Consider the following 72,089-nt stretch of genomic DNA (forward strand, 5'->3'; position numbering starts at 1 on the left):
GGATTGTGTGAGTTGTTTTAGTTGTTTCAATTTTTGTTTTAAATTCTAGTTGATGTAAAGACGAGATTAGGGTTGTAATACTTTCATATTAGTCAGTGGATTTTTCTAACATAATAGACACCACAGTTTTCAATTGGTTTATAGAATATGGGTGATGAAAAAGCTGAGGACTGGGTGTGCACAATGTTGAGCGGAATTTCAACTTCACGGATTAATCAGGGAATTATCTTGCACCTTTTTCTATTTTGTTTTCCATTCCTAATTTATGAATAACGTGACATTGGGGACAATGTCATCTTTAGTTTGGGGGTAGGAAAATTTGAAAAATTTTGATTTTGTTTCAGTTAAGCTTGTGTTTTTATTATGATTGCCAATGATGAATTGCATAAGTCCATGATAAGACTAGGATTGTTGGGATGTTATTGTTGAAAAATGTTAAGCATTGCTTCAAGTTTATGTTTATTGACTGAATTTTGATTGAGGTTTGTTGAGTGGTTCAGCCACCATTTTTTTTATTTCGGCATGCTTAGATTCATCTTATGTGGGTAGGTAAAGTTTGATAATGTTGGTGGACTCTAGAACCTGGTAGAGAAGTGCTTGAGGCGAAATTCTAAGATTAGACATTGTTGAGGAAATGATTTAGGCATTTTTTGGAACGTTTGAGCCTTTCCAGCTGACCCATGAATGAATCTTTCCCTAGTCACCCATTTGAGCCTTATGAGATTATCATTGCCTTATTTTCCTTGCAAACTAACAAAAAAATTTCCCAATCCAACCACCCTAAACACATAATCATACCCTTAGGAGAATCTTGGGCCTAATGCAAACACAAAGAAAGTGAAGAGTGGTGCGGATTATTAAAAGAACAGTTTGGGGGTTATGAGAAGGGCGATAAGAATAAGAGAGTTAATTAACCTCAATCTGATTGTGTGAATTAAAAAAAAAAAAAAATTTGTTCTTTAGTTCAATTCAAAATCAAAATAAGGAATGCATAAGTTGGAGGGGTGTAAAATGGTTGATACTTTGATTGGTGGTTGAGAAGAAGTGGAGTTTGATGTGACTTGTAGCGTTTGCATGAGGAAAACCAAGTTCTCTTACTTTGTTTATCCTATCCTTTTTCTTGAAACCCACTACTCGAGTCTAACGTTACAAGCTTGCAAAGACCTTTTGATCCTTAGCGATGTCTAGTCCACATTAGTGGAGAGTAGTTCGATATTTAGGCTTATGGAGTCCGCCACCATTTGATAAACTTTTCAATTCTGCATAAAATAATCCGGGAAGTTGGAATGTGGATTAAAGTAGGGATCAACTACTCGGTGGACCGAATGAGAAAGACTGTCAATGTAGCTTATAACTTCTTGGAGTGTTGAACATTTTCTTATAATAATTTTTCAACAACCTTTGAGACTTGTGAAATTTCGAGGCAATTCGTATGTTGAGTTGAGTCCAAGTTGTGTTTGTTCATTTTTCAGTTTTGTTGTGTTGTGCTTTATGTGTTTAGTTGTTTATTGTTTTTCTTTCATTGAGTCCTTATGCTCGGGGACGAGCATGTCTTTAGTTTGGGGGTATTTGATAATCCGTGGATTATACTGTTTGATTAGACTTTTTAGTCAAATTTTAGATACTTTTTAGTTCATTTTGACCTGAATTGCTACTTAATTCTTTATATTTTGTGTTTCAGGCTAAAATGGACATTTAATGCAATTAAGGAGTGAATTGGAGTTTTTGGATTCAGAAGTGAGCGGATCTCAGAAGTTGGGAAAGTTCTGAAGCAGAATGGATGCACGATGAAGCTTGTTCCATGAGAAAAGTGTTAAAGATCGAAGATTCAAGCAAAGGAGCAAGTGGAGGGAATTCTGTAATTTTAGAATTCCACATGAAGGTTCGCCGCGACAAAGAGAGTTGCGCATGTGGGTTTATTTCACTTCGTCGTGGCAAAGTCTGGGAATTTAAAAAACGCACAGTTTCATTTAAGCATTTGTTTTTAGGTTTTTGGCTGAGTATAAAAGAGAACTTAGTCATTTTATTGAGAGGGTTCGTTTCTTCTTAGAGAGAGCAGCTTTTTACATTTTCTTAGATTAGTTTTGGGCAAACTTTGATTGCAAAGGGTGAAGATTCGAGATTAAACCAGTGGATTCTTCTTTTGGGGAGATTTTCTTGTCTTTTCTCTTATTTTCATTATGTTGAACTTTGGATTTTTCATTTCTTTTATTGGTATTGTTGATTTAGTCATGAACTAACCTATTTTGGGTTACGGTTTTGATGTAGTTCGGATTCTAATGGGTTAACAAGTTGATGATTATAAATTTCATATGATTTTGCTTTGATTGTGTGATTATTCTATATTTATTGTTTTTATGTGATGAACATGATGAGATTGAGAAATAATTCATGTTAAGCTTCCTGGGTAATCACCATTGTAGTATTAAATGCTATAGATAGATTTAAGAATCAATGAAATCAATCTAAGATTCTTGTGCTTAATGAACTTTGGACTATTAATCTTCATTTTGTTGGGTGCGAAAGTTTAATAGGAAAGAGTAAGGAAATATAGCCTGAGAAGGTATATTTTATATTTTAGAGAGTTCGATTTACAATCATTGCATGTGACTTTGAAATTAGTATAATCCTTAGGTTTAACCTAGAGAGTCCGAATAAAGTCAAAACCCTTCCCGTTTGTTTGAATTGATTTTATCTGTGTTTTAAATCCTGCTTCATAATTTAGTTGAATAGTTAGAAATTTTGATTTAGTTTAGTTTAAATTTGTCCCATAAATCCAAACCATTCGATTGCTCTAACTTGAAAACAGTAGAAAAACTTAGTGCTTAGCAACCAATCCTCGTGGGAATGATACTCACTCATCACTCTATTACTTGTGCGATTAGTATACTTGCTACATATTGCATGTTGTAGTAAACACGCATCAGCCGCACAATGAAATTGTATGTAAACCTAAATTTGCTTCATTTATATAATGAGGCAAATTTTTATTCCACCCCTAAAGTTTGCAATAACCCAAACTTATGTGGAATTACATATTAGTCCCTATTTAATTATTTAGTTAAATATTAATATTAACTCTAATAATTAAATTTGTAATTTTACTAAATTACTCCAATAATAAAATTGGACACATGCTACAACCTCAGTAAATTTAATTGCACAAGAAAATTACCAATATGCCTATTTGTCTAAAAGATGAATATGCCCTTCCAAAATTTACCATCCTTAAACTGTCTCCTAACTGTGTGACTCGTAGGCTCCTCATCATATCTGTAGTGACTAGTATCGCGATTGACACTAACCAATTGTCTCACTACACACAGACTAAGATTGGCCCCTAGCAAGGCATCATGGCCACCCGATAGATTCAGATTCAACAAAACAGCAACCTATCAATGATATGGTTACCGTGCAATCAAATCCTTTCATCATTTGTTATCTCATCGAGGTTGAGGTATAGAAATAGTGTCAACCTTAGTTATTCTCGATTTCTTTGTATTCAGTTACTGGACGAATGACTGGAACAATAAATTGGATTGGGCAACAACTAAATCCCACTATGGCCACATCTTTAGTGTTATTGCCATTCACTGAATTGCATAGTGAGATAACTTCTCCCGTACTCGGGAGTGATGAATCCTCTGTTGATCCACCATAATCTTGATACACTCCTCGATGTAGCTAATCACTACCGTATTGATAGTTCTAAATAGAACTATGTTAGGCTAGTGTCAAACTACACCAATCGGTGTAGAAGGCGCTCCGGTGATCTCACGTCTAAGGATCACATGGACCACCATTTGTTAAAAGATTTGTTTTATAGACACTAGTGTTACCATCTATATGGAATCCTCTGGTGGGCCAATCCAATGAACTTTCCTATAGCAAGCACCCATGTGTTGTACTAGGTTGTCGGTTAACAACATTGACAAGTGAGATCAGTCACTGCCTTTTGACAAGGTCATTTAACACTATAATAGCCTTACAATATTATCTATGTCCTTGGTCAGAATAATACTGGGGTTACGGAATGGTCACCACATGTGATCAAAGGGTTCTCACTATCAAGATTTGAAACATTTGATATCCTCGTCACGGTTCCACCATCCTAAGGAGATATATCAATACATACAACTATGATTTACAAGATATAGGAGAAAATGCCTTTTATTGATTAATAAACATTATTGAAAAGAGTCAATTCTACAATAATTGATTGGCTTTAGGGTACCTACTCTAACAATCTCCTACTTGCACTATAGCCAATCATTCATGTATTTAACATCGAATGACCCTAAGTGCCCATCATGCTTTTGTTGCAACAGAAACTTCAATAGTGGGTTAGTAGGTATTCTGTAAATCTATACATCCCCTTTCTGATCGATCTCTTAGATCAGATTGAATCAACTAAGTAAGTGTTTGAATTACTGGTGAGACCATGATTCCTTAACCACAGCAATGGCTCCATTGTTGTTGCAGTAGAACTTTACTAGATCAGCAATGCTTGGAACCACATTGTTGAGTGTTAGAAATGCAGATTTATTTTGTGATTTGGGGGTGAAATTGTAAGAAATTCAAGTTTAATGCATTATTTAGGATGAGTTTCCTTAATTGTTTTGTTATCTCCTAGAATCACGAGTTTTGTTGTGTTTTTAGGTATTCAGGTGCAAAAAGATGGATTATTCGTACTTGTGTTGGTGTTTGGACATCCTGGACACATCTAGTGTAGTTTAATCAAGGCAAGCGAAAAAAAACTGAAATTCCGCATTTAAGCAGCAGCAGTACACTTTTCTAAGCCATGATGTGAAGACAACAAAACTAATTTTGAGCTATAGCAGACCTTTTTGCGCCATGGCATAAAGTCAATGAAATCCAAATTGTGTCACAGCATGATAAGGTTTTTAAGAAAAAATTGCCAAGACTGAGCCATGACACAACTTCGCCAGAATATAAAAATGTCGCATTTCCAACCCTAATTTTGGCTACCAGTATTTACAAGTTTTCCATTTTGTCTAAAAACTATATAAAGGTAGCTTTAGTCTGTTTTTAAAGAGTTTTAGATTTGATATACACATTTAGGGAGAGAATACATTTGGGGCTTCTTGGAAAGGTGGAGCTTGGAGAAGAGAGAAGGTTCTCTTCCTCTCCTCCTCATTTGTCTTCATGATTATGGTTTCAGGTGTTGTTGTTTCTTTTCCTTTATGTTATATTTTTTTCTCTAGGGTTTTGATGTAATCTAATTGAAGGCTTGTGTTTTATTGTTAATCTATTTGTTTGATATATTCTATTATGTTCTAGATTCATTCATTGCATTTAATTCAATCTTTAGTTGATATTAGGGCTTGATCAACCTTGATGTTAGTTAATTGATTGTATGAGACAAGATTTCGTGTGGAATGATCGATTTGTAGCCCTACCTGAGTATAGATTTGTTATTGTCTTTAAGATTGTCATGTGCTTAATGGGTTTTCGTTACTAGACTAGGCTACATGCCACTAGCTGGTTTAGTTGATAGAAACACTAGGTTATTCCGAATGGCCGCAATAATACCTTAGAAACGAGAGACGCCATGCCTATCTTGATTAGCTCTATGAATGGATGATTTGTGTCTATGCGAATTGGTTCCTTCGTTGTTTAGACTAGGCTTTATGCCACTAGCTAGTTTGAATGATGAAAGTACTAGGTTGAACCCGATGATGTACGAACCCTAGAATGGAGTGGGGAGAACAATGGTTTGATGATGAACACGTAGCCTGATAATTATGACGGAGTTAGAGCCCTAGAGATCATTGTATATAATTAGATTTAGATTTACTTTAATGTCGTTTATATGTTTTCTTTATTTCAATTCTTGTTACTTTCATCAAGACATAGTTACGAGGACCGTAAGAGCATCTCCAGTCTCTGTGGGATCGACCCTTACTCGTTCACTATGCTACGATTGTGACTTGTGCACTTGCAAAGGATTAAACTTTGTATGTCTGTCAAGTTTTTGGCACCATTGCTAGGGATTGTTAAGTTGCTCTGTGATTTCTAATGACTTTACCTTAATTTATATTGCTTTTGTTTGTTTAAGTTTTGCTATTTTTGTTTGTTTAATTTTTTTTTTTTTATGCATAATGATGTTTGGCTTCTTTTTAGTGTGTTTTATTTCATTTTCAGTATTTTATTTTTTGTGTTGTTTTATTTGCTTTTATTTTGTTTTCAACTTGTATAAACTTTATTTACTTTTATGTTGATTTCATTTTTTTTCTTATTTGTGTGTTTGTTTTAATTTCTGCAAACTTTTTGATGACTAACTGAGAACATGGATTCTATTCCAAGACACCATGTGTTCTTTCTTTTGTGTAGGTAGATTTCATGTTGACTACGGGATGTGCATTCAATGGAGTTACTTTCGGTGCTTTCCGATCTGTTAATCAAGAGGGGTAACTTGTTTCTTTCCCTTTTCACCTCTACTTTGTGTTGATGGCTACATTGAAGATAGTGTAGGAATTTGGTTTGGGGTGGGAAAGTATGAAATTTATGTTTATGAATTCATGTTTATGCATGCCTATAAATTTTTTGTGAGTTTGTGGAATCTTTGTGTTTCCTAGATGATGTCAAATGTCTATGAGATAAAATGATTGCATGACATGTAGTGAATAAGAGAGGTTAATCTTTACCCTAGTTGAAGAACTATTCCGGATGTTGGTTTTGTTGTAGTTTGAAACTCTCGGGAATGTGGTCCGTTTGGTTGGTTGGTTCTAGCATTTAGAAATGTTTTGTGTGCAATCTTCCTATGATTTTTATGAGATCCCTAAAAATTCTAGAACCTATTTGATGATCACTTGAGGCAAAATGCTAGACAATGCATGATTTAAGAAATGACTTTGGCCATCTTTGGACCGTTTGAGCTTTTCAAGCCAACCTTATATATTTTTATCCTTAGTCACTAGTTAAGCGTTATTGCATATATTTAGCCTTAATTTTCTTTTTTTTTAATCCTCAATAACCTACCCGCTTTAACATTTAAACACATTTCCTACCTATGTTGTTCTTTTAAGAGGATTAATCTGAATTTTTGGAAGTGAATTGTGTGAGGTTTTGAGCTTTGTTATAAAATCTTGTGAAGATATGCAAAAGAACTGGTTGGGGGTTGTTATGTAGGAAAAGGGGGAAATTTGGTGATATCACTGCTTCCTAAGTTATGTGTTTTATTTTTATTCCAAAAGAAAAAAAAAATCAATCAACCAAAAAAAAAAAAAAAAAAAAAAGGAAGAAAAAAACAACAAGGAAGCATGAAAAGGGTATAGATTCAATTGTAGTTGGGGAGAGTGATGCAATAAAAATTAAATAGAAAAATAAAGGGCTTCGGGTTTGAGAGAGTAAGTTGTTTTGAGCGATTGTGTTTTTTGAATTGTTAGATTATTTATCTTAATTGCTTGAATCGCTTACGTTCTTTCATAACCCAATACCCTAGCTGTATGATATAAGCTTAATGAAGCCCTAATGATCTGAAGTTGTGCGTTTATTCTACATTAGTGGAGAGTGATCTGAAAAGTAGGCCTATGGAGTTTGTGTTTTTAAAGTTTTCATATTTATGGGATCAAAATTTTTTTTTCTTTATGGAGGTTGCAAGTGAGACTGCCTTTAAGGCTAGGATTGACAGTTTGTGGTATCGTGATGTGGTGAAATTACAACATCCAATGTGTAGCAAGTGCACTAGTCGCAAAAAATAATAAAGTGATAAGTAGAGTGTCGTTCCCACGAGGATTGTTTGTTAAGCACTGATTTTCCTAGTTGTTTATCAAGTTGGAGAACTCGAAAGATGTTTGGATTTGTGGGAGAAATTTAAACTAAAGTGAAAACAAAATTTACTACGTACTTAAAAACTAATTAAAGACAGGAAGTTTAATTCAAGAGAAATATCAATTAAAACAAACGGTTAGGGTTTTGACTTCACTAGGATTTTATGAATTAATTTACGAATTATACTACTTCTACACTCACATGCACGGATTATAAATCGGATCCCCTAATGTGTAAAACATAACTTCTCAGGCTCTGTTTTCCTACTTTTCCCTATTAAGCTTCCGCACCGAACAAATTGAAGGTTAATAGTTCCAAGTTCGTTAAGCTAAATAGAATCCTAAATTGATTTCATTGATTCTCAAACCTATCTCTAGCGATTAATACAACAATGGCAATTACCCTAAGAAGATAAAACATGATTCACTTCTCAGTCTCATCATGCTCAAAAAGTAAATTCAATAAGAACAAGAATAATCACACAATCCAGGCAATAGAATGTAAAAGCAACATCAATTTATTGAGAAAAACCCCAATTACATCAAAACCCTCACCCAACACAAGTTAGTTCATACTAAAATTAACACAAATAGAAATAAAAATAGTAAACAATGCTTTCAACATGTTGGAATTAAGAAAAGAGAACAAAATCTTCCCTATTTGATGAATCCAAAGAGTTCAATCTTCAATCTTCCCTTTTTTCTCCCAAAAATGTCGAACTCCCTATTAAAATGACTAAGTTTTCTTTATATAGTCAGTCCAAAACAAACCTAAAACTTTCGCCTAAATTAAAACGCACAGTTTTGAAAAAATAAATCTTGTAGATTTCGCGGCAGTTTAAAATTGTTAATCTATCCCGATAGTTTATCACCGCGGCAAAGAATGAGCTTTGCTGCAGCGAACTTTTTTGTACAATTATGAAATTACGAAACTGCCCTCCACTTGCTTCCTTGCTTGAATCTTCAATCTTTGGTGCTCTCCAATAGGAACAAGCTTCATGGTGCTTCAAATCCACTTCAGAACTCCCTCGAGTCCTGAGATTCGCTTGCTTCTGGGTCCAGAAACTCAATTCTGCTCATTATTTGCTCTAACTGCACGTTTTGGCCTAAAACATAAAATGTATGCAATTAAGTTGTAATTCAGGCACAAACGAAATAAGAAGTATCCAAAATCAAGCCAAAACCCTCGATAAAACAGTATAATCCTAGGATTATCAAATACCCCCAAACTTAAGACATGCTCGTCCCCGAGCATCAAGTACGAAATACGACTAAAAGAAAACAACTAACACACAGAAAAAGACAACAAAATTGAAAATGAAATGAGAGAAATTGAAATCAAAATCAAACACAAAGAACTGCCTAGAATTTTTACAAGTCTCAAAAATTGTTGAATCATTATTATTGGAAAATGCTTAACACTGCAAGAAGTTATAAGTTGATTGACTATTTTTCATTATCAGCCTCCTGAGTAGGTAATCCCCACTTCAGTCCACCTTCCGACTTCCCGGATTATTTTATGTAGAAATGTAAAGTTTATCAAATGGTGGTTGACTCCATAAGCCTAAGTATCGAACTACTCTCCACTAATGCGGACTAGACATCACTAAGGATCAAAAGGTCTTTACAGGCTTGTAACATTAGGCTCGATTAGTGGGCTCCAATGAAAAGGATAAGATAAACAAAGTAAGAGAACTCGGTTTCCTTTAAGCAAACACTAAGAACCACATCAATCTCCATTTTCTTTCACAACCACCGATCAAGGTGTTAACCATTTTATAACCCTCAACATGTGCAATTCTTATTTTTGATTCTGAGCTGAAACTCTCAATTTCTATTTCTTTTTATCTTTATTTCGTGTTTTTTTTTCTTTTTTTTAAACAATAATAAATTTGTTGAGGTCAATTACCCTTTCTTCTTGCCCTTCTTGCGACCCCCAAACTTATTATTTTGGTTCGTCAAAATCTGACACAACTCTCCAAACTCTTTTGTGTCTACCTTAAGTTCAGAATTCTCTTAAAGGTTATGACACGTGTTTAGGGTGAAATGTTTAGGCATTTTTAGTTGCACAGGAAGAATAGGACAGTGCTGATTTCATAAGGCTCAAATGGGTGACTAGAGAAATTTTCATGGTCGGCTGGAAAGGCTCAAACATTTCGAAAAACTACCTAAATCACTTCCTAAATAATGTCTATTCCTAGAATTTCGCCTCAAGCACTTCTCAACTAGGTTCTAGAGTCCACCAACATTATCAAGACTTCACCTAACTACATAAAATGTTTCTAAGCATGCCGAAATAATGAAAATGGTGGTTGAACCACTCAACAAACCTCTAGAAAGGAAAAATTACTCAACCAACCTAAACTTGAAGCAATGCTTAACATTTCCATGAATAAAATCTCAACAATCCTTTCTTATCATAGACTTATGCAATTCATCATTGGCAACAACAATACAAAACATAAAAACAACTAAACACAAAACAAAATTTCAAAATTTTCCACCCCCAAACTAAAAATGACATTGTCCCCAATGTCGCATCATGCACATCCCAGGAATAGAAAGACAAAATTAAAAAGGTACGAGATAGTTCCCTGATTAATCCGTGAAGTCTGATTTTCGTTCAACAGCATGCATGCCCATTCCTTGGCTTCCTCATCATCATCATCATCTGTAAAACAAATGAAATTCTATGGTGTCCTCTGTGTTAGAAATTTCCACTAAATAATATGAAAATATTACAACCTAATCTCACCCTTACAAACTAACAAGAAAATTCAACAACAATTAACAATCTAAAAAGAAAAGAAAATTATTTCCAACGTACAAAACAAAAACAAGAACAATTGAAAACAGAAAATACAAAACAAGTGTTTTAGGCTTGATTTTTGTCTTCCTCTTCTCCTTCAGCGTCATCATCTTCTTCCATGGAATCATCTTCTTCCTTTTCTTGCCAATCTTGCCATTGGAAGTTGGAAACATCAATGCCCAGATTGGTGCAGCAGTTGTATTGCATCTCGTACAGCATTCGGGTCTGCCCTACCATCCAATCTTGAAGTCGTTCCATCCTGTTCACCTTATCCAAAATTTGCTGTAGCAGCTCCCTTGTCAAGGATGTTGAACTGGATGTTGTGGCAGCTATTGTGGTTCTTTTTTGTTTCAATCCGGACCTGGGTCCTTCACTGGGAGGACGCTCGAGTAGCTTGAAATAATAGTTGGAATCGAGGGCTGGGGCAGGATGAATAAGTGGTTCATCGTCTGCCTTCTCGACTCCCGCTCGAGTGTAGAGCTTAGTGATAAGATGTGGGAAGGCAAAGCTGTAACAACTGCTGTAAACTAGTAAAATGCTTGTATAATAATATAGAAAATGGGGCCAAAACTTTTCTTTTTATTATATGTACTAAGTCTTTTATACACAAAGAGCATGATTTACAAAATGCCATTTAAAAAGACAAAAACAGTGGAAACAGTGAACTATTGCTCCTCGTTTGCCGACGCCCCTCCAACTGCATCATCACCTAGATCCTGCATCCACAAAGGAAAATGACGGGGTGAGCACAAAATAATGCTCAGTAAGTAAACCCTCTATTTGTCTAACCCCGTAACTATTTTTTTTTCTTAATTCTTTCCTCACACTTTCTTTCCATTGTTTCCTACTAATGTCATGGCCTCATCTTACTGAAGGTACGGCCGGATGGCGTTCACACAGTGCCGTCTCACTCTTCATGACTGTCGGGTGGAGTTCACACAACACCAACCCGCTCTTAATGACTACCGAGTAGGGATCACAAAGCACCTATCCGGTTTCCATAACTATCAGATGGAGATCACAAAGCACCTACCCGTTTCTCATAACTTTCGGGTGACGATCACAAAGCATCAACCCGTTTCTAATAACTATCGGGTGACGATCACAAAGCATCAACCCGTTTCTAATAACTATTGGGTGACGATCACAAAGCATCAACCCGTTTCTAATAACTATCGGGTGACGATTACAAAGCATCAACCCGTTTCTAATAACTATTGGGTGACGATCACAAAGCATCAACCCGTTTCTAATAACCTTCTCATTCACTCTACTCTAGAACTTCTCATTCTCTCTACCCTTAGAGTAGTTGCATTCACAAAGTTCTCTACTCATAGAGCAAGTGCATACACAAAGTTTTCTACACTTTCTTAAGTCAATTAATGCATATGGATGGTTCATGCTCATTAATGCACTTAGGAAATGCCAATATGCAAAGTTGCAATAATTAAGGTTCATAATTCATTCTCATGCTTCTCTTAGGCATTTCATCAAACAACTCATGTGCAGATAAAAAAACTCTTCTCTAACTACAACCCTATTTCTCTCTTTAACCATCCAAAATTGGAAGTAAATTCCCTTCCTTGAGCATAATCCCTATCATAGAAGAACACTCCCACAAGACAAACTCAATTTCATCTATCTTCATCTCAAACTCATCACACATCAACACTTCCATAAAGGAAATATATCCAACAACATAACATGAATACTTTTCTCAACTCAATTTCTCAACAAACAAACACATATCTCTACTCAATTTCTCAACAAGCATCAATTATACATGCATAAGGAAATCTCTACTGAAGAGAATTCTCAAATCTCAACTTGGGTTGGGATTTACTTACCTTGTGATGGAGAGATCTCACTAGCACTTCCTTTCTCTTGGTTTGCTTGATTTTTCTCTACCCTTTAAACAATTCAACAATTAAACCAAAAGACCTCAATAATCAAATATACACAAAATCTCACAAAACTTCACATTCAAAGCAAGAATCCTTACCTTAAGTGCCTTAGATTGATTTTCTACCCCAAATCGCTCCAAAAGCCCTCTAAACATCCTTTAACAAATGAAAGAGAAATTGAGAGGAAGTGAGAAAAGGAGAGTGGCGGTGGAGAAGATGAATGAAGGGTTTGAAATGACTTAATTCCTTTTAATATAATTTATACACAAGCATTCCCATTTTGCCCTTACTCTTCCTTGGAAATTCCATCTATGTCCTTTGATTTATTACAAACACACCCCCATATTAACATATTCTCCAAGAAAATTCCTTACATTTTACTCCCCACTTTCTCTACTAATTAGGGGTAGAATGGTCAAATTGCCCCTAGGGAAGAAAATATCTAAAACTTAACAAACAATTTGGTCGGCACGTCGCCGCGGTGAAACTTTCCAGCAGCTTCCCGTGGCTTCAACACCTCTTCGCCGCGGCAAAGATTCTTCTTCGCCCCGGCGAAGCCTGGAACACAAAACTTCCTTTATTTTCAACCAATTTCTAGGCAAATATTCAACATACCACTCAATCAAAGGCCAACCAACAATCATACTAAGAAACCGACTCAAATAAAAGCAAAAGAAGAAACATTAGCTACGTACCTCAAGTGGGGCGTTACAGAAGCTCCCTCGCCCTGGTTTGGCTGCATGCCTATACTCTCCATGATTATATTCCCCACATCCATTTTCTTTCCAATGGCAATGGAATAAAGTAACACTGCTCACTCAAAAACCACTGTACTATAATGCGTCTCCAGGACCATCCGCACACAAACAAAATACTGCCACAATCTAGCCATAGGAATCAAATTTGTTCCTTTAATTCTTCTTCTCCCCTTCTTCGAAATATCCCAAGAGGTACCCAGCTTTGCTATGACCTTAAGAATCTCCTCCTCCTTGATCTGCTTCTTCTTAAATTCTAGGTACTCATCACGGTCAATTGGATCAAGTTTGTAGAAATCATTGATAATCTTCTCATCAATTGGCACATTGATACCTCTCACATAAACATGCCCGGGATCACACTCAGGGAAGTTAGCATAAAATTCTCTCACTATTGGCTCTATGGCTAAATGCTCTGGTTCATGCATAAAGATATCCTAATTTCTCCCTCGATTCCAATCTTCTCTATGGATTGTGGTCAAACCTCTCTTGGCAATAAACCCTTTATCTTTTCGTTTAATCGTGCCTTCATAACGCTGCCTAGCCTTCTCATTTACAAACCTATTATCGACCTGTTTTCCTTCACCCATGGCAGTCGTTTTGAGCGGCATTTTGGTTTTCAATAGTGATCACTCAAATCTACCCCGAAACTAAAAATTCAACTTGATAATTCAACGCTAAAGTACCCTTTCTACAAACCACAATCATTCCTAAATTTACACCAAGGTTTCAAAAATTACACCTACACCCCCAAATCACCGCTCTTCCAAACTCAATCAAACCACTTCAAAATCGAAAACCCAACTTCCTCAACAACAAACAAATCAACCTTAACACTTCTCAAGTCAAAATCAATCCATAAATTGCATCAACATCCACAACTCAACAGATTCAATCAATTTCTCAAATTTAAAGCACTAACAATCGAAATTGATCAAATTTAAGGCTAGAGAACTTGAAATCTTACCACTCCCACGATGAATGCACCACCAATTTCGGCTTAAATTGCAATATCCCCAATTTTGGAAAACCTAGTGTTTCCAAACCTTTCTTCAATATTTTGCAAAAATCCTTGAAAAAGTGAGATGAATTAGTGTTTATGAGGGTTAAGGAGTGGAGTAGAGGGAAGAAAATTCACTGGAAAATCTCTAGACTGAAGGTGGAAGTGTTTGGCTCTTGGGTGTTCTTTGATAATTTTTGTAAAAATGAAAAGTCACACGACTATTTATAGAAAACAGACTTCGCTGTGGTGAAGTTCTTAATCCAATTACGCAACCCAATCGATGCCGCGGCAACGTAAATTTCTCGCCGCGGCAAAAATTTCTAGGGAATACAACGCCGCGGCGAATTTCTTAAAGCATTCGCGCAATACCGTAGATGCCGTGGCGAAGAATATTTCTCGTCACGGTCAAAACAACGCCGCGGTTAAGAATAAACTTTGCCATGGCGAAATCTGGAGAATTCCGATTTTCACCGCATTTTGATCAATCACCTGAGACACCAAAACTAATGAAATTAAACTAATTCCTAAGTCATAAAACATAAAAATAAATTCAAAACAACAAACAAAAAGAATTGAAAACACTTGGGTTGCCTCCTAAGAAGCACTTGTTTATAGTTGGAAGCTCGACTTTCTCAAGTCCTCATTCCGAGATGTCGAGTTTGACGGGTAGTGACTTGCAACTCATTGCCCTATCAATGTATGGCTTCAATCGTTGTCCATTGACCTTAAATGTCCTCTTTTCTTCATGTGAAATCTCTACAGCCCCGTATGGGTAGACTTCAGCAACTATGAAGGGTCCGGACCATCTAGACTTAAGTTTTCCAAGAAAGAGCCTAAGTCTAGAATTATATAACAAAACTTTCTGACCCACTTCAAAGTTTTTCTTCGTGATATGCTTGTCATGCCACATCTTGGTCTTTTCTTTGTAAATCCGGGCATTCTCATACGCTTCATGAAGAAACTCGTCAAGTTCATTCAATTTCAGCATCCTTTCCTCCCCAGTAGCTTGTAAATCCATGTTTAGCTGCTTGACTGCCCAATATGCCTTATGCTCAAGTTCTACCGGCAAGTGACATGCCTTACCATATGCCAACCTGAACGGAGACATACAAATTGGAGTCTTGAATGCAGTGCGGTATGCCCATAATGCATCATCTAACTTCCATGACTAGCCCTTTTCGGACGAGTTAATTGTCTTCTCTAAAATTCTTTTCAGCTTTCTGTTCGATAGTTCCACTTGCCTGCTGGTCTGAGGATGGTATGGTGTGGCCACTCTATGTTTCACTCCCTATTTTCCCAAGAGAGCATCAAATTGCCTATTACAAAAATGAGATCCCCCATCACTAATAATTGCCTGTGGTACTCCAAATCTTGAGAAAATGTTCTTCCTCACAAAGTTAACCACCACTCTGGCATCATTAGATGGTAATGCCACTGCTTCCACCCATTTCGATACATAGTCTATAGCTACCAAGATGTACATATTTCCATAAGAATTTGGGAAAAGACCCTGAAGTCGATTCCCCACACATCAAACAGTTCAATAACCAAAATGTTATTCAACGGCATCTCATCTCTCCTTGAAATATTTCCACTCCGTTGACATTGATCACATTCCTAAACTACCAGAAAAGCATCCTTGATGAGGGTTGGCCAATAAAATCCAGATTGAAGAACCTTGGCCGCTGTCCTAGTTCCTCCAAAATGACCACCCATTTCTTTCTCATAGCAATGCTGTAAAATACTCTCCATCTCCTCTTATGGGACACACTTATGTATCATTTTATCTACACAGTGTTTATACAGGAATGGTTCTTCCTAGAAATAAAACTTCAAGTCAGAGAAGAATTTCCTCTTCTATTGGAATGTCATGCCATTTGGGAGCACTCTCGATGATAAATAATTTGCAATATCTGCATACCAAGGTGCTTCCTCAACTTTCATCAATTTCTCATTCATGAAGGTCTCTTTGATTTGAGCTTCCTCTTCACTTCCCTGTTTTGGTTGTTCAATCCTTGATAGATGATCTACCACAACATTTTCAAACCCTTTTTTATGTCGGATCTCTAATTCAAACTCTTGCAGTAGTAGGATCCATCTTATCAGCCTTAGTTTTGCTTCTTGCTTTGCCAACAGATGCTTAAGTGTTGAATGATCTGTGTAGACTATCACCTTAGCACCTAGCAAATAAGAAAGAAATTTATCAAATGCAAAAACAACGGCTAACAGCTCTTTTTCAGTGGTGGTGTAATTCAACTGTGCATCAGTTAGTGTCTTCCCAGCATACTGAATTACATGCAAAACTTTGTTCTTCCTTTGTCCTAAAACTACTCCTAATGCAAAATCACTAGCAGCACACATCAATTCAAAAGGTAGTCCCCAATCGGGAATGGGTGAAAATACTAATAAATTCTTAAGAGTTTGAAAAGCATGCATGCATGCATCATCAAAATCAAAAGACACATCCTTAATTAGTAAATTGCAAAGGGGTTTAGAGATTTTAAAGAAGTCCTTGATAAACCGTCTATAGAACCCTGCATGTCCCAAGAAACTCCGGGCTGCCTTAACGTTTGCAGGTGGTGGAAGCTTCTCAATCACTTCCATTTTGGCTCGATCCACTTTGATGTCGTCCTTTGAGATTCGGTGACCGAGTACAATTCCTTCCTAAACCATAAAGTGACATTTCTCCCAGTTGAGCACCAAATTTGTATCTTGACATCGCTGTAAAACAAATGAGAGATTAGACAAACAATTATCAAAAGAAGAACTGAAAACAGAGAAGTCATCCATGAAGACTTCTATGAATCGCTCCACTATGTCACCAAAAATTGACATCATGCATCGCTGGAATGTGGCCGATGCATTGTACAACCCAAACGGCATCATTCTGTACTCAAAGGTGCCATAAGGATGATAAGCATATTTTACACTATGATTTTGCATTGAATTTTGATAGGATTTAGGATACTTTTCATACAATTTGGGCCATAATTGCTACTTAATTCTATTAATTTGTCTTTGTAGGCCTAAACGATGATTTTTAGCATAAATGACGGTTTTGAGTGTAAATTGTGTAACTTGAGCTTGAAAACTCGGAATGACCTGAATTTAGAAGCTTTGGAAAGCTAAGAAGAAGAGCTACAACGTTCATGTTTTGGGTTTNTAGATGATCTGCCACTACATTTTCTGACCCCTTTTTGTCTCGGATCTCCAATTCAAACTCTTGCAGTAGTAAGATCCATCTTATCAGCCTTGGTTTTGCTTCTTGCTTTGCTAACAGATGCTTGAATGCTGAATGATCCATGTAAACTATCACCTTAGCACCTAGCAAATAAGAGTGAAATTTGTCAAATGCAAACACAATGGCTAACAACTCTTTTTCAGTAGTGGTGTAATTCAGCTGTGCATCAGTTAGTGTCTTGCTGGCATATTGAATTACATGCAAAACTTTGTTCTTCCTTTATCCTAAAATTACTCCTAATGCAAAGTCACTAGCATCACACATCAATTCAAAAGGTAGTCCTCAATCGGGAATTGCAATAATAGGTGCAGATACTAACAAATTCTTAAGAGTTTGAAAAGCATGCATGCATTCATCATCAAAATCAAAAGAGACGTCCTTAATTAGTAAATTACAAAAGGTTTTAGAGATTTTAGAGAAGTCCTTGATAAACCGTCTATAGAACCCCGCATGTCCCAAGAAACTCCAAACTGCCTTAACGTTTGCAGGTGGTGGCAGCTTCTCAATCACTTCCATTTTGGCTCGATCCACTTTGATACTGTCCTTTGAAATTCGATGATCGAGTACTATTCCTTCCTGAACCATGAAGTGACATTTCTCCCAATTGAGCACCAAATTTGTATCTTGACATCGTTGCAACACAAATGAGAGATTAGACAAACAATTACCAAAAGAAGAACCGAAAACAGAGAAGTCATCCATGAAGACTTCTATGAACCGCTCCACCATGTCACCAAAAATTGACATCATGCATCACTGGAATGTGGTCGATGCGTTGCACAACCCAAAAGGCATCCTTCTGTACGCAAAGGTGTCATAAGGACAAGTGAATGTCGTCTTCTCTTGATCTTCAGAAGCAATGGCAATCTAATTATAACCTGAAAAACCATCCAAGAAACAATAATAAGCATGCCCTGCCAATCTTTCGAACATTTGATCAATGAAAGAAAGTGGAAAATGATCCTTCCTTGTCGCTTCATTCAGTTTCCTGTAATCAATGCACACCCTCCAACCCGTGACTGTCCTAGTTGGTATCAATTCATTGCTGTCATTCTTAATTACCGTGATACCTTCTTTCTTTGGAACCACTTGCATGGGGCTCACCCATGGACTATCTGAAATAGGGTAGATTATGCCTGCATCTAAAAGTTTTAGCACTTCCTTCATAGAAGGGTTCAATCTCTGTTGTGGCTACACCCTAGGCTTGACATCATCTTCCATGAGTATCTTGTGCATACAAAAAGATGGAGAGATGCCTCTAATGTCTGATATGGTCCATCCAATTGCTAATTTATGCTCCTTTAACACCCAAATCAACCGCTCTTCCTCTACTTTACTCAGCCTTGCATTGATAATCACCGGAAAGGTCTCTGATTCACCAAGATACACATATTTGAAGTGAGAAGATAAAGGCTTTAGTCAAGTTTTGGAGGTTCTTCCTTTCTTGCCTTTTCCTTTTCTTTTTCAATGTCAAACTCTTCAAATTCTGGATCTCGGCTTGCATTTATTAGCTGAAGTGCTTCCAAAAGTCTAGCACACTTATTCTTCGTCGGCTCATCTACCTCTATTGTTTTTTATTGGGCAATGCAAGCTTCTAAAGGTAGTTAAGGGGTGTTCTCTCCAATAGCACCTGTTACTAGTCTGTCCACCAAGTCTACACTAAAGCAAGAATCTGACTTTGATGGAAATTTCATGGCCTCAAAAACATTGAATGTCACCGTTTCATCTTGGACCATTAAAAGCAATTTTCCTTCTTGCACATCAATTAGGGCTCTTCCGGTGGCAAGAAATGGTCGCCCCAAAATGAGAGGCATTTCCTTGTCCTCTTCCATATCCAACACGATGAAGTCTGCTGGAAAGATGACTTTGTCCACCTTAACCAATACATCTTCAACTATGCCCCTCAGATGCTTGATGGATCTATCTGCAAGCTGTAAAGATATGATCATTGGTTTCACTTCACCAATCCCTAGTCTCCTGAAAATAGAGAAAGGCATTAGATTTATGCTTGCACCTAGATCACACAAGACTCTATCAAATGTAATATCTCTTATAACACAAGGGATAGTGAAACTCCATAGATTCTTAAGTTTTCGGTGGTAAATTCTTATGTAGAATGGCACTGCACTCTTCTGTAAGCATCACTGTTTCCTCCTCTTCCAACTTCCTTTTGTTTGACAGAATTTCCTTGAGGAATTTTGCGTAGCTTGGCATCTGTTGCAAGACATCTGCAAAGGAATTTTAATATTGTAGTTTTTATATATCTCAATGAATTTTGTAACTGCTTATCCTGATTTTTCTTTCTGAGCTCCGAGAAAAGGCACAAGAGGGTGTGATATGCCAACTCTGGTGGTATCTTAGGAAATGGCCATTTTTCTTTCTTTTTGCCTTTCCCTATCTTCCCTCTTTGGTTCATCTTCCCTGGACTTGTTGGTTTCTCTTTCAACAATGATCTTTTTGTCGACTTCCTCATTAGAATCTTCCTTTGCTTCACTTGGTAGGTTCTCATCTTTTCCTGTTTGTTCCCCTCTTCCAAGACTATTCCACTCTGTAGAGTTATTGCATTCACTTGTTTCACGTGGATTTGTCACTGTGTTGCTTGGTACGGAACCCTGTGGTCGGTCATTCAGTTTTTCTGCTAACTGCCCATCACCTGTACTCTAACTTTCGAATGGACACCCCTTGGTTTCTTAAATTTGCCTTCGTCTCACTCATGAAACCTGTGGTCTCTTACATGAATTTCCCGAACTATCCTCCAATTTTGACAATCTTTGATCCCCTAGTTGATTATTCACCCCCACTTGATTGTTTGGCACTGTTCTTTGATTACATTGGTTATTCTACTGATTCTGCTTGCCCCAAGACATTTGATGATCTTTCTCTAACCAGATTTGTACGTGTTGGAAAAGAGATTGTTCTGTTGTCTTTGATTCCCTGCCAAGTTGTTGACTTGTTTCCGATGATGATAAAGCTGAAGCGAAGGTGTTCCCTACTTGACATTCATTGCTCCGCATGGTTTACCTGCACAAAAATCACATGTCAGTTGAGGTGTTTTGAATAGAATTCACTTGCATACTTCCTAATTGCTTCTAAAGTTTTATAATTAGGCTGAAATGGCCGTGTAAGCATCAACTTCATGAATACCCATAGACTTCTTCGATTGCATTCTCTCATTGGGTCTCTGATAGCTGTTACTTGCCAAGACTTCAAGCAACTCATAAGCTTCTTCTGGTGTCTTGTTTTGCAATGCTCCTCCAGATGCCGCATCCACCATCGTTTGCACATTGACCATCAACCCATATAAATGTTTGAACTTGCACCCAAACTGGCAAACCATGGTGTGGACACTTTCTCAGCAGTTCCTTATATCTTTCCCAAGCTTCATAAAGTGATTCAGTCCTCTTCCTGTAGAAATGATGTGATATCATTTCTCATCTTTGCAAATTTCGCTGGAGGGAAGTATTTAGTAAGGAATTTATGTGCCAATTCATTCCAGGTTGTGATTTGTAACAACTTCTTTCTACTATCAAATCCATTAAGTATACTATGAAAAGACAATATACTTATCAAACTAGTTGGGCCCAAAAAATTTCTTTACTTAATATATACATTCTTTACAAAGTACAATATCATTTGTACAAGAAGACTCTCAAAACGTGGACAGTGCAGTCAAGTCTCCCCGCTTGCCGATGTCCATCCGACCAAGTCCTCACCTATGACCTGTAAAAACATAGAAAACACGGGGTGAGCACAAAGATGCTCAGTAAGTAAATCTTTTTATTCCATAGTCCCCGTGTATTACTCTTCAATTCTTTTCTTACTCTACTTCTAGCTCTCACTATTTCTTTTCTTCTTCTATTCTCATCTCCCCCATGGAGAATCTCATAATAACATGCATGGATGGGATGCATATGCACTAATCATAACAATGCATTTCTCTCTTTTCTTTTCTTTCTATTCTTTTCTCATGCTTTCTTATTCTTTCTTCTTATTCTTCGCCGATCGGTCTTGGTTGATGCATGGATTCGAAACCCTTATGTCATGTGAGTGTACTCTCTCTCATGTATAGCCCTCACCCACATGTATTTTCACGGCTATACGAATTCTTTTTCTCATTCTCATTCCGCTCTCTCATGGCGGATACCGCTCTCTCATGGCGGTTACATGTGGTTAATTTCTACACTCACGGGCTCCCCATCACACAACCTATTCTCTTTTCTCTTCTTTAGCACTTCTCTAGTGCTAACTCTTTCTTTCTCTTATTCTAAGAGAATTAGTTCTTTTCTTTATCTCTATTCTTAGAGTGTTTCTTTCTCATTTCTCATATTTCTTTCTTAGGTGATTATTCAAATAAACATATGCCTATGGATGGCTCATGCCTAGAATCTTTCTTATATGCATTCATGAATGCAAATATGCTATGTTGCATAAAGTAAGGTTCTCTACTTCTACTCATGCTTCTTTTAGGCATTTCATCAAACAATATGTGTGGCATACAAAATCTACTCTTACTATATTCTACTTCTTTCTAACCATCCAAATTGGAGTTCAACTCCTTTAATTCATCACACATCCTGCAAAGAAAATACACTTCAAATATTCCTCTCAAAATTCTTTCAATTCTGTCCATACTTCTACCAACTTTAATCACATAATCCTCCATTTTCATGTGGAATTCTCTTCATAAACAACAATAAACTCATTCATAAATCCATCAATACATGACAACAATAAAAATTCAATCAATTAATCATATAGAAATCTCTACACATCATTCAATCATGTAAATCACACTTAGGTGGATTTACTTACCTTAAACTCAGTATATCCACTTAAGCTCTCCACCCTTGATGGCTTGATACTTTCTCTTAACCTTAACACAAACTCAATAAGGATCCTACTCTTACACCAATAAAATTCACATCTAGAATAAGGATTCTTACCTTTAGTGCTTAGATCACTTGTATCACTTCTAGTCAAAAACCCTCCAAAATCCTTGGAAAGTTGAATGAAAATTTGAGAATTTGAATGAAAGAGGCGGTGGAAAGAAAGAAAATGAAAGGTTTCTAAAACTAAACCCTTAATATCTCATATTTCTCCCCCTCTTTCCCATCTTACCCTTACTCTTTCTTAAATTCCATCTTTGTCCTTTAATGCTTTGCAAATGCACCCCTAATAAACTATTCTCCATGCATTTCCTTGCATTTCACTCCCCCACTTTTCCTACCAATGAGGGTAGAATGGTCATTGTTGCCTCAAGGAAGAATTCTCTAAAACTCAAGGAAATTTCAGCCGAGTCTTCGCCACCGAAGCTATTTCTTCACCCGCGAAACTTACAGCAGCTACACCGTGGGTTGTAGCACCTCTTCGCCGGCGAAGCTTCTTCTTCGCCCCAGCGAAGACTATACCATCAAAATTTCGCCAAGTCTTTACAAATTTCAGGGCAACCACTCCAACCAAACCAACAATTACAACATACAAACTCAAATGAGGGTAAATCAATAAACATTCAGCCATTCATCAAGTCTTAACTACGTACCTCAAGTGGGCGTTACATGATTGTTCCTAGTGGTAGTGCCATTAATCATCCCTTTACTTTACTATCCCTTAATGAAAAAGGAACAGTCTTATATGATGGCATCATCTGACACTCTGTTTGATTTGAAGGTATCGCAAATCTCCAAGAATTTTTGCAATGTGTGAATTTGGATCTTCCTTTAGATCTCCCTTAAATTGTACCGACTGTTGGATCATCTGGATGATTGCCGGCTTTATTTCGAAGTTGTTGGCTTGCACTGGTGGCCTAGTTATACTTGGACCACTGCCATCAACCGTGGGTACTGAAATTCCCTTAGTGTTCTATTCTCCGCCATTTCAATGACTATAGCCTCTCGTTCTCTTCTTTCTCTGTCAAGTCTTCTTGCGGTTCTTTCAATCTCTGGATCAATAGGAACCACTGGATGACGTCTAGCTTTCGCATAAACTACATAGAAAGAAGAAAGCGTGAGATCACAGGCTAACAGAAAAGAACAACAAAATTAAACTAGAAACAATTAAAACTAAATTAAACTCCAATCTAGCTAACACAAGAAAAGTTCAATGTTAACACAAAAATCATCCCCAGCAACGGCGCCAAAACTTGATGCGTTGAAATTACAACAACATGCAATATGTAGCAAGTGCACTAGTCGCAAAAAGTAATAAAGTGATAAGTAAAGTATCTTTCCCACGGAGTTGTTTGTTAGCACTGATTTTCCTTGTTGTTTATCAGTTGGAGAAACCGAAAGATGTTTGGATTTGCGGGAGAAATTTAAGCTAAAGTGAAACAAGAATACTACGTACTTAAAACTAATTAAGACAGCAAGGTTAATTCAGAGAATATCATAAAAACAAACGGTTAGGTTTTTAACTTCACTAGGATTTTATGAATTAATCTACGAATTATGCTACTTCTACACTCACATGCACGGATTATAAATCAGATTCCCTAATGTGTAAAACATACCTTCTTAGGCATGTTTTTCCTACTTTTCTCTATTAAGCTTCCACACACCCAACATTTGAAGGTTAATAGATCCAATTCGTTAAGCTAATGGAATCCTAAATTGATTTCATTGATTCTCAAACCTATCTCTAGCGTCAATCAACAACGGCAATAATACCCTAAGAAGCTAATCATGATTCACTTCTCAGTCTCATCATGTTCACAAGTATTCATAAGAACAAGAATAATCACACAATCCATGCAATAGAATGTAAAAGCAACATCAATTTATTGATTAACATAAAAAAAAATCCCAATTACATCAAACCCTAACCCAAACAAGTTAGTTCATACTAAAATTACACAAATAGAACAAAAAACAGTAAACAATGCATTCAACATGTGGAATTAGAAAGAGAACAAAATCTTCCCTATTTGATGATCCAAGAAGTTCAATCTCCAATCTTCACTCATTTTTTCCCACAATGTCGAACTCTTCAATAAAAAGACTAAGTTTTCTTTATATAGTCGGTCCATAACAACCTAAAACTTTCGCCTAAATTAAAATGCACAGTTTTGAAAAATAAATCTTGTATACTTCGCTGTGGCAACGAGTTGGTTTAAAATTGTTAATCTTCCCGAGAGTTTACTTCGCTGCGGCGAAGTCTTCCGAACATTCTGAAATTATGGAAGTGCCCTCCGCTTGCTTCCCTGCTTGAATCTTCAATCTTTGTGCTCTCCAAGTAGGACAAACTTCATAGTGCTTCATATCCGCTTCAAACTTCCCCGAATCCTGAGTGCGCTTGCTTCTGGGTCCAAAACTCAAGTTTGCTCATTATTTGCTCTAACGGCACGTTTGTGGCCTGAAACATAAAATATATGCAATTAAGTTTAGAATTCAGGCACATAATAAGAAGTATCCAAAATCTGGCCAAAAAGCCTAGATAAATCAGTATAATCCTAGTTATCAAGTACCACAATCCTAAGTCAATGACACATTATGTTGACAGGAGAAGTTATCTCAATTAAGAACATACTTGACGAAAAAGTAACATTCTTCTCCTTTTTGCTAGAAGTTTTGCAATGTTTCCTCCAGTGGCTAGGATTCCCACAGTGAGGACAAAAGCCCTTTCTATCTATAGCAGTTCTTTCCAATGACTTCTAAGCCCTTACCTTCTCACTTGAGTTGGCTTTAACCAATGTTAATGTTCTAACATTCTCATGCCTGACTCAGTAGCATTCACATATCCAGAAGCCAGAAAGGGTATTCTTCTTATCATCCTCAATGAAGTCATAAACAAATTCAGAGTAAGAATTTGGCAAAGACTGTAATATTAGGTCTATTATTAAACCCTCATTAAGTCTGCATCCCAAAATCTCAGCCTATTCATATACTCGGTCAACTGAGTATATGATCACCAATTTTGTACCCTCTTCCATCCTACATCTGAATAATAACTGAGACACCATATGCTTCTCATTTCTTTGAAGAAAATAAAGAATAAAGCCAAGTCCATTTTATGGCACTACTGTTCAGTAATGGTGTCATTGATGCAAGCACAATGTATCTAGTCATTTCTGCTTTCGCATCATTGTATCCTTCACATATCCCCGTCTCATGGATAGAATTATCAGCAGGCTCTGGCGACAAAGTCTGCTCAATGGTGTATAATCTTCGCTTGACTGAAGTATATTGTTTATACTTCTAACCAGTCACGAAATTCTCACCATTCCATTTCTCTCCCATATTCGATGGTTTGTGCAGTGATGTTGGGATCATTTTGCTCTTAAAGTGAATCTACAAGTGCAGAATAAAGCAAATTATTATCATGTTAATTTTTATTTAATAAGGCCTTTTATTAAACAATCACTCCTATTATTTTTCCTTAAGTCAATAGCCCTCCCTATTAACTCAGGAAAGCCCGTTGGCTTTCCTAGTGGATTGAGATCCCATCTAGCCCATTTCAAACCTTCGCTTTGGCGACAAGCCAAAATGGTTGATTAGGTGACCACAAACTCAATCCACACTAGTTGATAGCTCCCACTACCACCTCAAATGTGAAGTAAGCCAACAACCAATCAAACAATCCAACAGCCCAGCCATCATCCTCAAGTGTGATTCCCAGTATTACAAGTGGACACTACATGTCGCCACGTACACAGAACATGTGCACTTCTCTACTATGCCTATGACGTGTTTATCAACCTTCGCTTTGGCAAACAAGCAAATTTGTCATTTTAAGTTGACCCATCACTATTAAGGAAAACTCCAATGAATTTTAACCTCCCACTGGTAGAAGTGTACCCTTTGCTTTGGCGAACAAGGTTTCGACAAACAGTGGTTTGATTAAAACCATGATGATGGAAGGCATACGTGACTTAATATACTTAATTTGAGAGTTTTTATTAATGTCTCATCAGATTATTATCTTTATTAGAATGACATTGTTTGGCATGTTATTGAACATTCAACCTTAGCATGCCTGCTAAACAAAATAAACTGCCAGTACATGGCCCACTAAAATCGATTTCCTCGAGCCTAGAGGAATCGGTAAGTCAACCTAGGGTTTAAAAGTAAATCTTGGGTCTTTATAACTCCTTCGTATTTGCTTTACGATCATTACAAAAATTTTATAATAAAATCATTCTAATTTACACTCAATAAAATAAAACCTCGCGTTACATACGAGGGCAGTGAGATGAAAGAAGAAATAAATGAGATATTAAGAGAGAGGTAGGACACGCAGTTCCTATTTCTTTATAAAATTACAAGCAAACCCAATATAACAGTAAACAATAGGTCTAAGGCTCATGTACCGGGCACCATGCAATTTCACAAGAACATTGCATATATTCAAAACAAACATTTTGAATTGGGTGGGTATAATTATTAATTACCCTCTTAAATGTACAGAATGATTATTCGCTTTAAAGGTTCAAAAACTACAATTTGGCCCCTGTGTGAAAAACAAAAAGCAAAACAGAATATGTAGCTTTCTTACTGCGACAAAGAAATTCTTCGCCGCGATGAAGTTCATACCCACATGGTTGCTGCACGACAGTTTTATTTCGTTGCCATATCGTGAACTTCCAGAAAACACAAACATTCCAAAGAATTTTGTGCCGTGGCAAATTTTTATTTTGCTGCGGCGTGATCTACTTTTCAACCCAATGCCGTGATGAAGTATATTTCACTGCTCCAATTTACTTTTGGCATCTCGTCGAAGCGAAGTTTTATTTCACCCGCGGCGAACACCACAAACCATGAATCGCACAGTGACACCTTTTTGCAGTTTTTCACGAATGACACGGATCCAAATCGAATCGAATGCACAAGCATTCGATCAGGACACCAACCAACAATAAATCATTCATCAACACACCATTAGTCATTCAATTAACAGAATTTTACAGATTTAAAAACAACCATTTATGCATCAACATGTTATCAATCAATATACATGTTATCAACACGACGATTAAACATACAATCTAGTAACCTGGCTCTGATCCACTGTTGGTAAGTAATCAAGTTCGTGCAGCGAAAAAACGTAATTATACGAACGAAAAGTCACTTACACATCCCAAAATCCAGGCACAAATTGTATTGTTCATATGCATAAACTTAAAACGTAAATAAAATCTGTGTAAAACAAACCCATACAAGGATTTAGTTCATACCCACGTTTGGAGGCTCCTCCGAATATCTCTGACTTTGCTCATAACACTGTTCATCACACTGTTCATCGACACTGTTCACCATATTTCTTTGCTAATCGATCCAATGTAGGATCACCACTCATGAAATCCACACGAAGATAATCCGAAGAACCGACAATTGTTTTGCCAGAACATTGCCCGCTTCAAGAATCAAAGACATCAAAGAAAAAGAAAATTTTCTTTTGCACTCAGAGTGAAAACATAAGAAGTGAGAGTAAAAGGGTGGCTAGGGTTTTTTTTATTGGATGAATTTCTATGTTTTTAATTTTAAGTTGCACTTATATAGTAACAAATTAAAACCTTATTCCACTTAAGAATAGCCATGGGCTCTAAGCCTAATTCACCCTTGCAACCAAACCCTTTAATTGGTATTTCAAATTTTATTAATTATTATTATAATTAAAATCAATTAATATTATATATATATATATATATATATATATAATATATTTAACATTTAATTAATAATAATTCATTTAAATATATGTGCACTATATTTAAATATAATCTTACTAATTTTTAATTTTAATATTAAAATTAAATACAAACAACAACCTCAGCAAATTTAATTTCACTGTGAGATTACCAAATACTCTTTCGTCCTAAAAGATGAAAATACCTCTTTCACAAAGACGATTCTTAAATTATCTTCTAAGTGTGTGACCCCAGGCTCCTATCATATCAGCAATGAATAGTATTGCGATTAACTCCAATTAATTGTCTTAATACACCCAGATCAGATTGACCCCTAGCGAGGCATCATGGCCACTTATAGATTCGGATTCAGCAAAATCGCAACTTATCAATGATATGGTTACCGTGCAATCAAATCATTTCATCATTTTTATCTCATCGAGACCGAGGTATAGAAATAATGTCAACCTCAGTTATCCTCGATATCTATGTATTCAGTTATTGGACCAATGACAGAATATTAAATTGAATTGGCAACACTCAATCCCACTGTGGCACAACTTTAGTGCCATTATCATTCACTAAATTGCCGTCAGGTGAGATAACTTCTCCCTTGGCTGGGAGTGATGAATCCTTTGTCAATCCACCATAGTCTTGATACACTCCTTGATGCATTCAATCATCGTATTGATAGCTCTGAATAGAACTACATTGGGCTAATGTCAAACTACACCAATCGGTGCACAAGGTACTCCGGTGATCTCAAGTCTACGGATCACATGCACCACCATTCGTTAGAGGATTTATTCCATAGACACTAGGGTTACCATCCATATAGAATCCTCTGGTGGGTCTGTCCAGTGAACTTGCCTACAACAAGCACCTATGTGTCACACCAAGTTGTTGGCAAACAACCTTAACAAGTGAGATCAGTCATTGTCCTTTGACATGGTCGTTTAACACTATGATAACCTTACCGTATTATCTGTGTTCTTGGTTAAAATAATACTGGGGCTACAGACATTTCTAGAATGGCCACCATATGTGATCATAGGGTTCTCACTATCAAGATTTGAAATACTTGATGTTCTCGTTCTACCATCCTATGGACATATATCAATATATATAATATGATTTACGTGATATAGTGGATAATGTCTTTTATTGATGAATAAACATTGTTACAAAGAGTCAATTCCATAATAATTTATTGGCTCTAGGACATTTACTCTAACAAAAACATGAAGACAATGAGTAATTTCAAGGTTAATGGGCATCGCTTGAAACCATACTTGGAAGATTTCCTTTCGAAACAAGTGGTGGAATACCTCAACGACATGAAGTAAAAGACCATGCATTCCGTAATGCATAGACTTTAAATAAAGCACTTCTTCGGAGGCAACCCAAGTTTTTTTATTTTTTTATTTTTTTATTTCTTTTACATTTACGTTATTCTTGTTTACGTGTTAGTTTTAATTTTTTTTTCTATTTTCAGGAATAACCGTTTTACGCCGTGGCTCGGATTTTTCATGTCGCGGCGCCAAAAGGGACCACAAGGCAGAAACTTCATGCTGGGGTGTGACAACTAATTCACGCCGCGGCTCGAAAATGATCACGAAGCCACGCCGCGGCACAAAAATGCCCTCCAAGACAGAAACTTAATGCTGTGGCGTGACAATTTTCCAAGCCGCGGCGCGAGCCCCCTCCATAACAAAAGCGCTGCAGCGCAACTAATTAATGCCGCGGCGCGAATCGGGTTATATAAAAAAGAAAAAAAAACGCAGATTTTTCTTTTCTCCTCGGACACTCTTCACGCCGCAGCACCATTTCACACTCTCCTCTCCAATCAATTTTTTTCGCTTTTTACTCCAGAATCCACACCATTCACCACATCCAATCCCTTCCCATATCACCCAAACTCTTATCGTCATTTTATTTTGCAGGATTTGTTCGAATTGAAGATGAAGAGGTTAGGTTTTGGCAATTTGGGGAATTTTTCTTCAATCTAAAGCTTCAGATTCGTTCTTGGTGTCTTGGTAAGCCCTTTTTCATTCTTAATTGAAGCATAAATTGTGCATGTTGATGCGGATTGGGCACTTGGGACACTTTACACCGAATGCTTTGATAAGTTGCCTTGTGGATTGTGTTGGGTGACTAATTGCGATTGTTTGCGGCTGGTTTTAAGTGAAATTGTCAATTTTTGAAGTTAAATTAGTGTATTCTACTTGTGTGATGCCGGCTGCCTTGATTGGAATTGAAGTGTGTTTGGGTTGATTGAAGTGCGTGGGCGTGAGTGTGTGTGTGGTGCAGTGGGGTACTGATTGAATTGCGGTGTAGTGTTGGCTATTTGATTGAGGTTACTTTGAGGGGAACTTTCAAGATTTTCCGTGTGTATTGTGTATTGTGTGAGTGTGCAGCTGTGGCAGGTGGTGTAGGCTTGTTTGTGTATTGTGTTGGTGAGTTTGTGTTAGGCTGAATAGGTGAAGAGTGTTGTTGATTGACGCTCTCATAGTGTGTGAGATGGCGCCCACCAAGAGACCTAGAGACAGTGGGGCTGCTGCTAAGGGAAAAAAGAAAGCAGCCCCACGTTCGAGTTATGTGCGCTTTGTAAGTCCTGTGGCAGAGAAGAGGTATATTGAGACCGTGACTGGCGGACACGGGTTTGTAGACGAAAGGGGGTTTGATTTTGAGAATGAGTAGCCAGGGGTTACTATTGTGATTAGAGAGATGAAATGGGAGAAATTCTGTTCTCATCCCGAGCCTGCCGTTGAACCTTTGGTAATGGAAATCTACGCTAACGCGTATGAAAGCAAAAATGGGAAGATTACGATTAGAGGAGTGGAGGTTAGCTTTGATACAGCAACAACTAATCAATTTTATGGCCTCCGTGATATTCCAGTGGCAGAGGATGAATTAAATACATTCTTCAAGGACCCAGTTTATGGATTGGTTTTGCAGACTTTAACCGTCGGTCAAGGTGAATGGAAAATGTCTAAGGACAATTACAAAGGTATTCTGGCAAAATTCTTGACACCCCTGCATCAATTGTGGCAGTATTTTGTGTGCGGCTCGATTTTCCCCACTGTTCATCACAGCACAGTAGACACAGAAGGGCACTATTGCTTTATGGTATTGCTCAGCAGATGCGGGTAGATGTGGGCAATCTTATTTGTTATCGGATTCTGCCCACAGCGAGAAACCCATTAGTGTCCTACTTGTTCCCTAATTTGATCACTGCCTAATGCAAGCAAGCTGGAGTGCCAATAGGGGATGATGAAGTCCGAAGAAAGCTATCATCCCCATTGAATGACGCCTTTTATCTGAAGCTGCATGGTTGGAACACGGGAGCAATCCGGAATCTCTGACCAAGGCCCATTGAGAGCATTTCATGTCTATCCACTTCTGCGCCCCCACCCATGTTGGAGCTATTGCTGAGTATGAGAGATCAACTAACCCGAGTGAGTTATGAGGTGTGCTGGATGCAGGCATGGCAGACTTGGGCCACGGATCAGATGACTTATCAGGCAAAGTGTTGGCAGACTATGCAACAGATTCAGCACTTCCACCTTACTCAGGCTGGGGCCGATAGTACTCAGCCTCAGTTTCAGTTTCAGTTTCTGATGTATCTAGGGCGTTTTGAGCCTGATGTGTCGGATTATATGCCTGATGACGAGCAGAGTGATGAGGCGCAAGATGATGAGGAGTGAGACGAGGAGAGTGCGGGATCCGAGGGATGTGGACCGTTGTTATTTCATTTGTTTTTGTCTTTCATATGTTGTGTGCATGTTTTTGTTTTGTTGATGACATTTGCCGTATTTTCATTTTCATTTTCATTTTCTAGTTGATTAAGTGTAGACGCTTCTCAAGTATGTGTGGTTGTATTCTTTTATTTTTTTATTTTGTTGTTTATTTCTTCCCAAACTCATGATCTTTAACAAGAATGTGGTTTCTACTTCAAGGATACCATGTTGTTTCTTTTGTTGGTAGATAGTTGAATCCAATACAGGGTGAACACTTGGTGCTACATAGCGTTCGCATTTTACGATGTTTCAACATGGGTAATTGATTCTTTCTCATAACCTCCTAATTGCTTTGATTGCCACATTGGGGACAATGTAGGATTTAGGTTGGGGTTGGGGACTTGCGTCAATTTATTTGTAAGAGTTTTTGGATGTTTGTTTTGTTTTGATTGTTCTTCTAGATCAATATATTTGTCGTTGATAGTAAGTAATTCAACAACATAAAGCATTGAGAATAATGCAAAATTTTGCTTTAGTCGAGAAATTATTCTAAATGTTAGTTTTGCTGTAATTTGAAACTCGCATGAATGTGGTATGTCTAGTAGGTTAGTTTTAATATTTAGGAATGGTTGGTATGTGCACAACCTAAGACATAATTGAGATCCCCAAACTCTGGAACCTATTTGAGGACCACCCGAGGCGAAATCCTAGATGATGCATGACTGAAGAAGTGACTTAGGCCATCTTTGGACCGTTTGAGTTTTTCAAGCCAACCCTATATGTTGTGATTATCACTAGTTACCCTTTTTGAGCCAAGGTTAAAATATTTTAGCCTTGATTTTCTTTCATATAGCCCACAATAACATACCCTTTTAACCCTTAAACACATTACTCGCCCATGATTTATCACTGTTTTAAAAGCCGGATCGGACCGGTCGGTCCAACCGGTTGGATCGTGAACCGGTCATGTGTCCGGTTCGAGTCAGTATAAAAACCGTTATTATGCAATAAACTGTTTTAACCCGTCATTGGACCGTTTAAACAATGCTAGACTGCTGGTCCAACAGGACCGCAAGAAAAACTGGCCCAATCTGAAAAATGAAAAAAAAAACCCTAATTTCTCACTTTCTCCCTTTGTGTTGTGCAGTTCCTTCTTCCTCAGTTCCTCTACGTGCAAAAAACTCTGAAAAAACTTGAATGAAATCGCGAAAATCTGAAAAATATCACAAATCAAAACTCAATCTTGCTGAAATCGCAACCATCCTTGGCTGAAATCACAACAATTTGTTGCTGAAATTGATTGGAACTCCAGTCTCTGAAATCGCGACGATGCGTTCCTCCCTCGCCGAAAATCGACGACGCGTTCCTCCCTCGCTGGAAATCGACGTTCATGAACCAGTTCGAAATTAGGTTCTTTTTCTCATTTTAGTTTCTGTGTGTGTGTTTGGTTGTCAAGAAAATGTAAGAGAGAAAGAAAGAACTGTAATTTTTGAGATAGGTTCATAATATTCGCTTTTTTTTCTCTCTCTGATGTGGAATAAAGTGGAGGTACAGAATGTTGTAACTGATCTTATCTGATATTTTGGAATATTTTTTGGGGTGGTTTTATTTGACTAGTTTTAGATGTTTATACTTTGAGGGGAACTTTCAAGATTTTCCGTGTGTATTGTGTATTGTGTGAGTGTGCAGCTGTGGCAGGTGGTGTAGGCTTGTTTGTGTATTGTGTTGGTGAGTTTGTGTTAGGCTGAATAGGTGAAGAGTGTTGTTGATTGACGCTCTCATAGTGTGTGAGATGGCGCCCACCAAGAGACCTAGAGACAGTGGGGCTGCTGCTAAGGGAAAAAAGAAAGCAGCCCCACGTTCGAGTTATGTGCGCTTTGTAAGTCCTGTGGCAGAGAAGAGGTATATTGAGACCGTGACTGGCGGACACGGGTTTGTAGACGAAAGGGGGTTTGATTTTGAGAATGAGTAGCCAGGGGTTACTATTGTGATTAGAGAGATGAAATGGGAGAAATTCTGTTCTCATCCCGAGCCTGCCGTTGAACCTTTGGTAATGGAAATCTACGCTAACGCGTATGAAAGCAAAAATGGGAAGATTACGATTAGAGGAGTGGAGGTTAGCTTTGATACAGCAACAACTAATCAATTTTATGGCCTCCGTGATATTCCAGTGGCAGAGGATGAATTAAATACATTCTTCAAGGACCCAGTTTATGGATTGGTTTTGCAGACTTTAACCGTCGGTCAAGGTGAATGGAAAATGTCTAAGGACAATTACAAAGGTATTCTGGCAAAATTCTTGACACCCCTGCATCAATTGTGGCAGTATTTTGTGTGCGGCTCGATTTTCCCCACTGTTCATCACAGCACAGTAGACACAGAAGGGCACTATTGCTTTATGGTATTGCTCAGCAGATGCGGGTAGATGTGGGCAATCTTATTTGTTATCGGATTCTGCCCACAGCGAGAAACCCATTAGTGTCCTACTTGTTCCCTAATTTGATCACTGCCTAATGCAAGCAAGCTGGAGTGCCAATAGGGGATGATGAAGTCCGAAGAAAGCTATCATCCCCATTGAATGACGCCTTTTATCTGAAGCTGCATGGTTGGAACACGGGAGCAATCCGGAATCTCTGACCAAGGCCCATTGAGAGCATTTCATGTCTATCCACTTCTGCGCCCCCACCCATGTTGGAGCTATTGCTGAGTATGAGAGATCAACTAACCCGAGTGAGTTATGAGGTGTGCTGGATGCAGGCATGGCAGACTTGGGCCACGGATCAGATGACTTATCAGGCAAAGTGTTGGCAGACTATGCAACAGATTCAGCACTTCCACCTTACTCAGGCTGGGGCCGATAGTACTCAGCCTCAGTTTCAGTTTCAGTTTCTGATGTATCTAGGGCGTTTTGAGCCTGATGTGTCGGATTATATGCCTGATGACGAGCAGAGTGATGAGGCGCAAGATGATGAGGAGTGAGACGAGGAGAGTGCGGGATCCGAGGGATGTGGACCGTTGTTATTTCATTTGTTTTTGTCTTTCATATGTTGTGTGCATGTTTTTGTTTTGTTGATGACATTTGCCGTATTTTCATTTTCATTTTCATTTTCTAGTTGATTAAGTGTAGACGCTTCTCAAGTATGTGTGGTTGTATTCTTTTATTTTTTTATTTTGTTGTTTATTTCTTCCCAAACTCATGATCTTTAACAAGAATGTGGTTTCTACTTCAAGGATACCATGTTGTTTCTTTTGTTGGTAGATAGTTGAATCCAATACAGGGTGAACACTTGGTGCTACATAGCGTTCGCATTTTACGATGTTTCAACATGGGTAATTGATTCTTTCTCATAACCTCCTAATTGCTTTGATTGCCACATTGGGGACAATGTAGGATTTAGGTTGGGGTTGGGGACTTGCGTCAATTTATTTGTAAGAGTTTTTGGATGTTTGTTTTGTTTTGATTGTTCTTCTAGATCAATATATTTGTCGTTGATAGTAAGTAATTCAACAACATAAAGCATTGAGAATAATGCAAAATTTTGCTTTAGTCGAGAAATTATTCTAAATGTTAGTTTTGCTGTAATTTGAAACTCGCATGAATGTGGTATGTCTAGTAGGTTAGTTTTAATATTTAGGAATGGTTGGTATGTGCACAACCTAAGACATAATTGAGATCCCCAAACTCTGGAACCTATTTGAGGACCACCCGAGGCGAAATCCTAGATGATGCATGACTGAAGAAGTGACTTAGGCCATCTTTGGACCGTTTGAGTTTTTCAAGCCAACCCTATATGTTGTGATTATCACTAGTTACCCTTTTTGAGCCAAGGTTAAAATATTTTAGCCTTGATTTTCTTTCATATAGCCCACAATAACATACCCTTTTAACCCTTAAACACATTACTCGCCCATGATTTATCACTGTTTTAAAAGCCGGATCGGACCGGTCGGTCCAACCGGTTGGATCGTGAACCGGTCATGTGTCCGGTTCGAGTCAGTATAAAAACCGTTATTATGCAATAAACTGTTTTAACCCGTCATTGGACCGTTTAAACAATGCTAGACTGCTGGTCCAACAGGACCGCAAGAAAAACTGGCCCAATCTGAAAAATGAAAAAAAAAACCCTAATTTCTCACTTTCTCCCTTTGTGTTGTGCAGTTCCTTCTTCCTCAGTTCCTCTACGTGCAAAAAACTCTGAAAAAACTTGAATGAAATCGCGAAAATCTGAAAAATATCACAAATCAAAACTCAATCTTGCTGAAATCGCAACCATCCTTGGCTGAAATCACAACAATTTGTTGCTGAAATTGATTGGAACTCCAGTCTCTGAAATCGCGACGATGCGTTCCTCCCTCGCCGAAAATCGACGACGCGTTCCTCCCTCGCTGGAAATCGACGTTCATGAACCAGTTCGAAATTAGGTTCTTTTTCTCATTTTAGTTTCTGTGTGTGTGTTTGGTTGTCAAGAAAATGTAAGAGAGAAAGAAAGAACTGTAATTTTTGAGATAGGTTCATAATATTCGCTTTTTTTTCTCTCTCTGATGTGGAATAAAGTGGAGGTACAGAATGTTGTAACTGATCTTATCTGATATTTTGGAATATTTTTTGGGGTGGTTTTATTTGACTAGTTTTAGATGTTTAAGAATGAAGCCTTTGATTTTTTTTTTTTTTTTTGGTAATTTACAGTATAATTTCGAAGGAAGATATGATATGGTTAAATTCATGAAGTTGGTAGCAGAAGCTGGTCTTTATGTTCATCTACGCATCGGTCTATACGTTTGTGCTGAATGGAACTATGGGTGAGAATTTTTTCTATTCTTTATTCGATAATGGTACTGCATATTTGTAGTTTCGATTAAACATTTAAAGTAAAATTTTATATAATTTTCTAGGCAGAGGATTTCCTCTTTGATTGCATTTTGTACCGGGAATTGAGCTTCGAACTGATAACGAACCATACAAGGTTTTCACTATGCCTATTTTATGCTTTCAGTTTGTTGATTATTGGTGTTTATTGATTTATCAGTTATTACATTTCTTGGTTCTCTGTTTCAGGCTGAAATGCAGCGATTTACAACCAAAATTGTTGGTCTGCTGAAGCAGGAGAAACTTTATGCCTCTCAACTCTCAAGGAGGACCCATCATTTTATCACAGGTCCTTATTTTGTTTTTAATAATGTTTTACTAATGATGGTGTTTGGCTTTATTTGTGAACTCTAATCAGTTGATGTATTTTCATAATTAATAAAATGAGTCATATATTGATTTCTGTTTGACTTTCTTATTTTATTGAAGAGTAAAATCGCTGACAGTGTTCTTATTTTTTTCCCCATTTTTGTTTTGCCAGATTGAAAATGAGTATGGAAACATTGATTCGGCCTACGGGGCTACTGCAAAGTCATATATCAAATGGGCAGCAAGTATGACTGTATCTCAGGATACAAGAGTACCATGGGTCATGTGCCAGCAATCAGAGGTTCTTGATCATGATGTGTGATGACATCACTGGTTCAACCGGCGGTTCAACCGGTTGAACCGTGACCTGGCTAGCAGAGCGGGTTGTCCTCTGGTCCAGTTTTTAAAACAATGTGATCTATAAGAAGATTTAATCTGAATTTATGCAAACTGAGAGGTTTGTGTGTGGCGTTAAGTGTTTTCTCAAGACGTTGAAGAGTCACTACAAGAATTTAGGCTTTTCACAACAAAATAATTTCACTATAAATATCAAAACTGTGACCATTTCGTTAATATAAGGAATTGTATTGATCACCAAGTTATAGTCACATTAAGATCATACTCTTAAGTGTATGATGACAAAAGAGTGTTTAATTATCATAACTTAATTATTTATTGTGACAGTTTATTGTGATAAATTATTTATAACAATAAAAGACAATTTTTATCACTATAAGTAATATTTTTTTACAATTAATTTACATTTAAAAACTAAATGATAAGCTTTACGATGGAAAAATAATATATTATGACAAAATTGATTTTGTCAAGATTGTGAATAGTGATTATATTATTTGCTCGTAATTTTAATAATGACAAAATTTTATTTGTCATTTGACTTTATTGTGACAACATTTATTTTGTCATACGGTTGTTTATATAACAATATTATTTGTAAAAAATTGTATGACAAAAATAATTTTGTAAAAAATTTAATAGAATGACAAATTATTTTTGATACAAATATTTTTACATGACAAATTTTTTACATCATATATAACACACAGATGATTGGAAAATTAACTATGAACAATAGTTAATAATTTCCAATCATTCAAAAAAATTTATCAACAAAAAACCAACGTATATATCTTCTTCAATTCCATATGTGCTACCATATTTACCAAAATGTCTTGGATTTTCACAACCTACAAAACCATTGACAAAAATCATCATCAATTCCCATGTGCATGGTCACTCTTGTTCTCAACTAATTAAAGCCAAACACTGCATAACTAAAGTGAATAATTTCATCAAAAATAATTCACAGCTTATAATCTGATGAATAAATATAATAACAATATCATCATCAGATTAACTAATTAATTAATTAACTTATAGTCAAACGTTACTAACCAATGAGCAAAGAACTTAACGACGGCGTAAGTAGCCGGAGTATATCTAAGGACGGCATCGAAGTTCGTAACGTTCAAGTCTACTACAAATTGCATATTTGAAGAGAGTAAACTTGATTAGAAAATATAAGACATGAAATAGAATAAACATTCGCATATCAGGGGAGAAGACTAAAAGAATATTTGGGGAATTTAAAGAACAATAAAGACATCTAATAATACTGATTTAAATTAATTAATGTTTATCAACTATCTTTATCTCTCATACTACCTCAACAACAAGAAGGCATTCATAAAGAAAAAAAAAAAATAGACACAATCACTGCAGTTTTATCAAAATTCTTTATCTCTCACACTACCTCAAAACTGCAGTCACTGCAGTTTCGCGAAAGGCATTAAGATATTGCAGACTGCAGTTTCGCAAAACTGCAAACAAGCTTGCAATGTGAAGACGCATGATACCACAACTTTATAAACTAAGTACACACAAATTAATTGTAAAATTCATAGGTTTTTCTGATTTTTTTAATCAACTTGTTAGCGTTTAGCAGACAAGTTGTGTTACGCTACCTTGTTTTTTTATTTGTTATTTGATTAGAATGGAGGGCTTGGTGCTCAAGCTGATTTGTAATCACCAAATCTGGAAGGGAGAGTTTGAGGGAGATGTGATTCACAATCGTTATAAAAGTAGGAAAGTGAGATATTTTCATATATATACTATTCAATTAATGCCATTTGCAGTCTTTTTTTTATTGCTAAAATTACTATATCCTAACAGAAACAGAAAAAAAGAAAAAAAAAAGCAAATGGTACTCCATCAGAATCAAGCAATTCAAAACATTTTGTGCATATACAAGACATAGCTCCACATTCAAATCTAAATATATTGGCACGCTGCCGGTGTTTCATTGGGTTCCAATGTCAAGTTGAGACAAAGAATGTCTAATTTTGGAAGTTCAATTGATATCATTTTATGCAAAGAAACAAAAATATACAGCATAGCAATATCACAATCTTAATTCTCATTAACATTTGAAAAGGAATGTCAAAAAGCCGTCAAACCACTTTTTTATTATCTTAAACATGCACCATACACAATCCAAATAGCAACAAAAAAGAGGTCTTTTTCCGAGGATAACTTTCACCATCCAAAAATCAACAAGCATATGAAAAACAGAGATTTCCAATTGACTGCTTAGATTAAGCAACTTTTTCATTCACTAATCAATCATCATTAATAAAGCTACTCTACACTTAACATTACACAACTTGATGCATCAATGCATCCAATGTTAAACTATAAGTCTACAAAAACTTCCTATTAATCAAAATTTCTTCACATCCTTTCCCTCCTAAATTTCAGACTGGTCACCCTGAGATATTCATTATCACTTCTAACCTCCTTCATTCAACATTGTAGAATGAAAATGTAGGGACATTTGACGATAACTAAAACTTTGTATGCATATATCTCAACCAGTTTGACAAATATTGAAAAGTTTCACAGTCCAAAGGCAGTCAATTACCTGTTATTGTAGCATAACATCAAACATCTGTGCTGCACTTTCTCCAATTTCAGGACTACATCAATTCAAAATCTAGTCCATTCATAAGTTTCATTAATCACAAACAAATTCTCCAATTTGATGAATACTTAAAACGCAATTTCCATTGTTCTCATGATCCCTTTCCTGTTTTCTGGTTTCAAATTTGACACTAAAAACATGACTAGTTTAACAACTTGTTACACTAAAAATTTAACTTTTAACTTATAACTAATTCTAAGAAATTCAACTAAAAACAAAAACGCATTCATACAAACTTAAATTCAACCAAAATTAATTTTCATTTTTACTGCCAGAAAGAGAAACTCACTACATATCAATCACCAGAACCCACTAAATCAAAAGCAATAATTCAAAACATGAGAGATCACTGATAATTTCAACCACCACCAACACCAATTTCAACACAAAAAGAAAAAAAAATGATTTCATGCCTGTCAAATAAAATCCGCATTCAAACAGTCCAAACAAACTCAAATCAGAAAAACTCAATCACCAGAACAGACAATCAAAAAACCAAATTGAAGCAAATCCATATCATAATTTAAAGGCATTAAATGAAATCCACATTTAAACAGCTTCAAAGCATACCCACATTCAAACAATTTCACAAGAACTCAATTCAATGAAAATCAAACCCACTAAAACAAGTAACCAAAAAACAAAATTGAAACCCTAAATTGCGTAATCGATTCAATTCAAGAATGAAAATTTTATAAAATTACATAACTGAATCTGAGCTGAGACCTAGAATTGCCACATTTGAGCTGAAATAGCAAGAACAGAGTCGCCTAAAATGGAGTGAAGATTCAAACCCTAAATAGAGTTCGCGCTTTGCAGATGAAATTTGAGAGAAATTACGAAAATCTAATGTACAATAAGACTTAATTGAGATAAGTAACAATGGAAAAGGAAGTTTGCAGCTGAAATTTGGGTGAAGACCATTATATCGCGAAAATAGAGTGAATAAGATACGAAGAAGAGTGAAATTTTGGGAAATTTTGGGTTGGCGGGAATTAGGTGTTAGTGAATGAAATTTAGGGAAATTTTGAGTTGGCGCTTGGTGGGTATAAGCTACAAAGTGTTTTTTTCCGGGTTAATATTCGGGTATATGGTAACATGTTAAGGTGTTATTGTACTTCAATTATATTGTAACACTATTTTAAAGCTAATGTATTATTGGGACTAGAGTAATATTTTAAAAGTATTATTATAAATATATATTAATAACATTTAAAAAAAAAGTTATCATTGGTAAATAATATGTTATAAAAGGATAAAGTGTTATTTATCAAAATTAATATCATAATATTTTCACAACAAATGTTACCAAATATACTATTTATAATATATTAAAGAAAAGTGTTACTATAGGTCATTTTTTTTGTAGTGGTTGTAAGTAGAGTAATTTAATTTTTGGTTGCGCTCGGCACACATTAACAATTTATGAATTTTATTGTGTAATTTGTATTTAGTTTGAATTTGATTTGTGTGGTTGTAAGTAGAGCAATTTAATTTTTGGTTGCGCTTGGCACACATTAACAATTTATGAATTTTATTGTGTAATTTGTATTTAGTTTGAATTTGATTTGTATTCTTTTATCATTAAAGCTAAAAATGGTACACAATATTTACATTTATAAAATTATTAATGAGTTTGTATTTTACAATTTTTTGGCCTTTTCAAGTTTTTAAAAATAGAAGTAATAATTTAACAGCTGATTAGGAACTGAAATTTGGGGACAAATATTTGCAACGGATTGAAATGTGTTGCTACGATTTTACAAACAGATTTTTGTTTTCATCGCTAATTTGTTGGTAATTTGTTTTAGAACAGATTTCTTTGATCTAGCTGGACATAGCAAAACAATCACCCCCCACTCTCGACCAAATTTCCTAGCCCCAAATCTCGTACCCGATCCTATGCATTAATGAGTTTTTTTTAGTGACATATATGCTAAGATTATTAATGAGTTTTTTTTTTTTTTCATGACATATATGTTATTACTAAAAACTTGAGAGGAATAACAAATAGTTATACACATATTAACTATAATTTTTTAGCAAATTTTTTCACAGAATATCGCATTTAATTTGACTTAAATATTTTGTCACTAATACCTCGATTTTAACATTATTAAATGCCTTTTTTTTTTTTTGTTTTTGTTTTTTTTTTTTTGTAATGATAAATCATTCTTTTGTGACAACTTAGTTTGTAATTATAGCATGTATTACTAAATATAATGACTAAATTTTTTGATTACAAATATGTTTATCATAATAAACAATTTTTCTCGACGCTTAAATTTTGACTCAAACATTTTGTCATTAATACTAGAGCTGGTCAAGGACCAGTCCCAAGCAGGCTCGGGCCTGGGCCTGGGACCATGAGCAATATTAGGACTCGAAGCAATCCCTAGGACTGGTCTTATGGGCCTAGGACCGGTCCTATGGGCCTGGAAAATTTCTTTTCCCCCCTGATCTTTTTTTATATTTTAGGGGTGAAATGAAATTTTATAGGAGGTTTTTAGTATTTTTCAGGGGTAGATTAGTAAGTTTCTAAAAAATTAATTAATTTTAAAAAATAATAAAAAGTTAATAGTTAATTTTTAATTTTAATTTTTAACATAAATATAATATTCACATTTCATACATTCACGCTTCACAAATAATCAATCAAATGATCATGCAACTTTCTAATTCTATTAATTTGAATCTTACCTTAACTCTATCATGTAAATGGGTGTTATATAAACCTTATTATAACCTGTCTTTGTGGGAGAAGATACAGAAAAATTAGTTCAATGTAATCATAAATACATTAATAAAATTCTTCTTTCATTATTATTCTTAATTATTTCTTGTTGATTATTTATAATCACGCAGCCATCAATTTTGATTTTATCGAAGTCAATCGGATTACTTTAATTGTTTGAGATTCCGTAACAATACTATTCTTCACCAACAATTAATTTTAAAAAATCAAACCCATTAAATAAATTGAATTGATTTTTAATAACACCAAAAGAAAAAAAAGAACAAAGAGATAAATGCTTTGTTGATCACTTGATCATGCGTGAAGGTGTGCGTGTGCAAACAAGCTGTTTGACAGATAAATATATATATATTTTTTTAAAATTTTGTAAAAATTTTTTTAAACCCTACAATTTATGTTTATTTCAAAATTTATAAGGGGTTTTATGTAATTGTACAAAGGACTAAAAGGAAAAAGTGCAAAAAAATTTAGGCCTAGGCCCGGGCCTTGGAGGAGGGTCCAATGGAGGGACCGAGCCCTCCTCCTTAGGCCTTATCCCGTTTTGGGATCAAGCCTCTTAGGACCGGTCCTAGGACCGGGTTTTGGGGCTGGGTTTTTGGACCCAGTCCCAAATGCCCACCTCTAATTAATACCTCTATTTTAGCATATATTATGACAATTTTTTTTTTTGTAATAATAAATAAATTCTTTTGTGACAAAATAATTTGTAGTTATAGCATGTATAACTAAATCTAGTGACTAAAATGTTTCATGACAAAATATGTTTGTCACAATAAACAATTTACCTAGGTGTCAAAATTTGGCACCAAAAATTTGTGACCGCAAATATTATGATAAAAATGTTTTTCTTCACTATATTCTTTATGGGTTTCTTTATTGTGATAAAATATTAGACAATATTTTTTTTAGTCATTGTATTTCTATTGTCATACTTAAGGTGAGTTTATTTTTTTGTCATAATACCTTATTACTCATGACAAAATAACATTTGACACAATAATTTTGTCACATATAATATATTTCTTGTAGTGAGTATTCAAAAGAATGGGTGGGGTAGGGTTGTGGGTGTATTGTAATAATGGATATGATTGTATATATCTATTCTCCCTATGATCTTCGTATTAAAAACAAAATAAAAAAAAAAAAAAAATACACTAAAAAACACACCAAAAAAAAAAAAAAGTGAGAAAAAAAAAAGAAAAATGGTAAAAGGAAAAAAAAAGTGAAAGAATGAAGGAAGTATAGAAAGTATGTTAATGCAATTGCGCTGGGAAAGAGTAGAGAGGATGTGATGTGCCTTGAGTGAGTTTATTGCCAATCGGTTAATCCTCTTATTTTGTTTGATTCCCTTTCCATTTTTTTCATAACCCAATACTTGGCCTAACATTACAAGCTTAATAAAGTCCTAATGATCTAAGGTTATGTCATTTTCTACATTAGTGGAGAGTGGTTTGAAAATTAGACCTATGGAGTTTGTCTCTACAGAGTTTTACTCTTATTTCATTTTTATTAGGATCAATGTTAGTTTATTGATGTTGCATATGTAATTATTCCTGGTGTTAGAATTGACGGATTGTCGACTGTTGAAAGGTAGAGAGTTGATAATGAAGTGAGATTGACGTTAGGATGTTCTTAGAAGTAAAGTAACGTTTGGTTATTTTTACTACCTAATGTGTATGAAATTTTTGAGACTGTTTAATGTATTGATCTGGAATTGTTAGTGTAGTAGTTACAAGTCTTGGTAGAACTTGTAGGATGTTTGTGGGTGGCATCGTTGTAAACCCTCACGAGACTATAACTCGTCCACTAGGGGGACTTAGGGGTTTAAAGGCTTATTGCATACGCTAAACGAAATTGTGTCAACCTACAGAAATGGTTTTGTTTAAAGTCGTTATAATAGGCTTAGGTTATTGTCGATCACTTTGATTGCTAGAGACTAGAAAAACGCTGGTTGGGGGTTGCGATGAGTGGTGAAATTGTATTTATATTCTATGATTCTAAGGGTAGATTGGATGAAATTCATTGACTTTAAGGGTTACTTTTATGCAAATTTCTTTATATATTTTTATTTTCAAGAATCACATGTATGTGCATGAGTTTTAGGTTTTTAGGTGGAAAAGGGATGATTGTATGCACGCATGATGGTTGAAGGTCTTCGATGTGCTAAGGAAGAGAAATCAGGTCATTAAGAGGAAGAAAAATGCGAATCAATGGGCTGGCGCCGCGACAGAGATTTTCCATGCCACAGCTCAAAAGAGGAAGATTGGGTAGAAAGATCATGCCACGGCGCAAGAGAAATTGAAGTCCATGGAAGAAGTTGGCGCCGTGGTGCCAAGAAATCATGCTGTAGCACAAATCACGAGAAAAAGAAAAACTTTACCTTTTCCAATTCTGACTTGAACTTGTATTTTCCCAAAAACATCCCTAGCAAAGGAAAAGTATAAATAAGACTTTGTAATTTATTTTAGGGATTATTCTTAACCTAAATTGAGACATTTTGTGGCTAGAGAGAGAAGAAGATTCTTCCTAGGGTTTTGGATTTTTCATGCTTGGGGGGGAGGGGAGGGGGGAGGGATGGGGGGATTAAGGCTTGTTTTCTTGATGTCAATGTGTAACTAAATTCTTATCTAGGGATCCAATGTAGCCTAATTGGAATACTTTTTGTTAAATAAATGTTATTGCTATCAGTTCAATTTGAATCTTGATTCATTCATGTTATTATTCAAATCTTTAATTTTCATTATTGTGTGACAACACTTAGTGTGAATTATTAGGTTGTATGTGTTGAAATTAGACATATATTATGTTTTAGTCAATGAATTATTAGTGCTCTGTGCATACGCCTTGACCGAGTATTAGTACGTTCATGAGTTCTTGAATAATTAGTGTTTGTGCATATATTCGCCCCGACAGATGCGCCTTTGTTCTTGATTTCGAGTATTCCTCTGTTTAATGGGCTTTTAATTCATAGGCTAGACTATACGCCCTAGTTAGTCTTGTGTTAAAAATACTAGGTTAATCCCGAACGCCTTACGGTAATACCTTGATTTAGTGAATGCGAACCCTAGAGAGTGAATTGATAAACAATAGAGAGATGTTTGACATAGAGCTGGATAATTATTGTGAAATTGGAGCCCTAGGTTTTGGTCAATTGTGTTTTAGATAATTTTAGTAGTTGTTTAATTTTAGTTTTATTCAGTTGTTGCATTTAAAATGACATTCCTTAATTCTTCATTATTAATTCTAGTTATTAGTTTTAATTGAAGCATAGTTATAAGGATTAGTAAATTGCTTACAAATCTTTGTGGGCTTGAACCTTGCTTTTGCACACTAAACTATGAGAGCGACTCATGCACTTGCGAGTTGTTCATCAACCATCAAACTCTATTGTTAAGGTACCCTTGTGCACATCAATCATAGTTCTTATTGTTTTCAAAAGTGGTCTCCCCAATAATATAGGTGTAGGGTTAGGGAATTATCTAAAAATCTGTAGGAAATTCTAACTCATTTACTTGCACGAACACATCCTCAATCACCCCTTCAAGGTAAGCATTAGTACAATCAACCAATTGTATAATAACACCAGTATTTTCAATGGTCTTAAATTTAAGGAAGCATAAATAGATTTTGGCATGACATTAATAGATGCTCTTAAATCTAGGATGGCCCTTTCAAATTTGGTATTGTCTATTCTACATGGAATGGTGAACATACCTGGATCTTTACACTTCGGGAGCAGCTTCCTTTGAAGAACTATTGACACATTCTCCCCCACACTTACCTTCTCATCATCCCTTAACTTCTGCTTATTTTTGCACAATTCTTTAAGAAATTTCGTGTACCTTGGCACTTGCTTGATTGCATCTAGTAAAGGTATATTTACCTCTACCTTGTGGGACGTCTCAAGAATTTCCTTCTTTTGCTTCTCCTTCTTGGACTTTACACACCTAGATGGAAAAGGAAGGGGGTTAGCTTTAATTACAATAAAAGGATAAGAAGTTACCTTAGGTGAAGACATTTCTCCCTCCTTCTCTATTTCCTCCTCAATGACTACTTCAGACGCTTTCTTCATAGATGGTGTCGTTAACTGTTTTCCACTTCTCAAAGATATAGCACTCTCATGCTCCCTTGGATTTACTATTGTTTGAGAAGGTAGTTTACCTGAGCCTTGATCCCCTCAAATTTGTTTATTGTAGTAGCCAGCTGACTCACCTGGTTCTCCAAATTTTGTATACTTGCCCTTATCTCCAGTTGAAATTGTTGAGTGTGAGTAAAAAAAGTTTTAAACATATCTTCAAGGGACGTACCTGAATTTGAACTAGGTGGTGGTGCTTGTGTATGCTGATATGGCAGCTGAGGATGCTGAAATCTANTTAGTGAATCCGATTTACAACCATCGCGCATGAATGTGAAAATAGTGTAACTCTTAGGTTTAATCCATAAAAGTCCAAACGAAGTCAAAACCCTACCCGTTTTACTTGAATTGATTTTCTGTGTTTCATTTTGCTTTCTTAGTTAAGATTTAATTCTTTGTTTAATTTCAGTTTTGTTTTCTTTTTCATTAAAATTTGCTCCCACCAATCCAAAGAATTCGATTACTTCAACTTGATACATTAGGAAACTTAGTGATTTGCTACAGTCCTCGTGGGAACGATATCCTACCCATCACTTTATTACTTGAGCGACTAGTGCACTTGCTAGTTTTGCATGTTGTAGTAAACACGCATCATTGAACGCTCTAGATCTCTCTACATCCATAGATCTTCTCTTATATCTTGTTAGTTGAGCCCCTGAGTCAACATTCAATCTATGACACATTACCTTAGGGCTGATCCCCACCATGTTCGCATGTACCCAAGCAAGCACGTAGAGGTTTTTCTTTAGGAGCCCCATTGACTACTTGCCAGCTCGTCGCTCAAACTGCTCCTAATTTTCAGTACACAAGTCGGATCCTCTTCGCTGACAGGCATTTCTCGCAACTGACAGTGTGTCATCAACACTACAAAATTAATAAACCTTACTCCTAATTATTAACCAGTAGATAGCGTGAGGTCAATCCCACAGGGAAGTAATTGAATCTAAATTCCAACTGTTTAAAATTAAATCCTAGATAACCAAATTGACCTAAATAACCAAATTATAAACTTGGGGTTTGTAAAATCAAGGAAACTAATTAATTACCAAAACAAAATTATGAATGAAAATCAATATAAAAACAACTTCAGTTCTCAGTTCAATCTCATCCTCACAATCAATTTATATTCTCAATTGCAACACAATCCTACCCTTTCATGGAAGTATCAACCCTAGGCAACAACAAACTCTACTACCCAAAATTCCCCTTAATCCATACTAATGAAACATGCTCATCAAAAGTCTCTAACCATTAGACAACCTAGAACAAGCTCTCTAGATTTAATGTAATGGTTGCTTTAAGTCCCAAAGAAATAGGTTAATCTAAGCAATAATCTCACAAGCTTAGATTATTAAACTTAGGTTTTGTTATTCAAGTAATAAAATAGAAAGTTTATCCATAATCTTCTATTACTAATTGCTATTGCATGATTAGGAAAAGATCGATTATGTAATACAATCTCTAATTCTAGCAATCTATATCAATTCAATCAATCTACTAGGCCTGAAGTAAATTTAATGAATCAAATATTGATAATCCTCTTTTTCCCTATGATTTTGCATTGAATTTTAATAGGATTTAGGATACTTCTCATACAATTTGGGCCATAATTACTGCATAATTCTATTAATTTTTCTTTATAGACCTAAACAATGATTTTGAGCATAAATGATGGTTTTGAGCGTAAATTACGTAACTTGAGTTTTGTAACTTTGAATGACCTAAATTTAGAAGCTATGGAAATCTAATAAGTAGTGCTAATACTTTCATGTTTTTGGTTTTTCCTAATTCTTACTGGAAGAGAGTGAAACATTGGCTTGAAGTCGTGAACAGTATGTTAGGAACTGAAGAAAAACATCTTTGGATGCACTTAAGTATTTTAGGCATAACTTGAGTTATAGACCTAGGATTGGGCTGATTCTTGAACTATTAGAAATATATTTGAAAGGGCTACAATTAATATGTTTACCACCTATTGCGTTGTAATTACAACATGCAATATAGCAAGTGCACTAGTCACAAAAAGTAATAAAGTGATAAGAAAAGTATCGTTCCCACGAGGATCGGTTGTTAAGCACTGATTTTCCTAATTGTTATCAAGTTGGAGAAATCGAAAAGTGTTTGGATTGACGGGAGGAAATTAAACTAAAATGAAAACAAAATTTACCAAGTATTTAAAGGGCTAATTAATGAAAGCAAGAGTAATATCAAGTAAAGCAAACAGTTAGGGTTTTGACTTCATTAGGATTCTATGAATTAATCTACGAATTATGCTACTTTTACACTCACATGCACGGATTGTAAATCGAACTCCCTAATGTGTAAAACATGCCTTCTTAGGCTATGAATTCCTACTTTTCCCTATTAAGCTTCCGCACCCAACAATTTGAAGATTAATAGATCCAAGTTCATTAAGCTAATGGAATCCTAGATTGATTTCATTTATTCTCAAACCTATCTCTAGCATTCAATACAACAATGGTGATTTCCCTAGGAAGCTCATACATGATTCATTTCTCAATCTCATCATGTTCAACAAATACTTTCAAGAAAAACAAGAGAAATCACAAAATCCATGCAATAAAATGTAGAAACAACACTAATTAATTGATTAAACATAGAAATCCCAAATTACATCAAAACCCTAACCTAAGATGAGTTAGTTCATACTGAAATTAACACAAATCGAAGTAAAAACAGTAAGCAATGTATTCAACATAATGAAACCAAGAAAAGAGAACAAAGATCTTCCCTATTTGACGAATCCATAAGGTTCAATCTCAATCTTCTCTCCTTCTTTCCAAAAATGTTAAACTTACTCTAAAAATGACCAACCCCTCTAAAAATGGCTAAATTTTTCTTATATAGTCGGTCCAAAAACCTAAAAACTTTCCTAAAATAAAACTGTGCGTTTTGAATAAAACTGGAAATTGTAGACTTCACCGCGGCGAAGAAGCTATGAGTTAAGTTGAAATCTCATGCCGAGCGTCATTCTTCACCGCGGTGAACCTTCCTGAACAATTCTGAATTTATGAAATTGCCCTCCGCTTGCTTCCTTGCTTGAATCTTCAATCTTCGATGCTCTCCAATGGGAACAAGCTTCATAGTGCTTCAAATCCGCTTAAGAACTTCCCTGAATTCTGAGATTTGCTTGCTTCTGGGTCCAAAAACTCGATTCCGCTCATTATTTGCTCAAAGTACATGTTTTGGCCTAAAACATAAAATATGTGAAATTAAGTTACAATTCAGGCACAAATGAAATAAGAAGTATCCAAAATCCAGCCAAAAAGCCTAAATAAAATAGTATAATCCTCGGATAATCACCACTTGGCTAAATTCAAATGTTATCATGCTCAAATTTGGCCCAAAAGATCCTCGTTGCGGCAAAGAAAAATTTTCACCGCGGCGAAACTGCGTTAGATGTGAAAAAAAAAAATGACGCTTTTTGGCTTGCAAGGGCTTTATCCTTTAGTGAGAGAGGTATAAATTGGCACGAAAAAAAGGGAAAAGGGTTTTGGTTCGTCATTTGGGAGGCAGCTCTTGGAAGGAGAAGATTATTGAAGATTTAGGCTTCAAATTAGAGAAGATTTCTCCATCTTTTGCTTGTTTTTCAATGATGAACCTTGATTCAGTTTGTTTTTGTTATTTTGTTTTGTTTTTGAGTATGAACTGAGTTGTTTAGCTAGAGTTTGATGCAACCTTGATAATACAATGATTCAAATTTATATGAATTGATTTACTTTGAGTTTTAATTTCATGATTGAGTATTTATCTCTTTGCTTAATGACTTTTGGATGCTTGATCACCATTCAAATGTATGTTGTTCACAATGAGACTGAGAAGTGATTTGTGATTGTGCCTCTTGGGATAAATACCATAGATTGAGCGAAAACTATAAATAGATAAATGCGATCTATGAAATCTAGATAGAATTCCACAAAGCTTAAGAGACCTTGAACTATTAAACTTTATTTTTTGGATTTAAAAGGTTAATAGGAATTGGTGGGGTGGTATAACCTGAGAAGAAGTACCAAACAACTTAGGGAATTTGATTTTCAATCAAGGAATTAGAACTTGGGTAAGAGATTCTATGATTTGGGTTAGCGTATCTAGGTGAAAACAACACCCTAGCATTTTTTAGCATTGTTTAATTAGTTAAGTTGTTGGGTTTCGCTTTAATTTCATTATCATTCATTTATATTTTGTTAATTTGTATTTAGTTTGTTAATTTTCCATCAATCCAATTTATTGTTGCTTCAATTAGGACTTAAAGTAGAGAAATCGGTACTTAGTAACACTATCCTTGTGGGAATGATACTCTACTTATCACTTTATTACTTTTTGGGACTAGTACACTTGCTACATATGCATGTTTGTGAAATCACATATCAAATATCATATTCCATTAAAACAGAATAACATAAATAAAATCCATAGAAAATGAAGATATGTGTTAGGAATTGAAATCCCCTCAAACTGAATTGAAAGAGTTTAGCCAAACATCGTAAATTCAGAATAACAAGTGTTTTTGAATAAATCCCCTTGTGTGTGTGTGTTTTATCTTCTTTTCAAAACCTAATGTTCTATTTATAGCCCCTTCAAATAACTTAAAAAAGTGTGTACAGCCTCCCAAACAGTTTACAACTCAAATTCCTAAATTGTAGGCATTGAGTCCCACTCAAAATAGGATGACTAGTTTTTTGTTGGAAATTGTAAGTTGATTTTGGGTCAGAAAACAACTGAATTCGGGAATGATATATTCATAAAAGTTGTAGCCCTGGTTATAATATTTCCAACGAATGTTCAAGCATCTCAATTTGACCTCTATAACTCAAGTTATAGCCCAATTACTGACCTATGCCCAATCTGTGATGGGATTTGATTTCTGACTTCGATGTAAACTTTGAATACCCAAATCTTCTCTGATTATAACGCGTAAGCCCAATTTAAAAAGCTCAAAATGTCTGCTTAAAACCTCAAGAAGACTTCTTTCTCATTATGCAACTCTATGATTGTCGAAGTCTCCACTAAACCTTCAGAGGTCAAATCTGCCAATGTCTGAAAACTGCACATTATGCTCCACTTTCATTCTCATGTCTCCATTCCTTTCTTAATTCAAAAAATATATTAATCAGCCCAATTAATCACAAAATATATCACAAAGATTAATATAAAGGGATTGAAAATAGAAATTATTGAACACTTATCGAATTCCCCCATACTTAGTTTTTGCACGTCCTCGAGCAAAACAACTCACACTAAGTACAAATTATATTGAAGCCACACTAAGTACCTCATCATGATGCACAAGTAATTATGTTTAATCCTTAATTATACCCATACCTTACTTAGAATTGTAGCAATAGTAGAATAAATTAGAATCAAATACATTCATTTCTCTCTTCATCTTTATCTATGTTTACTCTCCTTTAGTCAATGCAAACTAGGCAACTTAATACAATTGACTGATGCACAACTCATCCCTCAACCATTTCTCTTTACTACTACAAATTGGGTAGCAAACTAGGGTTTTATTTATTTATAAAAATAATTATTCCTTCAGCCGTAGCCCAGAACATAATCAATAGGGAACAAACGGAAGGTGCTTTACATACTCTTATCCTAGGTCACTTTTTCGCATAGATGCAAACACCATGGGCATGCCTACTTCTAGTTACTTAGCAACCAGAACATTGGAGAAAGACTAAATTGCAACCAACATTTTTTTTTTTTCAATTTTTTTCATTTTCTTTTCCTTTTTTTTTTCGCCTTGTTTACTTAAACTCGGATTTAGGACTAGCTTAAGAAAAACGGTTTCAAGACTTGCTATGCACTCCTCAATCATGCCTCATCACCCAGTCCACACATCTTTTCAAGACATATCATTTCAATCGATCCTCAAGACTCAAATGTGCTTAACTCTAGTTTATAGAATATTGCTAACATTCTAAGATAAAGAGTATATTCATTTACAGTTCCAGTATAGATCTCATGCATCATTGGGTATTCAAGGACATGACTCAAAGCATAAAAAAAACTTAGTTATTTAAAGCACACTCAAAACATAGTCTTTATTGAACGCAAAAGGACTTTTTTTTTTTTTTTTTTAAACAAATCAAATCCTACCTAAGCCTCTCCCCCACACTTAAAACTTACATTGTCCCTAATGTAATTCCTAATTGCAAAGAATAGATATTATTCAAATACATAAAACAGAGAAAGCAAATAAATACTCCCCTTGGGTTGCCTCCTAAGCAACGCTTTTGTTTAATGTCATTAGCCCAATGGCATACCTCTCAATCCGAGTAGATTGAGTCCTCCAAGTCCACCACCTCAACATTTTGCACTTGAAAGCCTTCATAGAAAGGTTTGAGTCTATGACCATTCACCTTACCTTCCCTGTCCTTGGACTTTGAATTTCTATTGCACCATGATGGAACACATTAGTAATAACAAATGGAACAACCCAACGAGAACGAAGTTTACCTGGAAATAACTTGAGCCTTGAATGGTTTAGGAGAGCTTTTTGTTCAACAACAAAATTCTTCCTCGAAATCCTCTTGTTATGGAAGGCTTTTGATTTCTCTTTATAAATCCTAGAGCTCTCATATGCTTCATTCCTCAACTCTTCTAGCTCTTACAATTGCAATTTCCTTTACTCTTTAGCCTTATCCATATTCCAGTTGCATTGCTTGATCGCCTAAAAAGCCTTTTGCTCTAGTTCCACTAGAAGATGGCATGGCTTACCAAATACCAATCTGTACGGTGACATACCAATAGGGGTCTTGTAGGCAGTCTTGTAGTCCCACAATGCATCTTCTAATCTCAAACTTCAATCCTTTTATTTGGCTTGACTGTTTTCTCTAGAATGCATTTTACTTCACAATTGGACACCTCAGCTTGGCCACTACTCTGTGGGTGATAAAATGTGGAAACCTTGTGGACAACATTGTATTTCTTAAACAGTGTCTCCACTGTCTCATTACAGAAGTGAGTGCCTTTGTCACTAATGTTGGCTCTTGGGATTCCAAACCTGACCAAGGTATTAGACTTTATAAAACCTGCAACCACTTTAGAATTGTTAGTCCTGGTGGCTTTAGCTTCTACCCATTTAGAGACATAATAAACAGCCAAAAGGATATATACATTACTTGCTAGAGTAAATGCCCTAGAGCCAATCAATTATTGTAGAATTGACTCTTTGTAATAATGTTCATTGATCAATAAAAGGCATTTTATACTAAATCACGTAAATCATCATTGTATGTATTGATATATGTCCTTAGAATGGTAGAACTGTGATGACGATATCAAGTGTTTCAAATCTTGATAGTGAGAACCCTATGAGCACATATGGTGGACATTCTAGAAACGTCCGTAGCCCCAGTATTATTCTGAAGTAACGGCATAGATAATATGGTAAGACTATCATAGTGTTGAACAACCCTATTAAAAGGCAGTGACTGATCTCACTTGTCAAGGTTGTTTGGTGACAACTTGGTGTAACACATGGGTGCTTGCTGTAGGCAAGTTCACTAGACGGACCCACTAGAGGATTCCATATGGATGGTAACCCCAGTGTCTATGGAACAAATCCTCTAATGAATGGTGGTGCATGTGATCCTTAGACTTGAGATCACAAGAGCTCCTTGTGCACCGATTGGTGTAGTTTGACATTAGCCCAACGCAGTTCTATTCAAAGCTGTCAATACGGTGGTGATTGGTTGTATTAAGGAGTGTATCAAGACTATGATAGATGGACAGAGGATTCATCACTCCCGGGTACGGGAGAAGTTATCTCATTGTGCAATTCAATAAATGGCAATGGCACTAAAACTGTGGCCACAGTGGGATTGAGTTGTTGCTCTATCTAGTTTATAATACAGGTCATTGGTCCAGTAACTGAATACACAATATCGAGAGTAACCGAAGGTTGACACTATTTCTATGCCTTCGTCTCGTCGAGATAACGTATGATGAAAGGATCGAATTGCACGGTAACCATATCGTTGACAGGTAGCTACTTTGCTGAATCCGAATCTATCGGGTGGCCATGATGCCTTGCTAGGGGCCAATCTTGGTCTGTGTATTAGTGAGACGATTAATTGGTGTTAATTACGATACTACACACTACCTGTATGATAAGGAGCCTACGGGTTACACATATAAAAGATAATTTAAGAGCCAGCTTAGAAGAAGAGCGTTTTCGTCTTTTTAGGCGCCAAAATTTGTTGGACCGGTCGTCACAGTCACAAAATTAAACCTAAATACCGTAGTTAGCGGTAAGCAGGTCGAATTACAGAGAGCAAGACTAATGCCTAATGTATATTTGAGTTAACAAAAGAGAAATTCGCAGGATGATTGATTAAAATTAAGGAAACAATTACTTCAGGAAATTAAAAAGCATTAAAATATTGTAACTAACACAATATTAAAAGCGTTGCCGCTACGGGTTCGGTTTGCTCAAGACCAACTCTCACAATTCCTCTCTCGCTCTTCAATTTCCTAAACCTACAAGGCTAGGCAAATCAATAAAAACATCTCTCAGCAATCTAGGTATAATCTATCCTGTCTCCCCGTCGTCTTAGTTACAGATCGTTGGTTAAAGACTATCATCAACTAACCGAAAAACGCTAAACCCTTAAACACCACTAGTTGGTACAACGTTAACAAGTACAACCTATCAACCTGTATCATCCAATCAACTAATTACACAATAATGCATTCCTAGTGAAATGATATTAAACGCTACTACAACTTGATTGCAATCAGTACGAACGCAATTTAAAGTCATAATCATATCAATAATCTCAAACCGACATTCAATTATGCGAAAGTTATATATCAATAAACTTTCTCAATGGACATTATCATTCAACACGTTGAACATCAGAATAATATTAAAGCATCGCAAACAAACTGAAACGAAAACAAATATAATATGAATACAAGAAACTAACCAAATATCCACATTCGGGCTCATCCAACAAGTCGAGAGCTGATGAGGAGATCAATGGAGTCAATCTCAATCTCGCCTACACCATAACGGACAACCGGGAACTTAGCCGCTCATGGTGGTGATGACAGAGGCTGAACAGTAGAAACGGAGCTGATCATGGCGGAGAGGAGGTAACAATAGCGATATGATGTAAGAAGGGGCAAAACCACCAACAGATAGCCCAAATACGAACAGCCGCACTTCACCGGAAAACGTTAATTTTTCGGCGGGTCTTCCGAAAAACGGTGGCAGAAATGGGATCCAAAGTACCGATGGAAAGCTCTGGTGATGGGAGTTCAGATCAGGTCCTGGGGAGGTGAGAAGTCACCGGAAATGAGCAGGATCTGGCTGGAGATGAAGAGGCGCGATGGCAAAATCGCGGATTCCGACGGTTTTCGCGGCGGCTAAAGCTTGGAAATGCTAGATCGGCCGTGGGGAAGGGAGATCAAGTCCTGGGGAGTCCACCGTCATCGGAAAATGGCCAAAACGGCCGAGAATGCGAAGCGTCACGGTGGGAAGATGAAGCGTCGCGGTGGAAGGCGTGTTTCACGGTGGTGATGATGGAATGATGGTGACCGAGCAAGGGAAGCCAAAACGTCACCGAAAATGAAGATGAAGGGTCGCCGGCTTGATCGGAAGGTGAAGAGTTTTGGTGGGCGGCTGCCACGTTTCTGCGAACTTGCACTGGAGTTTTATCAAAATTTGCAAATTTAAGTTGGTCCCTGCACGATTGAAACATGAAAGAATCAACCCCTTAAAACATGACATTTTACCCCCTAAACAGCATAAATGAGACAAAATCACCCTTAATCCATAAACCACAACCTAATATCAACTCATATACTTTCCAAAATCATTCCAAACACGTTAATTCATAAGAAAATCCAGGAAGCTATTTTCGTGAATAAATTCATAAATTATTTAATTATCTCAATATACTTCAATTAATCACACATGAGGTATTTTTATCACCAAAATAGAGTCACTTTCATGACTCTAACAAAAGGGTATTTGGTAATTTTACAGTGCAATTAAATTTGCTGAGGGCGTAGCCTTTATTTAATTTGATATTAAAATTAAATAAGTGAGATTACGTTTAAATATGTGTTCGCATATTTAAATAAATTATCGTTATGTAAATGTTAATATATATATATATATATATATATATATTTATATAATATATATATATATATATATATATATAATTTAATTTAATTAAGATAATAAATTAAAATTAAAATCTTAAAGGGGATGTTTGGATACAAGGGGTGCTTGGGTTGAGCTACAGCCCATTCCATGATGGAATAGGGTATAGTGTGCCTATATAAGTGCACACTTTGTGAAATATTTTAGCTCTCTCATTCATTCATTGAAAGAAAAAAATTCCAACCCCTTAAACACTCTCACCCAGTTTTGCTTTTTGCTAAAAATCAAATACACTTTGATTTCTCTTGGTTCTTAAGGCTAAAGAGGATCTAGAAAATCTCTATCTAGTTCCTTGAGGTTATCTTCGGGTGGACTACATCGGTTCGATCCTACACTTGGGTCGGTAGCGAAATACGTCCAGAGACAAGTGGAGGAGCCTCCAAATATGCGTATTTTCTTAAACTCTAAACTAAAATTTGTATATCTTATTTAATATATATAAACTAAAAATCTGGTACCCGGTTTTGATACAACTGTTAGTAAACGATCTAGTTACACAGTGTGGATGCCAACTAGCTCGTCGCGGCAATATCACATCGTCGTGGCGTGCGTTGTTGGAGTCCACGCTGCGTAACTGGTCGTTTACTAACAGTGGTATAGAGCCTAGATACCAGATTTTACAGTTTTTATGTGTATGGTTATTACATGTATTTGATTGATAACATGTTGCCTTGAAGAATCTGCACAAAATCTGCCATGAGAGCATGTTTTAAGAAATCGATTAATTGATTAATTTAATTTGTTGATGATCTGCAAATTTGGAACATTGGGTTATGGATTTTTGTTGAAATCAGTAGCTTAGATTGATTGTAAAATCCGATTGGCGTATATTGGTGGCTGGTTGAACTGATCTGTGCTACAGATCAGTGTACCGCGCCGTGGTGATATAACTCATCGCCACGGCGTGCGTTGTTGGTGTCCACGCTGTCGTAACATCAGCGCTCGCCGCGGCAATATAATCCATCACCGTGGTGATCGTCCTTAGGACGCATCAGCGCTCGCCACGACGATATAACCCATCGCCGCGGTGAGTGCGACGTTAATCAGGGCATCCTGTGCGATCTAACTCTCGCCGCAGCGAGTGCATTTTCGAGTGCGTAGGGGCCAATTGTAAAGTTCAAAACTTTTGGACCAAATTTTAGATCTGCAGATTGTCAGGGGATAATTAAATTAACCCACCCAATTAAAATTGATTATTTTTGAATGAATCCATGTACTTGTTTGTATATTGCATGGTGCCCGGTACATGAGCCTTAGACCTATGGTGAATGTTTTTAAAATTTTTGGGTAGTATGATGTAATTTATTAAATAAGGCTTGCGTGTCTTGCCTTTCTCCTTTTCTCGATGTACATTCTCTTCTCACCTTATTCCCCTCGAATGTAAATCGGGATTCTAAATTTTTTGTGTAAATTAGTTTGAGATTAATTTCATTGTAATCTAGAATATATTTTGTAATGTACTTGAAGACGGATCAAGGAAGAGACAATCATACTTGAAAACTCAAGATTTTTTACAAGACCCCTAGGTGACCTACCGATTCCTCTAGGCTCGAAGAAACCGTTTTTAGTTGGGCCATGTACTGGCACGTTTTAATATTTTGTTTAGATGCTTGCTAAGGTTGAATGTTAAATAACATGCCAAACAATGTCATTCTAACAGATGATAATCTGGTGAGACATTAAATAACAAACCCTCAATTAAAGGATATTAGTCACGTAAGCCTTCCATCACCATCGTTTTATCAAACCACATTCGTCGAAACCTTATTCGCCAAAGCGAAGGGTACACTTCTATCAGTGAGAGTAAAATGTTAGAGTTTTCCTTAATGGTGATGGTTTACTTAAGATTATGGTTTTGCTTGTTCGCCAAAGCAAGGTTGATAAATGCGTCATAGACATAGTAGAGAAGTACACATTGTGTGTGTACGTGGTCATGTAGTGTCCCTTTACTGATACTGAGAATTACACTTGAGGACAATGTTGGAGCCATTGGATTGTGTGATTGGCTTGTTGGCTTCTCTCACATTTGAGGTTGATAGTAGGAGCTATCAACTGTGTGGATTAAGTTTGTTGGCCTACCTAATCAACTCATTTTGGCTTGTTCGCTAAAGCGAAGGTTTGAAAAGGGTAGGTTGGGATCTCAGTCCACTAGGAAGTCAACGGGCTTTCTCGAGTTAATAGTGAGGCTATTGACTTAGTAAATAGTGGGAGTATCATTTAATAAAAGACCATATAATAATAATGAACTTTATAATCACTTTATCTTTTCTGCAATTGTAGATTCACCAAAATGAGCATTATGAACCTGTGACCGATAATCGAGAAAGAAAATAGGTTGGATGGATCCATTTCTCAGACTGGTATCATAATCTTCGGATTTACTCAAGTCAGAAAAGAAATTGTTAAAAGCCATACTGGTTGAGCCTGTCCTGATGCTACTCAGGAGTAAAGATACTTATGAAAGTCGTTGATGATGTTGATGGCATTCAATGCTTGATGTTACATCGATGTGTAACGCCCACTTGAGGTACGTATTTTTTGTTTCTTTTTTTTTCGCTCTTATTTGAGTTGGTTTTGGTAATATTGTTTGATTGAATGTTATGTTGAATGTTTTGCCCTAAAATTGGTTGAAATAGAAGAATTTAGTGTTTCAGTCTTCGCCGGCGAAGAAGAATCTTCGCCGCGGCGAAGGTGTTGAAGCCACGGGAAGCTGCTGGATAGTTTCGCCGCGGCGACAGAAGTTTCTTCGCCGCGGCGACAGGCCGATTAAAATGTTGGTTAAGTTTTAGAAATTTTCTCCCTAAGGACAATTTGACCATTCTACCCCTAATTAGCAGGAAAAGTGGGGAGTTAATTGTAAGGATTTTTCATAGAGAATATGTTGTTAAGGGGATGAGTTTGTAATGTCAAAGGATATAGATGGAATTCCCAAAGAAGAATAAGGGCAAAATGGGAATGAGTGTGTATATATTTCATAAAGGAATTAGAATTGGAAAACCCCTCATTCTTCTTCTCCAAAAACGCAACTCCCTATCTTTGCTCCTCTAACTTCTCTTTTCTTTTGATCAAGGTATTCCAAGGGTTTTTGAAGTGATTTGGGTAGAAAAGCAACCTAAGGCTTCCTAAGGTAAGGTCCTACTTAAGTTGTGATTTGTGAGTTTTGGTTCATATTGAAGTTTGAGGGTTTTTGTTCTTTTGGTTAAGAGTAGAGAAAAAGTCAAGCAAAACAAGTGAAAGGAAGAGTTGGTGAAGTCTCTCCATACAAGTGTAAATCCCAACCCAAGTTGAGATTTAAGAATTCTCTTGATTAGGGTTTTGTTAGAAATGATGTATGTATGTGATATACATGATATGCCATGTATGGAAGTTTAAATAGAGATTTCTATGCTTTGTGAATGTTAATACCTTGCAAATATGAGAAATGAGTTGTTGGTTGGAAAGGTAGTTTGAGATGGAATGGAAGGGGTGTATGGATCCCTTTTTTGGAAGTGCTTTCTTTGACAGGTTTTATGGTTATGTGAAGGGGTTTTTCCCCATTTTGGATGGTTAGAGAAAGATTTAGAATCATTGCTATAGTAGAGTTTTTATAGTGCACTTGAGTTGTTTGATGAAATGCCATAGAGGTTGAGTATGAGTAATAACCTTAATTCTTGCAACATTGCATGTTGGCATTTCATAAGTGCATTGGTATGATGAACCATCCATAGGCACTAATTGTGCATTAAAGTGACCTAAGAAAGTGTAGGAAAATGTGTATGTAATTACCCTATGAGTAGAGAGCTTGGTGGGTAACACCTACCTTAAGGGTAGAGAGAATTTGAAGAATGTTAGAATAGAGTGAATTAGAAGGAATAGAGTGAATTAGAAGTAGTATAGTTGGGTTGATCTTTGTGACCATCACCGCATAGTGACTAGAGACGGTTAATGCTTGGTGATCGTTACCCAAAGTCATGAGAAGCGGGTAGGTGCTAGGTGGTCTCCCCCCGATAGTTAAGAAATCGAGTAGGTGCTTTGTGATCCCCATTCGGTAGTCACTAAGACGGGTTGTACTATGTGATTCCACCCGATAGCCATGGAGAGTGAGATGGTGCTGTGTGAACGCCATCCGGCCGTACCTCCGGTAAGATGAGGCCATGATGTTATTAGAAACGCATTAGAAAAGGAAAGAATTAAGAGTTGTACATACGGGGACAGACGATAGAGGGTTTTACTTATTGAGCATTATTTTGTGCTCACCCCGTTATTTTCCTTTGTGATGCAGGCTCAGGTGATGATGCAGTCGGAGGGGCGTCGGCAAGCGAAGAATAGCTCACTGTTTCCCCTGTTTTGTCTTTTAAAAATGAATCTTTTGTAAACAGTACTCTTTGTGTATAAAAGACATGTGATTTATAATGAAAAGAAAATTTCGGGGCCCAATTTTATTTGTTATTATGCATGCATTGTACTAGTTTTCAGCAGTCGTTACAGATGACACCAGTGCTGTAAAAGCAATAGGAAATATGGACGCTGCTGCCATTATCTTCACCTTAAGGAGCTTTTCGAAGGAATGCTCGACATGAAAGGTAACAGGTGTCAAAAGCACTGTTTGGGAGTCGTCTGACTGAGGGAGCCCAAGTTGGTCCTCATGTGCTCAAGATGATCGAGCACATAAAGAAGGTTGAGACTTTGGATTTGAGTTGGATGCGAATTACAAATGGATTTGATTCTACAATCCTTGTCTGACTCTTATGCACCATTCATAATGAATTTCAATATGAACACGATGGTGAAAACCCTGCGGAACTTTTGAACATGCTGAGGATTGCAAACAAGACTTGAAGAAGTCCAAGCCTATTTTACTGGCTGTTGCCAGTAAGAAAGGGTAATGGCAAGGGTAAGGCCAAAGGCAAACCCAAACCCAAGCCCAACCCAAGCCCAAAGGACATGTTGCTCTTAGGCCTGAGAGTGGCATAGGGAAGGGCAAGTAGCCTGCTTCTTTTGTGGCAAGCTTGGCCACAAAAGGAAACACTTCAAGCTTTCCTCGCAAGCAGAAATATATGCTACGACTTCAGTTATGTTTATGATGAGATTAACTTCTCTCCCTCAACATCTTGGGTCATGGACACAGGATGTGGTACTCACATTTGTACTGATGTGCAGGGACTAAGGCAGAGTAGAGTGCTCGCCAAGGGAGAGGTGGACCTACGAGTTGGAAATGGAGCACATGTGGCTGCATTAGCTGTAGGGACTTATTGTTTATCTTTGCCTACGGGCTTATTGTTGGAACTACATAACTGTTATCACGTACCTTCTATTTCTAGAAATATTATTTCAGTATCCGTTTTGGATAATATGGGGTATCATTTTGAGATATCTAATGGATTGTTGTCCTTTAGTTTGAATGGTATTCTATTTGGAATTGCAAGGTTATATAATGGATTATATGTTCTTGATTTAAACAATAAAGATATTCTCAATATTGAAACCAAGAAAGCTAAACATAGCGATCAAAACCAAACATATCTCTGGCATTGTAGATTGTGTCATGTTAATAAGACTCGCATTGCAAAACTTCAAAGGGATGGAGTTTTGGCCCCTTTTGACTTCCAGTCATTTGAGGTATGCGAGTCATGCCTTTTAGGCAAGATGACCAAGTCTCCTTTCACAGGACAAAGTGAAAGGGCTACTGAACTGTTAGGCATCATCCATAGTGATGTATGTGGTCCACTAACAGTTGAAGCCAGAGGTGGATATTCATACTTCATCACATTTACTGATGATTTCAGTAGATATGGTTATGTCTACCTTATGAGACATAAATCTGAAGCCTTTGATAAATTCAAGGAATTCAGGAATGAAGTACAGAATATGTTGGGCAAAAGTATTAAAGCTCTTCGGTCGGATCGAGGAGGTGAATACTTAAGCTCGGGGTTTTCTGAGTACCTGAAGGAATGTGGGATAGTATCACAACTCACCCCTCCTTATACACCCCAACACAATGGAGTGTCAGAAAGGAGGAATAGGACCTTACTTGACATGGTTAGGTCCATGATGAGTTTTAGTGATTTACCTGCATCGTTCTGGGGTTATGCCCTAGAGACTGCGACTCACGTTTTGAACCGTGTGCCGTCAAAGTCTGTAGATAAGACTCCATATGAGCTATGGAGTGGGCGAAAGCCCAACTTGTCTTATCTAAGGATTTGGGGTTGCGAAGCTTATGTTAAGAAATTGACTTCGAACAAGCTGGGCCTAAAATCCTGTAAATGTATATTTGTGGGGTATCCAAAGGAGACCAAAGGATACTATTTCTACCACCCAGAAGAGCGCAAAAATTTTTGTTAGTCGTTCTAGTGTCTTTCTAGAAAAGGAATTTTTTTCTAAGAAGTACTAGTGGGAGAAAAGTAGAACTCAATGAAGTTCTAGAACCATAAAATATACTAGACAATGGATGGGATGATGTGCCACAGAAGGTGGTTGAACATCATGAGGAGGTTACTGCACAAGCTGTGGATCAAAGTGAACCACCTTAGGTAGCACAGAGAGTACACCATGAGCTCGAGAGATACGGTTATCTCATGACTCAACATGGTGACGTACTAGTCTACCAAGATGATGAACCCAAAACCTAGGAAGACGCTATATCAGATCCAGATTCCGTTAAATGGCTTGAAGCCATGAAATCTGAGATGGACTCCATGTACCAGAACCAAGTATGGTCTCTGGTGGAACCACCTGAAGGGGTAAACCCCATAGGGTGTAAATGGGTTTTCAAGAAGAAGACTGACATGGATGGCAAGGTGCATACTTATAAAGCACGACTGGTTGCCAAAGGTTTCAAACAAATTCATGGTATTGACTATGAAGAAACCTTTTCGCCGATTGCCATGATTAAATCCATCCGGATTATGCTTGCGATTGCTGCATATCATGACTATGAGATTTGGCAAACGGATGTCAAAATAGCTTTCCTAAACGGAAACCTTGAAGCGGATGTGTATATGACACAACCTAATGGTTTCGTTCTTGATAGGCAAGTTGATAGGGTATGCAAGTTGTAGAGATCCATATATGGACTCAAGCAAGCTTCAAGGAGCTGGAATATTCATTTTGATGAAGCCGTAAAAGAATTTGGTTTTATCAAGAACGGAGATGAGCCTTGTGTTTACAAGAACGTGAGTGGGAGCACAGTGACATTCCTAGTGTTGTATGTCGAAGACATACTTCTGATCGGGAATGATATACCAAACTTACAGTCAGTAAAGACTTGGTTATCCAAGTGCTTCTCCATAAAGGACTTAGGGGAAGCAGGTTACATCCTTGGAATAAAGATCTATCGTGATAGATCGCATAGGTTGCTTGGCCTAAGTTAGAGTGCATATACTGACAAAGTACTGAAAAGATTCAGTATGGAAGAATCTAAGAAGGGATTTCTTCCGATGTCACATGGTGTTTATCTCTCTAAGGAATTGTGTCCTAGAACACAAGATGACAGAGATAGGATGAAAAGGATCCCATATGCATCAGTAATTGGATCCATCATGTATGCCATGCTATGTACTCGGATTGATGTCTCATGTACTTTTTGTACTTGTAGTATATATCAATTGGATCCAGGTGAGCGTCACTGGATGTCTGTCAAGAATATTCTTAAGTACTTGAAGAGGACTAAGGATATGTTCTTGGTTTATGGAGGGGAAGATGAGCTCACTGTAAGAGGATACAGTGATGCTAGTTTCCAAATGGACAAAGATGATTATCGATCGCAATCAGGGTTTGTATTTTATCTCAATAGGGGTGTAGTGAGCTGGAAGGGCTCCAAACAAAGCACTGTAGCAGACTCTACAATGGAGGCTGAGTATATTGCATTGTCAGATGCGGCCAAGGAGGCAGTTTGGATTAAGAAGTTCGTTATTGAATCCAATAGACATCTATTGTGACAACAATAGAGCAATCACTCAAGCTAGGGAACCACGGTCTCATCAGAAGTCCAGACACATACTCAGACGATTCCATCTCATCAGAGAGATAGTTGAGAGGAAAGATGTGCAAATTAGTAAAGTGCATACTAACGACAATCTCGCAAATCCACTAACAAAGCCTCTGTCATAGTAGAAGCATGAAAGGCACTTGAGATCATTTGGTATTAAATACATGAATGATTGGCTATAGTACAAGTGGGAGATTGTTAGAGTAGATGCCCTAGAGCCAATCAATTATTGTAGAATTAACTCTTTGTAATAATGTTCATTGATCAATAAAGGGCGTTTTACACTATATCGTGTAAATCATCATTGTACGTATTGATATATGTCCTTAGAATGGTAGAACCGTGACGACGGTATCAAGTGTTTCAAATCTTGATAGTGAGAACTCTATGAGCACATATGATGGCCATTCTAGAAACGTCTGTAGCCNTTGGTATTAAATACATGAATGATTGGCTATAGTACAAGTGGGAGATTGTTAGAGTAGATGCCCTAGAGCCAATCAATTATTGTAGAATTAACTCTTTGTAATAATGTTCATTGATCAATAAAGGGCGTTTTACACTATATCGTGTAAATCATCATTGTACGTATTGATATATGTCCTTAGAATGGTAGAACCGTGACGACGGTATCAAGTGTTTCAAATCTTGATAGTGAGAACTCTATGAGCACATATGATGGCCATTCTAGAAACGTCTGTAGCCTTAGTATTATTATAAAGTAAGGGCACAGATAATTCGGTAAGGCTATCATAGTGTTTAACGACTCTGTCGAAAGGCAGTGACTGATCTCACTTGTCAAGGTTGTTTGGTGACAACCTGGTGCAACACATGGGTGCTTGCTATAGGCAAGTTCATTAGACTGACCCACCAGAGGATTCTATATGGATGGTAACCCTAGTGTTTATGAAACAAATCCTCTAACGAATGGTGGTGCATGTGATCTTTAGACTTGAGATCACCGGAGCGCCTTGTGCACCGATTGGTATAGTTTGACACTAGCCTAACACAATTCTATTCAGAGCTATCAATACAGTGGTGATTGGATGCATTAAGGAGTGTATCAAGACTATGGTGGATAGACAGAGGATTCATCACTCCCGGGTACGGGAGAAGTTATCTCATGGCCCAATTCAGTAAATGGTAATGACACTAAAACTGTGGCCACAATGGGATTGAGTTATTGCTCTATCCAGTTTATAATACAGGTCATTAGTCCAGTAACTGAATACACAATATCGAGAGTAACTGAAGGTTGACACTATTTTATGCCTCGGTCTCGCTGAGATAACGGATGATGAAAGGATCGAATTGTACGGTGACCATATCGTTGACAAGTAGTTGCTTCGCTGAATCCGAATCTATTGGGTGGCCATGACGCCTTGCTAGGGGCCAATCTTGGTCTGTGTTTAGTGAGATGATTAATTGGTGTTAATCATGATACGACACACTACCGGTATGATAAGGAGCCTACGGGTCACACACATAGAAGATAATTTAAGAGCCAGCTTAAAAGAAGGGCGTTTTCATCTTTTTGGGCAATTAAATTTGCTGAGGTCGTAGCCTTTATTTAATTTGATATTAAAATTAAATAAGTGAGATTACGTTTAAATATGTGTTCGCATATATTTAAATAAATTATCATTATTGTTAAATGTTAATATATATATTAATTGAATTTAATATATATTTACAATATATATATATTGTAAATATATATTAGTTGAATTTAATTAAGATAATGATAAATTAAAATTAAAATATCTTAAAGGAGATGTTTGGATAGAAAGGGTGTTTGGGTTAGAGCCCAAGCCCATGGCATGATGGAATAGGGTATAGTTATAAGTGCTCACTTTGTGAAATATTTTAGCTCTCTCATTCATTCATTGAAAGAAAAAAATTCCAGCCCCTTAAACACTCTCACGCCAGTTTTGCTTTTTGCTAAAAATCAAATACACTTTGATTTATTCTTGGTTCTTAAAGGCTAAAGAGGATCTAGCAAATCCCTATCTAGTTCCTTAAGGTTATCTTCGTGTGGACTACATCGGTTCGATCCTACACTTGGGTCGGTAGTGAAATATGTTCAGAGACAAGTTGGAGGAGCCTCCAAACATGCGTATGATTTCTTAAACTCTAAACTAAAATCTGCAGATTCTTATTTAATATATATAAACTGTACATTTGTGTCCTGATCTTGGTTCTATAGAACGATCCATGTCGTAAATATTTTTGTTTTCCGCTGCGTAACTGGATCGTTTACTAACGTTACCACAAGATGAAGGGAATGGTCCTATGAAATCAATGCCCCAAACATAAAAATTCTCAATAATCAAAATAGGGGTTTGTGGCATTTGATTTCTATGGCACATATTACCTGTAATGTAACCCCCTTACCCCTTTGTGTTTACGTATGTTGTATATACTTATGTATTGGTATGACTTTTGCATGTTTTCTCATTTTTTTTAATGTTGGATGAATGAAAAGATTTTGTTGGTTGGTTGTGAGAGTGCCTTTTTGTAGTATGTTTATTACTAGAGTGTGTTGGATTGGAAATTTGTATTAGAAGTCATATTGGTTATGGGTTGGTTAGTTGTATATCACGCATATGCATAAAATGTGTTGAATGAAGTTGTGGTGGAATATTATTTGTGTTGTGATTTCTTGATTTGAGTTGATAAAAAGAAATCCAATCGATTTGGTGGGATTGGTTTGTCTGATTGATAAATGGAAGTGTTTTGGTTAACTTGAGGTGTGAAATGGTTTGTGTGAAATGTTCACTCTTGACTTGTTTTTGCAATTGTGAAAGTGTAGAAAAATTCAATCACTTGGGTTATAAAGTTAATGTTTGGTGTATTATATGATATTTGGTGATTGGTTTGGAAAGGGATGACTTTTCCATGTTGGTAATTTGAGTTGAGTTGAAATGTTGCTGGGAATGGGTTAAAAAGGGGGGTGAACTGCTAGTTTTTAGAAGTTTTTGGGGTTCCAAGTGAGAAGATTTAATACCTTGGGACTATACAAAATTTTATAGATTTTGGCGCCGCAATAGAAGAAATTTTTCGTCGAGGCAATGGACATTTTGGAATTTGAACTAAATTGTAAGTTTTGAAAGTTTCTTTGTTATTTTGGGGTTTAAGTGCAAATATTCAATCTATTGGGACCTTATAAAGGATATTGATAATTTTGGGGGTCTTTTGTGATAAAAATCTGATGTCTTAGGGGCCTTTTAAAATAGTGCAAAAATTAAGGGGGAAAATTGATGTTTGCCACTCACCCAACTTAAATCCAGTTTCAGTCGATTGGAAGGAGAAAGAAGGGAAGAAAAAGGGAAAGAGGAAAGAAGAAGGAAGAAAAGGGGAAAAAGGGTGGTTTTGACCCGATTTTCGTTATGGAATCGATTTTTTGGCATGCATTATCCATGGGAGAAGGAGAACCAAGCTTTTTGAGGGCTTTCGTTATTTGGGACAAGCGTCATGGGAGTGAGCGGAAAATCCAAAACCCGAACTTTTATTTTTAGCAAAAATTATACAAATCATTTACTCTAGTATTATTGATGTTTTAATTTCTTAAATCCTTTGATTTTTGTTATGGAATGTTTTTAATACAAAAATTATTATTTAGATTTGAGAATTGATATGAGAATGATTGGATTTCGATATGTTTTGGGCAAGAATTGTTGATAATACAAAAATTTGGCTAAATTGTTATTAAAACTTGTATTTTTAGCCTAATATTATATATTGTGATTTAATATTGTGTTATATGTTTCTCTATGAATGAAGGCATAATATTTATGAAAAGTTGTGAGTTGAAAGCATGTATATTGATAATAGTAGTTTCAACCACCATATATAGTACCCATCCCCCTCATGATATTGATTTGATCCTACGCATGCGTATGGTTGGTTATTTGNTTACTAACTACCAAAAAATAATAATTAAGAATTAAAATATATATATATCAAGTACTTCTAATTTAAACAAACATTTCAACTATATTTTTTATTCTAAAAAGCGTTTGGTTATCAGTCACACACTACGGTATAAACACATAGATATCTCTTATATAAAGTTTTTTTTGTAAAGGCACCCTTTGCTTCCTGGTTATGCTTCGAGTGTGGACTGCTTTGTATAGGATTGTGCATCCTAGCCTTTTGTTCTTTTGAGTTTCTACTTTCTACGTCTTATGTGTTTTGCTCACGAGCCGTAGTGCTTGAGGTCTTTTCCCCATTTAGGTGTCATTCATTATTCTTCATAAAATTACTAACTACCAAAAAATAATAATTAAGAATTAAAATATATATATATCAAGTACTTCTAATTTAAACAAACATTTCAACTATATTTTTTATTCTAAAAAGCGTTTGGTTATCAGTCACACACTACGGTATAAACACATAGATATCTCTTATATAAAGTTTATTAGCAAAATTTAATGCATTTAAAAGTTTAATTTTTAGGTTTTCAATCTAATTTTTTTGAACGTTTTATTTTATTTTTAAGTTGCCTTATTAGAGCCAAATCCTGGCTTCATCGCTAGGTGATTAATGAGTGTGGTTTTAGTGAAGCTGGAAAGAGATCTTTTAGGAAGAAATATTCAGTGAGGCTATGATTTATGAAGGCAATAAAGTATCTTTTTCAGCTTGATCATGGGTTTGGTAATACGATGAGTAGATTTTTAGGTCAACTTAAATTAAATTAAATGGGATGACACAAGAAACTTTGCAAGAGATAGTAGGCATGCGCAATTTAAATATTAGCTCATAAAACATGCTTCACATGCACACTGACACCAATAGTAACATTTAAGTGCCTTGAGTTAGAGAGAAAAATTAGAGTGTGTGAGAGTTTGAGAAACATTAGTTTTATTTGGGTTTTGGGATTAAGAGTTTAACCAAATTTTGTATACTTCATTTTGTTAGTGAAATTCTTGTTTTATCTTTGCTTGTGGATGTAGACTAAAAAGCCAAACCACGTAAATTATCATGTGTTTTGTGTGTGTTACTATTCTTCCATGTCTTTTTTTTTTTTTCCTTGTCGTTAATTATTTTCATTGGATTAGGTCTATCACAACAAATTGGTATCAGAGCCATAGTCGTTCTGACCGAATTTACGATGGCCGCTACAGTATCAGAAATAAACAAGATCGAGAAGTTTGATGGCAACAACAACAACTTTAGTCTTTGGCAAGTCCGTATGAATGTTGTTCTTGTACAATAAAGACTTGCTGTTGCTTTAGAAGGAAGGCTATCAAAACCTGATGACATAACATATGAAGATTGGGCTAAACAAAAACTTTCTGATACAGACTGGGATAAACTAGATCGAAGAGCCTTGTCAGAGATCTGGTTGAATTTTTCTGATGAAGTTTTGCAAGAATGCCTCGGTGAAAAGACGGCGACATGATTGTGGTCGAAATTGGAGAGCATACAAATGACCAAATCACTCACCAATATAATTAGTTTGAAGAAATCATTATACACACTGCGTATGGCTGAAGGTACATCCATCTAGTCTCATATTGATGAATTTAATTCAATTATTACAGACTTAAGAGAGAATTGATGTTAAGATTGATGATGAGAATCTAACCCTATTATTATTATGTTCTTTGTCATCCTCGTACAAACATTTTAGAGACACGATGATTTATGGTAGAGATATAATCTCTACTAAAGATGTTAAAACTAAGTTAAAGAATAGGGAAAAGATTGATGGTCAATTAAAATCAACTGGTAGCAATGATAATGGTGTTGGTCTAGTTGTTAAAGGGAGAACACATAATAGGAATCCAAATAATGGCAAAAACATGTCTCCATCAGTTTCAAAATTTAGAAGTAATAAAATTTGTCATTACTGTCATCAACAAGGGCACATTAAGAAATATTGTTACAAGCTGAAAAATAAAAATAAAAATGTCGTTGAAAATAAAAAAGTAAAAGAAAAATTTGTTGAAGCTGATACTATTGTAGATGAAAGTGTTTCAAGTTTGCTTTTGGTAACTGAGAGTAGTAATGGATCTCAAGATGAATGGATCCTTGATTCGGCTTGTTCCTACCACATTTGTCCCACTAGGGAGTGGTTCTCCACATATGAATCAGTTGATGGTGGAGTTGTTTTGATGGGGAGTAATGCCTGATGCAAAACTGTTGGGATAGGAACAATTTAAATAAAGATGCATGACTGAGTTATCAAAACCTTGTCGAATGTCAAGCATGTTCTTTACTCAAAGAAAAATCTCATCTCTTTGGGTACACTTGATTCAAAAGGGTGCAGGTATATAGCTGAAGGTGGAGTCATGAAGATTAGTAAAGGTGTTATTCTCTTGATGAAAGGGAAGAAAGTTGGCAGTTTATATTTTTTGTAAGGGGTCATAGTCACTAGTACATTTGTAGTTTCTTCATCATCAATGTCAGATTCAGACGTCACCATGTTATGGCACTGTTAGAGTCGTGAAAGTGACTCTATTTTGGTGATAAAAATACCCCATGTGTGATTAAATTGAAGTATATTGAGACAATTAAAGAATTTATGAATTTATTCACGAAAATCGCTTCCTAATATTTTTCTTATGAATTTAACGTGTTTGGAATGATTTTGGAAAGTATATGAGTTGATATTAGGTTGTGGTTTATGGATTAAGGGTGATTTTGTCTCATTTATGCTGTTTAGGGGGTAAAATGTCATGTTTTAAGGGGTTGATTTTGTCATGTTTCAATTCTTTAGGGACCAAAGTGATATTTTTCATTTTGTTCTATAAAAGGAAGATGAAAAGTCGCGTACAGGGGAGGCTGTTCACCCAGTTTTCTGGCGAGCTCCGGCGACCCTTCGTCTCCCTCCAGTGACAATTCATCTTCCCGGTGCACCGCCATTCACCAGCCACTGTCAGCACCACAAATCACGAACCACCACCGCGACATTTCGCCTTCTACCACCGCTACTTTTCATCTTCCAGGCGAGATTTTGCCGCTTTCCGGCGATGTTT

At 36.3% G+C, this 72,089-nt stretch overlaps 1 non-coding gene across 1 annotated transcript; it reads left to right on the top strand.

Moving 5' to 3' along the window:
* The first annotated feature begins 20,835 nt into the window (after positions 1-20,835).
* Positions 20,836-20,943, top strand: LOC116139816. Its single transcript, XR_004129515.1, has one exon. It is a non-coding gene; the product is annotated as a small nucleolar RNA R71 (small nucleolar RNA).
* The last annotated feature ends 51,146 nt before the right edge of the window (positions 20,944-72,089 follow it).

Source organism: Pistacia vera, unplaced genomic scaffold (genome assembly GCF_008641045.1).
Source record: "Pistacia vera cultivar Batoury unplaced genomic scaffold, PisVer_v2 Contig359, whole genome shotgun sequence".
In the NCBI taxonomy this organism is placed as follows: Eukaryota; Viridiplantae; Streptophyta; class Magnoliopsida; order Sapindales; family Anacardiaceae; genus Pistacia; species Pistacia vera.